The 72089-nt window shown below is 32.4% G+C and overlaps 5 protein-coding genes, 2 long non-coding RNA genes and 1 pseudogene across 7 annotated transcripts; 5 read left to right on the forward strand and 3 right to left on the reverse strand.

Moving 5' to 3' along the window:
• The first annotated feature begins 1178 nt into the window (after window positions 1-1178).
• On the forward strand, window positions 1179-2722 carry LOC149493532 (chalcone synthase-like). The gene is made up of 2 exons (XM_089725753.1): window positions 1179-1491; window positions 1658-2722. Exons 1-2 carry the CDS (start codon window positions 1323-1325, stop codon window positions 2650-2652), a joined length of 1164 nt encoding a protein of 387 aa, XP_089581879.1. The 5' UTR covers window positions 1179-1322; the 3' UTR covers window positions 2653-2722.
• A 6451-nt stretch (window positions 2723-9173) lies between these two features.
• LOC149493533 (uncharacterized) lies at window positions 9174-9986 on the forward strand. Its single transcript, XM_089725932.1, has one exon. The coding sequence runs from the start codon at window positions 9174-9176 to the stop codon at window positions 9984-9986; it is 813 nt and encodes a 270-aa protein (XP_089582058.1).
• A 14056-nt stretch (window positions 9987-24042) lies between these two features.
• Window positions 24043-31300, forward strand: LOC105639050 (chalcone synthase). The gene is given in 4 exon segments (XM_037641151.2): window positions 24043-24375; window positions 24528-25024; window positions 25026-25336; window positions 31044-31300. Coding segments are annotated over 4 exon segments (1170 nt in total). The 5' UTR covers window positions 24043-24206; the 3' UTR covers window positions 31237-31300.
• Window positions 31301-40247: 8947 nt separating this feature from the next.
• On the forward strand, window positions 40248-41489 carry LOC149493534 (bidirectional sugar transporter NEC1-like; annotated as a pseudogene).
• Window positions 41490-42498: 1009 nt separating this feature from the next.
• On the reverse strand, window positions 42499-45033 carry LOC149493535 (uncharacterized). The gene is made up of 2 exons (XR_016322617.1): window positions 44484-45033; window positions 42499-42700 (listed from the first exon to the last, which is right to left on the reverse strand). It is a non-coding gene; the product is annotated as an uncharacterized LOC149493535 (long non-coding RNA).
• A 1508-nt stretch (window positions 45034-46541) lies between these two features.
• Window positions 46542-48601, reverse strand: LOC105639046 (caffeic acid 3-O-methyltransferase). Its single transcript, XM_012222981.4, has 4 exons — window positions 47974-48601; window positions 47577-47887; window positions 47133-47197; window positions 46542-47039 (listed from the first exon to the last, which is right to left on the reverse strand). The coding sequence occupies exons 1-4, from the start codon at window positions 48399-48401 to the stop codon at window positions 46740-46742; spliced, it is 1104 nt and encodes a 367-aa protein (XP_012078371.3). The 5' UTR covers window positions 48402-48601; the 3' UTR covers window positions 46542-46739.
• Window positions 48602-55931: 7330 nt separating this feature from the next.
• Window positions 55932-57566, forward strand: LOC105639048 (bidirectional sugar transporter SWEET9). The gene is made up of 6 exons (XM_089726160.1): window positions 55932-56055; window positions 56146-56182; window positions 56263-56473; window positions 56646-56807; window positions 56896-57015; window positions 57110-57566. Exons 1-6 carry the CDS (start codon window positions 56007-56009, stop codon window positions 57326-57328), a joined length of 798 nt encoding a protein of 265 aa, XP_089582286.1. The 5' UTR covers window positions 55932-56006; the 3' UTR covers window positions 57329-57566.
• A 4199-nt stretch (window positions 57567-61765) lies between these two features.
• Window positions 61766-62563, reverse strand: LOC105639049 (uncharacterized). Its single transcript, XR_016322664.1, has 2 exons — window positions 62325-62563; window positions 61766-62230 (listed from the first exon to the last, which is right to left on the reverse strand). It is a non-coding gene; the product is annotated as an uncharacterized LOC105639049 (long non-coding RNA).
• Between the last annotated feature and the right edge of the window lie 9526 nt (window positions 62564-72089).

Raw genomic sequence — 72089 nt, forward strand, 5'->3', positions numbered from 1 at the left:
AAGGTATCATTGGATACGTGATGCGCTAGAGATGAAGTTATTTCAGATTGAAAAGATTCACATTGACAATAATGGCGCTGATATGATGACTAAGGCTTTGCCTACTGAGAAGCTTGTCACTTGCAGAAAGATAGCCGGTATGGCTAACGTCCCCACTTGAGTGTGCAGGGGGAGATTTGTTGTGCGGTGCCCACTCAAATGGGACCCACATTTGAAACAAAAAGAAAAAAGAAAACGTGGTAGGACCCACACGTAGTTGAAAATGGAAATAAGGAAATAAGAATTTTCTTCTTGGTAGGTGATCCGTTTTTCGGTGGACGCGTAATTAACGCGTCCACCTCTCCTAATCCCGCGTCCATCCCTCCTATAAATAGGAGATGGCACAACGCTTCATAATACATACAGACCAAGAGAGCAAAGAGAGTTTGTTTTGAGAGAATTGGAGTTTTAGAATTGGGTTCTAAAACTCGGGTCGAGAGAATAGTAAAATAGTAACTGAAAGTTGATAGTGAACAGTACTATTGTTAAAAAATATTTATAAAATAGAGTTAAATTGATAAAAAATATTAAAAATATATATTAAATGAAAAATTTTGAAAATTTTAATCAAATTGATACCATTAAAAATCAAATTAAATAAATGATACCACTGAAAAAATTTCTATCTCCTTCGCTGCTCATACTCTTATTAATTTTAAAGTTTGGCATGATTTTTCAGCTCGTGTTAGACAATTGATTGTTATGGATTTAGCTTCTTAATAATATTTTTCTCCCCTTTCAAAAAAAAAAAAAAAAAATAGAACTCTGCAAGAAACATTCAAAGCCCCATTTTTACCATTAACGAGAACTTGCAAAAATACTTGTTGAAGAGAAAAGCTGCATATGAAAACGTATACATGATTTCTTTTCTTTTTTTTTAATACTATATTTATTTATATTTGGAAGATAATGACTATCAGGAAAATTTTTAATTATGCAGTAGGTATTTAAGCGCGGCAAACACGTGATCCTTATATTTTAGAAAAAACAAATTGTATTTTACCAAATTTTAAAAAATAATTTTTATAACTTTGATTAATTCTTTTAATTTTATTAATCAATACTTTTTTTTTCAATAACAATCGTAATATAAGTGATGGTTAAAACTGACAAAGGGAGTTGGCGAAGGAGATTTACATTTTTGGAAAAGTCATGGAACATATTCGGTGATACCAAAATGTTACCCTCTAGCTAATTGTGTATATATAATCCTGGAGATGAAACTAATTCTAAATCTAAGATTGCAAATTGAAGAGAAGTAAAGGCATTCAATTGATCAAAAAATGGAAAGCATCTTTGAATCCCGTGGAGCAACAGGTTTGGCCACAGTTCTAGCCATTGGCACTGCAAATCCACCAAACTGTATTTACCAAGCAGACTATCCACACTTCTACTTCAAAATCACTCGAAGCGAGCACATGAAAGAATTGAAAGAAAAGTTCATACGTATATGTAAGCATATATCAATCGCTGTATTAATTCATCAATTTTTCTAACTTAATATATAATCAATCAATCTTTCTCGTAGTACTAGGGTTTGAATCCTGATAACCTATTTGATTTCCTTGAGAATTTTAAATACAAGAAATGATTTATCTTTCCATATTTTTGGTAACAGGTCAAAAATCAGAGATAAAGAAACGTTATATGTACCTTACTGAAGACATTATCCAGAAGAACTCTAGCATAGCAACTTACAAGGCTCCATCTCTTGATGCACGTCAAAAAATTTTAGTTCATGAAGTTCCCAAGCTAGGTGAAGAAGCAGCTACGAAGGCTATACAAGAATGGGGCCAACCTATATCGAAGATTACACATCTTATATTTTGTACAGCTTCAGGTGTAAATATGCCTGGCGCAGATCTTGAGCTTGTCAAGCTTCTTGGACTTCAAAATTCTGTGAAAAGATTCATGATGTATCAACAAGGTTGCTTTGCAGGAGCTGCAGCTCTTCGTCTTGCTAAAGATATTGCTGAAAATAATTTTGATTCACGAATTCTTATCGTCTGCTCCGAGAACATGACTGTGAGTTTTCATGCCCCTTCAGATACCCATTTGGATATTCTTGTTGGCTCTGCAATTTTTGGCGATGGAGCTGCAGCAATAATAGTTGGTTCTACCCCTTCCACTTCGGAGCGCCCGTTGTTCCATGTTTTGTCTGCATCTCAGAAACTTATCCCGGACTCAGAAAATGGAATAGTAGGACACACTCGTGAAATGGGATTATCTTATTACTTGTCTCGAAGTGTGCCTCAACTTATTGAAGATAATATTGTGCAATGCTTGTCTGAAATTTTTGGAAGCAATAAAGATTGGAACTCAATATTTTATGTGGTTCACCCTGGTGGTCCAACCGTACTCAACGGGCTCGAACGGAAACTTGGTCTGACAAAACTGAGGCTTAGAGCAAGCCGTCACGTGTTGAATGAATATGGAAATATGTGGGGTCCAAGTGTCTTCTTCATTCTTGATGAGGTGAGAAAAAAATCTGCAGTGGAAGGAAAGGCTACTACTGGAGAAGGATTGGATTTGGGTGTTCTGTTAGGATTTGGCCCTGGTCTAACTCTGGAGACTGTTGTATTGCGTAGTGTTGCTATTTATGGAACTGATTAAGCCACTACTAATTTATCATCCAATATGATGTAGTTAATTAGTAAAAACTACCGATTTTTATGTGTCTCAATCTTTGATTATCAAGACACGAACATATTATTTAATCTGATTTAAAAAAATATTACAAGCAAGTTCGATATCTAATCTGATTTAAAAAATATTACAATCATTGGATGGTTTACCTTCGTCATTGACAATTTTTCATCATCCGGTTCCAACCAGAATTAAATGAATCAAACGGATTCATGTAAAAAATAAAAACCTATTTTATTTCCAAACCCAAAAAGATCTTGAGCAGGCAGTGCAAACTGCCTAGCTGAAGCACAGTAGGGGCCCAGGGAGCTTGGCTGCAAGACCCACCCGTTGAGTAGGGATGAAATTTTCAAAAAAATTTTTAATAGACCCGAGTGTACCCATTTTCTTTTTGAAACATCCGGTACCAAAGTCGCTGAATGAGTAAGTCGCGTGTTAGTTTACGTACTATGCGTGCTTCGTCATACACTTCCTCACTAAAATTCAGCTTTGATATATTTTGATCTATCTCAAAATTTTCACTCAATTGAGCGCGTCTAGCATATTTTTTATAATAGCAGGATCATTATAACTTACTCTGCTTAATTCCCAAAATGAATGTGTTTATCATAAAGAGATTTATTGTTCTTGACTCTGCTTCATATTAATTGATAAGTCAAAAGAACTTATTCGATCCGTAGATTCCAAAAACACATAATTTCTCCTCTAAAAAAACTACATAATTTCTCCTCTAAAATAACTTCTCCAGCCTTGCCTTCGGCATCCTCTCCTTGCAGTTAAGGTAACGAATTCGGACATGATTATTGACCATTGAAACACAACATCAATCTACTTATAATGTTAATATGTCCATGAGTGCTCTGTTAATCTACACGTTATAAAGCAATGTCACTCAATTTGCAGTTACATATTGTTTAATTTTTTCCAAAGAAAGCTTTAAGCCCTTAATTCATTGGGAAAAAAAAATTCATATTAGAGAGACAAGAATGGAATTTTATTTGTAAGAAAGTTTTAAGTAGAATGATTTACAAGAGGCAAAGTTTTTTGCACAAGAACTTAGGTACTAGAGAACGAAACTACTAGAGAAAATTACTTCTGTAAAAGATCAAATAAGTGGTATTAGAGTTTGTTATTAGATCTCCGTTGGCCCCCGGAAAAACTCCAAATAAGTGCTATTTGAGTTTGTTACTTCCCTATAATAGCTTGATTCATTTTATAATGGAAATTTCGTAACCATTGCAATATTAACAATATCAACAAACCTTAACTTTTTTAAGGGAATCAAAAAATAATATTTTAAAACTCATTATGTTAATAGAATTGGAATTTTTTATTTTAGATAACAATAGAATTGAACTTAATAACAATGATATAAATCACACACGAAAGCAATGCAATGACGTCCCACAGCAAATTCCATAACCCGGCTGTTGTAAACACAACACATGACTTCACAAGTTGAAAATTCTAATTTTTGATATAACCAGAGGGTTTAATTCTCTCGTGCTATAAAGCGTAAAGGTTTCTGGTCTTTTCAATAAAGTGCGTTTTTCGAAGATTGAATTTGTATTTTCATCCTTATAGAAAATTGATGTTGCTTACCACCTCAACCAACAACTCCTCAATTCCTTTTTGATTCTTTCTTTCCCACCAGGACTTAGAACTCACTATTAAAATATCACCGATTAATTTAGTTACCACCAAAATGGGCTGCTATAATAAGCCAAGACTTGGGAAACCTTAATGACAGCTTATTTTCGCAAGTGTACGAAATCGCTACAAGTAATATAGAGTGAGTAGAGTATCGTATCCACAGGGATTGTATACCAAGTACCAAAATTATGTTATCTTGTTATTATTTAAACGATAAATAAGGAAATTGTTTATAGAAATTAAATTCAACAAGTAAAAATAAGAAGTTAAGCAAGCAATTATTGATTAAAGAAATCAAGGAAGTAAAGCTACTAGGGGTTTTGATTTCACTTAACTCTATCCAATTTATTTCATTAGTTCATTGATCAATTTAATTATTCAAGTAGGGGAAACAACCCAAAAATCACTAACAATCTCTCCCGATGTATTGTTAGCTATTTTAACTCGGTCTAATTACCTATCTTCCAATAGCGCAATCAAACATGAATTAAATCATTAAGTTTTATGGTTTGTTTTGTGAATTCATAACCTAAGGTCATTAACTTATGAAAACCCCCCATGAGTCAAACCGTATAGCTTCCGCATCAAGTTATTATTCTCATGTGTTTTATTAACCTTTTCATATCAAAGATCCTTCTTCCGATAGTGATAATTGAAATAAATCAATCTAGAGGAAAATTCTGCCTAGAAACATTAAGTTCATTAATAAATCATAACTTGAATAAGGAAAAATAAATCTAATTGCATAAATTGGAAAAGAGATTAAGCTACATCAATCTCCTAGTATAAGAGTTTAGTTACACATAGTACTTAAATAAAACTCAACAATACTTGATAAATATTCCATGATCAATAAAGATAATGAAAGAAATAAATAAGATTAAGAGTTTAAAAATAAGAACTAGTGATAAATTGCTTGGATGGCTTCCTTGAAAACCTTGCACAACTCTTGAATACTTAACTTCTAAAAACAAACTATATACAAAGCTATAAAATGAGAGATGGGAGAAGAGATGTAGAGTATGCCAATCCCCTTTACAATGCATCCTTCCTCTTTTTATATAGACTTCTTGGGAGAGAACTTCTACATTATTTAGAGAATAAATTCCACCTTATTTATGGAATAAAGTTCTCAATCAAGCCTTGAATTTCTCTCAATGATGTCTTCCATGTGCATAAATTAAGGCTTGATTTGTTTGTGAAGAAAGTTGTCCAAGATTAGCTCCATAAATTGGAGGAAGTTGGTTGGCAACTTTTGACTAAGTTTAGGATTCCTTGCTTGGCACGGGCGTGCACTGTAGCACGGGCTGGGGCGTGCACTCCTCTGGAAGTCTGATGCAATAACAGCACGGGCGTGCTGATTAACACGGGCACTGTAGCAGTACGGGCACTGTAGCAGCACGGGCACTGTAGCATAGGTGTGCTTAATGAATTTTTACTTTATTTTTGTCCTTTTTCTTGCCAAACCCTACATTTTTCCTCAAAATCAAGTGAGTTGTGTTTCAAGGAAGCTTTTAAATAAAAACATATCAATATTACATAAAAACTAATTTAAATAAATTAAAAGTAATAGAAATTTTAATCAAAATCATAATAAAAATACTATAAAAATAACACTTATCAAAATTCCCCAAACTTAAACCATTGCTTGTCCTCAAGCAACAAACTAAAAACTAAGAAAGCTAGCTTACTATAGTAGGGAATACTTATTCACGAATTTAATAAATATCCAAATTATTAACATAAGAATAAATTGTATATATTTCCTATGTTAGTTATTTCTAGCCAAAATATAACATATTCTTTTTATTAAACATGAGTAAGGAATATTTTTGTCTCCTTCTTTAGAATATTAGTTACTTGGGACAAGTTTAGCCTACATGTAATATTTCTCATCTCAAGGCATTTTTAAGTAACCTACTTCTATTAAAGAAATTGGTTGCATTTTATGCTCCATACCACTTCTCATCTTTTTCTTCTTTTGTGGTTGCATTTTATGCTCCATACCACTTATATATTTATAGGAATATAAGTAATAAGTAGTTGCATTTTATGCTCCCTACTACTTTGTTTAAAATAAAACCTTCATCCTTTATTGATTTAAAACATACATGTAATATGGCTTTAGTGTCCCTTGTTTTATATTCAAGTTAGGATTCAAAATTTTCTAAACAATTGGTTAAATCAAAGAAGTATGTTAACAATATCAATTTGGTTAAAAACAATTAACTTTGGAAACATCATTAATTTATTCAAATGTTAATGATTTTAAGATAAATCATAAATTGCTTATAATTATTCCATCCATATTAAACTAATGAAATAAACAAACAAAAAAATAAAAAAATAAAAAAAATAAAATTTTAACTAAAATTTTCCTTTCCCCAACTTAATCTAGCACATTGTCCCCAATGTGTGCAAAAATAAGATCAATTCCCCAAATTTATCATAATTCATCAAAACAAGGTATAAGAATAAAATAGAGTTGAGAACACCTTACCACCATTGTATTGAAAAATACAATAATATTCAAGGAAGCCAAGTGCATAGTTCCAATGCCTACATTCTAATAGTGAGAAAGGATTAAATACTACACAAAAATAAAAAGATATAACAACATAACACAATAATAATAATAATAATATAACAACATTCCCCGGCAACGGCGCCAAAAACTTGACAGCTTATTTTCGCAAGTGTACGAAATCGCTACAAGTAATATAGAGTGAGTAGAGTATCATATCCACAGGGATTGTATACCAAGTATCAAAATTATGTTATCTTGTTATTATTTAAACGATAAATAAGGAAATTGTTTATAGAAATTAAATTCAACAAGTAAAAATAAGAAGTTAAGCAAGCAATTATTGATTAAAGAAATCAAGGAAGTAAAGCTACTAGGGGTTTTGATTTCACTTAACTCTATCCAATTTATTTCATTAGTTCATTGATCAATTTAATTATTCAAGTAGGGGAAACAACCCAAAAATCACTAACAAGCTCTCCCGATGTATTGTTAGCTATTTTAACCCGGTTTAATTACCTATCTTCCAATAGCGCAATCAAACATGAATTAAATCATTAAGTTTTATGGTTTGTTTTGTGAATTCATAACCTAAGGTCATTAACTTATGAAAACCCCCCATGAGTCAAACCGTATAGCTTCCGCATCAAGTTATTATTCTCATGTGTTTTATTAACCTTTTCATATCAAAGATCCTTCTTCCGATAGTGATAATTGAAATAAATCAATCTAGGGGAAAATTCTGCCTAGAAACATTAAGTTCATTAATAAATCATAACTTGAATAAGGAAAAATAAATCTAATTGCATAAATTGGAAAAGAGATTAAGCTACATCAATCCCCTAGTATAAGAGTTTAGTTGCACATAGTACTTAAATAAAACTCAACAATACTTGATAAATATTCCATGATCAATAAAGATAATGAAAGAAATAAACAAGATTAAGAGTTTAGAAATAAGAACTAGTGATAAATTGCTTGGATGGCTTCCTTGAAAACCTTGCACAACTCTTGAATACTTAACTTCTAAAAACAAACTATATACAAAGCTATAAAATGAGAGATGGGAGAAGAGATGTAGAGTATGCCAATCCCCTTTACAATGCATCCTTCCTCTCTTTATATAGACTTCTTGGGAGAGAACTTCTACATTGTTTCGAGAATAAATTCCACCTTGTTTATGGAATAAAGTTCTCAATCAAGCCTTGAATTTCTCTCAATGATGTCTTCCATGTGCATAAATTAAGGCTTGATTTGTTTGTGAAGAAAGTTGTCCAAGATTAGCTCCATAAATTGGTGGAAGTTGGTTGGCAACTTTTGACTAAGTTTAGGATTCCTTGCTTGGCACGGGCGTGCACTGTAGCACGGGCTGGGGCGTGCACTCCTCTGGAAGTCTGATGCAATAACAGCACGGGCGTGCTGATTAACACGGGCACTGTAGCAGCACGGGGTACTGTAGCAGCACAGGTACTGTAGCATAGGTGTGCTTAATGAATTTTTACTGTATTTTTGTCCTTTTTCTTGCCAAACCCTACATTTTTCCTCAAAATCAAGTGAGTTGTGTTTCAAGGAAGCTTTTAAATAAAAACATATTAATATTACATAAAAACTAATTTAAATAAATTAAAAGTAATAGAAATTTTAATCAAAATCATAATAAAAATACTATAAAAATAACACTTATCACTTAAGCCCAAAGTTGGAGGTCCAAGCCCACATTCTAGAATACTCCACATTACTCCACCCAAAAGATATTTTGTATAATGTCAACATAGTTCTAGAATTCTCCATGTAATCTAAGCCGTCCATTTTTGTAAACAAATCTTAGCCATACATTGAGGAGGTGGAAATGCCTATAAATACCACCCCTCACCTCATTTGTAAGAACCAAACAAACCAAGCACCAAGCAAAAACCAAGTAAGTAATCCTTTCTTAAGCTTTGTAAATGTATGCTTCCTATTAATACAACTATATTTGGTGTTTTGTGTTTATTATTTTGGTTGTCTTTCCCGTTATTATTCTTGGTGTTATAAATTATTAATCAATCTTGGAGTTTATCACTACACTTATATCCAACAAGTGGTATCAGAGCATTAATTCTAACAAGTGGTATCAGAGCCTGGTTGTGGTGGTCGTTGTTGTAGCCGTGGTATTTTGTGATGTTCATTTACAAGTGCAGGGTATTGTTACTCTGCTGGAATTAACAGTCGGGGACTGTTGTTGAAGCAACCAAATTCACAAGCAAGGATTGTGATCGTGATTGGTCAAGGACCATCGTGCATTGGTTAGTGTTAGGAACACCAGTACCTTATGGCAGATTTTTCTGGAGTTGCTAATAGCATCGAGAAGCTAAATAGCAACAATTACGGGAACTGGAGTACCCGTATGAGATATTATCTCATAGGTCAAGACTTATGGGATATCGTCGGAGGAGATAATACTACACCACCAGTTGGGGATGCGAAAGCTCTGAAAGAGTGGGAGACAAAATGCGGGAAGGCGATGTATGTGCTGACAGTTGCAGTAGAAGATGAGCAGATGCAACGGATCAAGTCGGCTAAAACACCAAAGGAAGCGTGGGATATCCTCAAGTCTGCTTTCGCCAAGAAGAATGAAGCAAAATTGCAACGACTCGAAAATGAGTTATTCTCAATCTCGCAACAAAACCTCACTGTAAGTCAATACTTTTCTAAAGTAAAATCTTTATGTGAGGAGATTTCGAAATTAGATCCAGATAACGAGATCAACGAGACAAGGATGAGGAGGATCATCATCCATGGTCTAAGACCTGAATTTAAGGGTCTTGTGACTGCTACTCGTGGTTGGGCTACACAACCAACCTTAGACGAGTTAGAGAATATCTTGTCCAATGAAGAGACTTTAGACGAAAAAATGTCTAAAGTAGCCTTGAAGGATGATGAGAAAGCTCTCTTTACTAAAAAGAGGGGATTTCGAAACGTTGCGAGAGTAGATGGTGGAAAAGAAAGGAGCAATCAACAAGGATGGAGAAAGCAAAAGTGGAGACCATCACAGCAAGGGAGAGCAAGGCCAGAACAAAGGAAAGACGATTGGCGAGAAAGTGATCGTTGCTATAAGTGCAACAAAAGAGGACATTTCGCCTGAGAATGTCGAAGCAGACGAGTAGAAGGAAACACAGCATCAACCCAGAACGAGCAACAAAGTGAAGAGGAATGGGATATTCACAGTTTCTTTGTTCAGGAGGAAGAATATTCTCTACAAAAGCCAGTAGAGATGAGGAAGAAAGGATCCGAGCAGGAGTCATCATTAATATCTGTAAGTGATAGAATCAACTATGATGATGATTGGATAGTTGATTCTGGAAGTTCTAATCACATGACAGGAAACATGGAGAAATTATCGGATGTATCAAATTATGATGGAGGTCATGTTGTAGTCACAACAAATAACACGAGATTGCCAATAGCTCACATTGGAAAGACAACCATTGTTTCTCCCTACAGTAAGGAGAAAATGGAGTTACAGATGGTTTACCATGTGCCAAGGATGAAGAAAAACTTGCTCTCTGTATCACAAATAGCAAGTGCAGGTAATTATGTGGTGTTCGGTCCTGATAATGTGAAGGTTTATCGTAACCTTAAATTAATCGGAGATCCAGTCATGGAAGGACGGCGAGTAGAATCAATCTATGTCATGTCAGCACAAGAAGCCTATGTTGACAAAACAAGGAAAAGTGAGACAGCTGACTTGTGGCACGCTCGTCTAGGACATGTTAGTTATCACAAGCTTAAGGTGATGATGAAGAAGTCCATGCTTAAAGGTCTTCCTCAGTTGGAATGCCGAGAAGACACTATATGTGCTGGATGCCAGTATGGAAAAGCTCACCAACTTCCCTTTGAAGAGTCAAAACATAGAGCCAAGGTGCCATTGGAGTTAATACATTCAGATGTTCTTGGACGGATCAAGCAACCTTCAAATAGTAATATGAGGTACATGATTACTTTCATCGCTGACTACTCAAGATATGTTTGGGTAGATTTCATGGTAGAGAAGTCAGAAGCTTTTGAAAAATTCAAAGCTTTCAAGAACAAAGTTGAGAAAGAAGTCGGAAACAAAATTAGATGCCTTCGCACTGACAATGGTGGAGAGTACACGTCTGACGAATTCACTAAATATTGCCAAGAGCAAGGCATTCGAAGGCAATTCACATGTCCAAGAACACCGCAGCAAAATGGAGTTGCTGAGAGAAAGAATCGACACCTAGTGGAGATTTGCAGGAGTTTGCTCCATGCGAAGAATGTGCCAGCTAGATTTTGGGCAGAGTGCATGAAGACAGTTGTGTACGTCACCAACAGACTACCTCAAGCAAGACTGGAGTTTACATCTCCATACCAGAAACTGTGGAACATTAAACCAACTGTAAGTCATTTTCGCGTTTTTGGATGCGTGTGTTATGTCTTTGTTCCGGATGAACTTCGAAGCAAGTTTGACAAAAAGGCACTTCGCTGCATATTCGTTGGTTATGATGAGCAAAGAAAAGGCTGGAGATGTTGTGATCCTACAACTAACAAGTGCCATATTTCACGAAACGTGGTCTTTGATGAGACATCATCTTGGTGGTCATCTGAAGCAACTCTGCTCCCAGACTCAAAAGAACTTCAAGAAAAAGTTGAAAAGAAGATAGGAGAGGGAGAGTTCATCCCAGAGAAAGGTCAAGGAGAGCCATCCAGAGTTCAAGAGAAATCGAAGAGCCCATGGAAGATAGGTGCATACGAACAACGGCAGCCAAGTCAAGAAGAACAAGATCCAGATTATCCTCCACTTCGGCGATCAAGTCGAGAAAGAAGGCCTAATTCAAAATATGCAAATGCTGCTATAGCAGAGATAAAGGAGCCAACAACTTATGAAGAAGCATCAAAGAAGATGGAGTGGACTACTGCGATGGAAGAAGAAATTGATGCTTTGGAGGAAAATCAAACATGGGAATTAGTGCCAAAACCAAAAGATGTGAAACCTATCTCTTGCAAATGGGTCTACAAAATCAAAACTTGCCCGGATGGATCAATTGAGCGATACAAAGCAAGACTGGTTGCTCGTGGATTTTCTCAGCAGTATGGCTTGGACTATGATGAGACATTTAGTCCAGTTGCCAAGATCACGACTGTGCGAGTATTACTAGCTTTAGCAACTAGTAAGTCATGGCCTTTGTGGCAGATGGATGTGAAGAATGCATTCTTACATGGTGAAGTTGATCGTGAAATCTACATGGAGCAACCACTAGGGTTCAGAAGTCGTGAAAATCCTAACTATGTGTGCAAGCTAAAGAAAGCTCTCTATGGTCTAAAACAAGCACCAAGGGCTTGGTATGGTAAGATTGTAGAATTCCTCATCAAGAATGGATATGTTATGGCACTAGCAGACTCCAGTTTGTTTGTGAAAGATCGAGAAGGAAGACTAGCTATAGTGCTAGTATACGTTGATGATTTAATAGTAATTGGCGATAACATCGAAGAGATTCAACTCATCCGAGAGAATTTGGCTACTCGTTTCAAAATGAAAGAACTAGGAAAGCTCAAGCATTTTCTTGGATTGGAGATAGAAGAAGCCGAGGAAGGTTTATTCCTCGGACAACAGAAGGATGCAAGAGATCTACTGAAGAGGTTTGGAATGATGGAATGCAAGTCGATATCTACTCCAATGGATGCTAATGTCAAGCTGTGTGCTCATGAAGGGAATGATCTCGAAGATGCTACTATGTATAGACAACTAGTGGGAAGCCTAATCTATCTCACTATGACACGGCCGGACATTTCCTTTGCAGTTGGAGTAGTTAGCCGATTTATGCAGAAGCCTAACAAACCTCACTTGGAAGCAGTTCGAAGAATATTGAGATATGTCAAAAGTACAATAGATTATGGGATCTTTTACAAGAGAGGTGAAATTATCAAGTTGGAAGGATATTGCGATGCTGATTATGCAGGAGATCACGACACTCGGCGCTCGACAACAGGCTATGCATTTAGTCTTGGTTCAGGAGTAATCTCTTGGTGCAGCAAGAGACAAACTACAGTGTCACTTTCCACAACAGAAGCTGAGTATCGGGCAGCGGCAACAGCAGCTCAGGAAAGTGTTTGGTTGTCACAGCTTATGACTGATCTGCATCAACCTATCGACTATCCAATTCCGCTAAATTGTGATAATCGTTCGGCTATACAAATGGCAGAGAATCCGGTGTTTCATGCGAGAACAAAACATGTGGAGGTTCACTATCACTTTATCAGAGAGAAGGTTCTACAAGGAGAGATTAAAATGAAATATATCAAGACGGAGGATCAACCAGCCGATATCTTTACAAAGAGTTTAAACGCAAACAAATATGAAGATTTTCGTCAACAGTTGGGAATGGTGAAGAAAGAGAAATTAATCGTTGAGGGAGAGTATTAAAATATCACCGATTAATTTAGTTACCACCAAAATGGGCTGCTATAATAAGTCAAGACTTGGGAAACCTTAAGCCCAAAGTTGGAGGTCCAAGCCCACATTCTAGAATACTCCACATTACTCCACCCAAAAGATATTTTGTATAATGTCAACATAGTTCTAGAATTCTCCATGTAATCTAAGCCATCCATTTTTGTAAACAAATCTTAGCCATACATTGAGGAGGTGGAAATGCCTATAAATACCACCCCTCACCTCATTTGTAAGAACCAAGCAAACCAAGCACCAAGCAAAAACCAAGTAAGTAATCCTTTCTTAAGCTTTGTAAATGTTTGCTTCCTATTAATACAATTATATTTGGTGTTTTGTGTTAGTATTATTTTGGTTGCCTTTCCCGTTATTATTCTTGGTGTTATAAATTATTAATCAATCTTGGAGTTTATCACTACACTTATATCCAACAAGTGGTATCAGAGCATTAATTCCAACACTCACATAAATATATATTCCTTAAGCATAATTTGTGAAAAAATATTATTATTGTTCTCCTTTGCCGCCGGAACAATTGATTCCACCATGTTAAAGAATCCTGTTGACTAAATATTAAATTCACAAAGAGCATGTGAAGGTGATAACTAAGGTGATAATCAATACAATTTCAAACTCCTGGTGGTAAAGAGAGGACCCAAAAAGACTACGAGACCTTGCCAATTAAGTCTGGTTTTTCCAGTTGCAAAGTTGTATGTTGTTCTTACAACAGCTGGGTTATGGAATTCCATAAAGCATAATTACCCACTCAGGATGCACTTTCGCCGCAAGTAGTAGGCTGCTATTAAAATAATATGTGCCTTTTTTTTTTTTTTCCTAAACAATGGATGGAGGCCTTTGTGTTTCACAAAATAAGTATAACTAGTGATGTAACCGCGGAATCCACGGTTTATGCAAAATTGTATTTTTCTTTATTGTTTGATATGAAAATTTTCTTTTAGCAAATTCTTGTTAAGTGTTTACTTAGGCACCTCTTATAAACGACAAAGCCAAAAATATATAAAATACAAATTATGAATCTGTTAGAATAATAAAATATCTAAAATATTAAGATTCTTAATCAATTTCATATTAAAATGAGATGAATTTTGATTTTAAGGTTTAATTATGATCTTATATTTGCCATAATTTGTTTTATTCCGAACTAATCTCTTTGTGATTACTTATTTTCAAGTAATCTAGACTTATTCTATTAAAACAAGATAAACTTTAAACTTAGGGTGAAACAAGATAAAATAACAATGTACATATTTATTTATTTATGTATGTTGACCAATGGTTGTACTTCTTGCACCACATATCTATATCTTATATAAATTGGTGTGCATAGTATCTCATAATTTAATATTTTAATATTTTAACAATTAGGTTTCGTTTGTTAGTTTTTCCATATCTTGTGAAAGATGTGGAGAGTAAAAAATTCTGAGTTCGAGTCCTCTCCGCCCCATAAATTATCATCAATTCAGTGAATTTTATCTAAAAAAGAGAGGTCAAATACTTAAAAATGCCCTTGAACTTTTCAAACAAATCCCTATAGCACCCTGAAGTTTACAAGTAACCTATTATACCCTATAGTTATAAAAATCAATAACTTTACACACCTTACATGATAATCATAGAACAATTAAAAAAGCTTGTATACACGCTCATCAAACGATATCGTCTTTTCTTTGTTCTTCATCTCCTTCTCTCATCTCCCTATTTTATCAACAACTTCGCGAGGGACCAATTTTGCACTTCAAGTCGATTTTTTTACATAAGTCTTGCACCTTTCTATGATGGCAGAGGAGAGTGTAGATACAATCTCCCATCAGAGCTTTAATTGAATTTATGAAAGCCAATGTGGAAAATTTTGTCCAGCTTGACTCCCTGTGGATACTCTTCCAACAACACTTTACAAATTATCAGTACCTTTTTTATCTCCTATTGGACAACCATACCTGCAGAACCTCCTCCAACCACATTTTGACCGAACTTCCTACTTCCCTCTATCCAATAACCACCACAGTTCTTAATTCAAGTTCCATTGTCTGTACTTCTGCCCCAAAAGTGCAATTGCCTAAAGTGGCAATAGGACTCCAAATACCATGTGTATTGTTAGGCCTAGGCTTGGCCACGGTTCCGGAACCGCCGCCGGTTCCGGAACCGCCGGTTCCGGTTCCAGATTTTTTGGAACCGGAACCGAACCGAAAAGGTCCAGTTCCGGTTCCGGTTTTGGTTCCGATCCGATTATAAAACCGACGGTTCCGATCGGTTTTCCGGCGAATCGCATAATTTTAACATTTTAAAATTTGAAAACCGGTTTAAAAAAAATTTTTTTTGAACATAAAAAATTAAAAAATACACCTAAAAAATTTTAAATCTTGGAGACCGGTGTAAAAAAAATTATTTGAACATAAAAAATTAAAAAATAGACTAAAAAAATTTTAAATTTTGAAGACGGGTTAAAAAAAATTTTTGGAACATAAAAAATTAAAAAATACACCTAAAAAATTTAAAATTACTTCAATTCCATTTATTTTTTTAAAGACTTGAATTGTTGAACATAATTTTTTTTTTTATTTCAACTGAATTTTTTTTTAATGTTTGAACATAATTTAAAAAAAAAAATGGGCTTGAACTTAATTTTTTTTTTTTGTTTTAAAAAAAATTAAGTTGCCTACGTATCCTCTTGGGAGTGTAGTATATTGTAGAGAGTGTAGTATATTGTAGAGAGAGAGTAAGTAGAGAGAGTTGAGATTTTTTTGTAATTAATTTATAAATAAAATGAGGTATTTATAATAAATCCAAAAATTCTTTTTTTCCAAAATACCCTTAAAACTAGCTGTTATATAGCCGTTTATGGCTGTTGGGAGGAGTAATTAAGAGATTTCACAACAAATTTTCAAAAAAAAAAAAATTTCAAAATCTGACAGTTACAACGGCTAGTATACATATAAAACACGAGAGAAAACTAGTATACATATAAATATAAATATTTTTATTTCTAACTAATTTTAATTTTATTCCAAAAAAAAAAAAAAAAAAAAAGCAAAAGTTTGCTTTATAAATTGACGGCTAATAAGGGAACATTTCCCTCAAAAGATGGAGAATCTCATTATTTCTATCCCACACAATCACTCATTTCTCATTTAATTTCAAAAAAAAAAAAAAAATCAAAATCTCACAGTTACAACGTCTAGAACCGCCGGTTCGAACTGGTTCGAACCGGCGGTTCCAATCCGGTTCCGACTGGTTCTCTGGAACCGCCGGTTCTGGTTCCTCATTTTCAAGAACTGAAACCGAACCGAAATATTCCGGTTCTGGTTCCGGTTCGTCCCGGTTCCGGTTCTCACCGGTTCCGGTTCCGGTTCCGGGCCGGTTCGAACCGGCGGTTCCGGTTCCCGGAACCGTAATTTGGCCAAGCCTAGTTAGGCCCATCAAACTCTCAGGTAGAAAATTCTATTCCGATATGTTCAAATACGTTGCCATATGGATATTGGAAAAATTCAATCAATGAGAGAAATTTAAGGTTGGATTTTATTGATTGTTATGCATGGATAAACTACGTCAGCAACAACCGACAATCTAACGTAATAGCTTGAAATAGGAACAAAAACAATCAAGTCTTCCAAACAAGTTGAAATAGGAAAAAATAAAATAATTATTCTCATTTAATAATTAATTCAACTTTAAATGTAATATGTATTAAATATATTATTATTATTATTATTATTATTATTATTCATACAATTGCGCAAGGCGGACGCACAGGCCATGGCCATGGGGCTGTGGCCCCCAAATAAAATTAAAACAAAAAAAAAATCAATTTTCAATGTAAAAAATTTTTGAAAAAAAATTTATTTTAGTTTTGTTCCCATAATTATGTAAAATTATTTTTTAACCCCTAACTAGTAACTACTTGGGCTGGACAGATACTGATTAATAGGATATATAAAATCCTAATGAATGAGTTTTGAGTAGGATTATATTAGTGTTCTAATAGTCACTATAACACTTATACTCTCGGTGTATGGATAATATATTGTCACAATTGCACCCTAAATTCAAATTAGAGGTCACATTCAATTACAATTTCATCATAAATTCAAATTCTTTCTCATTTTAATAAGTAAACGGTGGCTTACTAGAGAAAAAGTAATCAAGAGGAGATAAATTCGGAATAATGCAAAACACTTTGCAAGGGCTTCATAGAAGGGGTTCATGAAACTCACCATCTCAATAACCAACCCTTTGGATTAAATTAACCTAATGTGTAGATATAGATCTCACAATTTCTATTCTTTATTCAACAAATTTTAAATAATTTGAATTTGGGATGCCGAGATTTAAGATTGTTTTTGGCATGCACCATGTTTCTCGAATAATCTAGAGTTGCATATTAAAATGAGATGAAATTTTGATTTTGAGTTTTAATTATGACCTTATATTTGCCATAATTTGCTTTATTCTGAACTCATCTCTTTGTGATTACTTATTTTCTAGTAATCTAGACTTATTCTATTAAAACAAGATAAACTTTAAATTTAGGGTGAAACAAGATAAAATACCAATGTACTTCTTACACCACATATCTATATCTCATATAAATTGGTGTGCCTAATATCTCATACGATGTTATTCCCGTCTATTAATTAGACTTCCCGGATGTAAAAAAAAAATCTTTTGTTGAAAGAAACAAAAATCATTTAATACTACTGTTAAATGAAAATGCCTTTCATGAATGAATCAATTGATGAGAAATACATTGCATGGCCTCATTTGATGAAAGAATGCGCATGTGGTGCAAGAGGCTACAAAATATCAGAGCAAACTCTTTTAACGTAATGTAGGAGAAACCGATCTTGATGACCCTAATCTTGAGACTATTCTCTAAATGGAAATGGTTTGATCAATCTTGATGGCAATAAAATTAAACGGACTATATTTTTGGTTTGAATTTGATTCTTTTACAAATGACATAATTAATATCTTTGTTTGCTGTTTAACATTTTTTTTATTATTTTTTTCAAATTCATAATTAATAAGACAAATTCAAACGCTTACGAAGAGATTTTTTTATAATTTAAAATTAATTAATTAATTAATTTGTTTATTTAATTAAATAATACAAAAATAAGTTCTAAAAATTATAGAAGTAATTGTTTTATCGTTTAAAATTAATTATTTACTTAGTTGTTTATTTAATTAAATAATAAAAAATAATTTCTAATAATTATATTTAATATAATTGTTTAATAATTCATAATAAATAAGAAATAAATCGAAAAAATCACAAATTAATTGTTTTATAATTTAAAATTATGTATTCACTTATTTGTATATTTCATCAAATAATATAAAAATAAATTTTAAAAATCATATTTTAATATAATTGTTTATATAAATATCTAAAACGGTTCCCACCCTCCTTCAACCTTCTCTCCATCTCTGTCTCTCTTTAAGCGGTTAGGGAGAAACGAAAGGAATTACATGGTGGCGAATGGCTAGAATTTCATTTTTAGATATAATTATATAAGGCCAAATATATAGACTTGCACTTGAACTTTAAAAAAAAAAATCCTAGGACACTCTCAACTTCGCTAGGGACTAATTATGCACTTCAAATCGATTTTTTTTGCATAAATCTTGAACTTTTTCATAATGGCAAAGGAGAGCGTGGATACAATCTTCCATCGGAGCGTTAATTGAATTTATGAAAGCCAATGCGGAAAATTTTGTCCAGCTTGGCTCCTAATGGATACTCTTCCAACGACACTTTACAAATTATCAGTACCTTTTTTCATCTCCTATTGGACAACCATACCCGGAGAACCTCCTTCAACCACATTTTGACCGAACACTTCTCTCTATCCAATAACCACCACAGCTGTTCATTCATGTCCCATTGTATGCGCTTCTGCCCCCAAAGTGCAACTGCCTTAAGTGGCAATAGGACTCCAAATACCATGTGTATTGTTAGGCCCATCAAAATCTTAGGTAGAAAATTCTATATGTTCAAATACGTTGTCATATAGATATTGGAAAAATTCAATCAATGACAAATTTAAGGTTGGATTTTTTTGATTGTTATGCATAGATAAACTACGTCAGCAACAACCGACAATCTAACTTAATAGCTTGAAATAGGAACAAAAACAATCAAGTCTTCTAAACAAGTTGAAATAGGGAAAAATAAAATAATTATTCTCATTTAATAATTAATTCAACTTTAAATGTAATAGGTATTAAATATATTATTATTATTATTATTATTATTATCCAAACCGGAACCGGAACCGGAACTTTTCGGTTTGATTCCGGTTCCAGTTTTTTTGAAACCGGAATCGCCGGTTCCGGAACCGTGGCCACCCCTAGGGGTGTGGCCGCCAAATAAAATTAAAACAAAAAAAAAATCAATTTTCAATGTAAAAAATTTTTGAAAAAAATTCTTTTAGTTTTGTCCCTATAATTATGTAAAAATTATTTTTTAACCCCTAACTACTTGGGCTGGACAGATACTGATTAATAGGATATTTAAAATCCTAATAAATGAGTTTTGAGTAGGATTATATTAGTATTCTAATAGTCACTATAAATTATAGATATATAACACCAATACGCTCTGCGTATGGATTCACTCACATACCACGCAAATGTAAATAAGATACATAGGACAACTAGTATGAATTAAAATACTACTTTTATTATTATTATTCATTATTATTCAAAATTTCTGACTATTTTTATTTTATTAAAATACTACTCCTCCAGTCTATTTAGATAGATAGGAAAACTTTTCATTTTGGGTATTCTATTTAGAAAGGAAAAATTACCTGATTTAGTAACTTTGGAAACAATGCCAATTTCAAAAGCCTGCTTTACCCTTATTTAGTTAATATAAAAAACCTTTAATAATGGGAGAATAACAAGGTAGTGGCCGACAATGATTTGTAAGTGCATTTAATGGGTTTATTTTACCAAAAGTCATTCCTTAATGAATAAACGTGTACATTTTTGTAAAATGTGCACTAAAATGAATGAGATAATACTTTTGAATAGAAAATAATCAATGTTCCTTTTTATACAAAATCTTGAACGCTGAATTCACAGAAATTGAGAAAATGTTTGCAACGTGTTGAATACTGTGTGCATTTTGCACACCCTTTTTCAGGTCAGCAAATAAAATCTTAAGAACTTGATTTTTAACTCCTTGACTCATGTTTTTACATTTGTTTCCTTTTCTTATTGATTCTATAACATTGTTTGAAGTAACTTTTAAATGTTATTGTAGCGTTATATAAAAAATTACCCCCTATAACATTTAGTTATTAACATTTTATGAAAAGATACTCAAACAACTACCAGCTACTCAAATAATAATGCTACTAAAATAGCTAACAGTTATCAAAATAATTAATTTTATCGAATAGACATGAATAGACTCCTTGACTCAATTTTCAAGTCTCAAGTAACTAACTTATTTGGCAAGAGAAGAAAGAGAGGAGAAAGAAAATTTGGAGGAGTGGGCCTATAGACAATTCCCATTCCATCAATAAATGTTTTGCAATTCTATATTGCTTCTTATGGGTTGGGCTACCCTTATTTGGTTTTAGTTTTTATCTGAAAATTATAATTGTGTTAAGTCTATTTAAATTGATTTTTTTTTTCAAAATGGTGTTATGCAAAAATTTTTTTCAAAAAACGATATTCTGTGAAAAATATTTAACAGAATGGTGTTTTGTTGACATGTTAAGGACTTCTGTTTCAGCAAATGCATTATTATATGATGACTGCAACAAAAGCAATAAATTTTAATTCGTTTTAACGATGTTTAGCAGCTTTACACTAATATTCTCTCTCCTCTCTCACTGAGTTGAGTGTTACACTATAAGCGAAACAATGTCACAATTTCAAAAGGAATATATTCTTTGACGAGATTCCCACACAAATGTTCAATTTTTACACTGTAAAGCAATTTCATATGTGCTACAGTTAACAATCAAAGACTTATTGCTATGTTACATAAGTGTAACAACCTACAACTATAAAACATATATTGTGTCATTGTTAGTGTAACAATATTTTTTGTTTACACAATTGACATGAACGATTTGATGCCATGAAAGAGATGTTTATGGGAAAAGAAAATATTCTTATGTAGGCATAAGAGGTGTCCCATTCTCGAAACTAGCAATTGAAAATTTTTCTATACTTGTTCTATTTACAATATGTTTTTGTAAATGATGAGAGGCGTGGGAATCTCATCTATAAATTGTTACAGTTACAGTATAACAATTGAACATTTGTGTGGGAATTTCACTAACGAATGTATTCCTTCTGACATTGTGATATTGTTTCACTTATAGTGTAACATTCAATAAGGAAATAGGAGAGAGAATATTGGTCTGTAAAATTGCCGGACTTAAAATAAATTAAAATTTATTTCTTTTGTTGTAGCCACAGTAACAATGCATTTGTTACACCATGACTGGAACAAAAGCCTTTGAAATGTTAACAAAACACCATTCTGATAAATATTTTTACAAAACATCATTTTCATAAATAGTCTTTTACATAACAACACTTTGGAAAAAGCCGATTTAAATTGCAGTATTTTTTGCCTAATGCAAATGGTAATATCTTTCCTTATAAATAGTAATTAATGGCAAAAAAAAAAATGAAATAGAGAAATTGAATTTGGTAAATGGATGACCCAGCCATTGGGCAATATGATGCTTTTTGAGAAATTTGATGTGTCTTTATTCCTTTATTTAGGCAGGTAGGCATGTCACCGGTTCATTTTGAATCAGAACCGAAACGTACTGTAGGTGAACCGAAAACAAACTGTATTGTAGGTGAATCGAAACCAAACCAAAACCGTCGGTTTAACGTTTTGAACCAAAATTGGCGGTTTAAGGATCCGTTAAGATTCATGTGAATGTTAAAATCTGAACCTGAACCGGCTATAAACTGTCGATCAACCGGCATTTCGATCCGGTTCGAACTGAAAATTTTCTATTTTTATTTTCAAAATGATAATCACTTGGCCTATTTTATAAATTTCTATAAGTCTCAATAATATTTTACTACCTAATATACTTTACTTAAGATTTAAAAAAAAAAAAAAAACACTTTACTTTAAAAGTTAAAAATATAAAAAGTAAAATGGTTACAAAGGAGAGAAATATTTAGTCTAAACTTATATTGTTTTTAACTTTTTTTTACCCTTTTAAATTCTTTACTAAGTTTAAAATCACATTCTTTTGAAGTATTTTTCAAAATTTTCTTATAATTTATTTAATTAATAACATTTAAACAAAATAAAGTGATAATTTATTTGATTATTTTGTAAAATTAATTAATTTTATTCTTATATGAGTATGAGCATTCTAAAATTTATTTAAATAAAATTTACCAATATTTATTAAACTCATATTAATATTTTTAAAAGAAAGATGTAACAGTAGAATCAATTTAAAAAAAAAAACATATATCGCCGGAAACCGTGATCGGAACCGCACCGGAACGGGACCAAAATCGGCGGTTTAAAGGCCGGTTCAAGTTCAACTTTTTAAAAATTTTGAACCGTCGGTTTTGCGAACCGGAACCGGCTGTTCAATAAACCGGTCATACTTAATTTTAGGCTTTAGGACCACTAATAGTTAATTGTGCTTTTTCCCCTCTTTGGACAAATGACAATCATTTTCCACTAGATTTATACAAACTGTTCACAGCAATTTTCTAGCACATGATCAAGCAATAAATTGCATGTTCTGTTGAAGATATTTATAATAAATTAATTATCACTTAGCATAATAAAAATAATGGTAGAGACTACGGTTGGATTTCTTCATAATTTTTAATATCCTAAAATTTGGAAATTAAATATAGAATATAGTTAGCTATAGCAATCAGCAGGAAAGACGGACCAAAAAAACAAACGCATTCAAAGAAACACCAGAATGTAGGTTCTATTCCTAAAGTGTCATGGGTGGGGAGGTAAGCTAAGAGGGTAGTTCATACTCAGGGGCCGCGCCATATTATACACAGTGGGTTGAATTGATCCCACTCAATTTTTAAAAAATATTTATAAAATAGAGTTAAATTGATAAAAAATATTAAAAATATATATTAAATGAAAAATTTTGAAAATTTTAATCAAATTGATACCATTAAAAATCAAATTAAATAAATGATACCACTGAAAAAATTTCTATCTCCTTCGCTGATCATACTCTTATTAATTTTAAAGTTTGGCATGATTTTTCAGCTCGTGTTAGACAATTGATTGTTATGGATTTACTTCTTAATAATATTTTTCTTCCCTTTCAAAAAAAAAAACGAGCACTAATAATAGAGCGAGTAATAGAACTCTGCGAGAAACATTCAAAGCCCCATTTTTACCATTAACGAGAACTTGCAAAAATACTTGTTGAAGAGAAAAGCTGCATATGAAAACGTATACATGATTTCTTTTTTTTTTTTTTAATACTATATTTATTTATATTTGGAAGATAATGACTATCAGGAAAATTTTTAATTATGCAGTAGGTATTTAAGCGCGGCAAACACGTGATCCTTATATTTTAGAAAAAACAAATTGTATTTTACCAAATTTTAAAAAATAATTTTTATAACTTTGATTAATTCTTTTAATTTTATTAATCAATACTTTTTTTTTTTCAATAACAATCGTAATATAAGTGATGGTTAAAACTGACAAAGGGAGTTGGCGAAGGAGATTTACATTTTTGGAAAAGTCATGGAACATATTCGGTGATACCAAAATGTTACCCTCTAGCTAATTGTGTATATATAATCCTGGAGATGAAACTAATTCTAAATCTAAGATTGCAAATTGAAGAGAAGTAAAGGCATTCAATTGATCAAAAAATGGAAAGCATCTTTGAATCCCGTGGAGCAACAGGTTTGGCCACAGTTCTAGCCATTGGCACTGCAAATCCACCAAACTGTATTTACCAAGCAGACTATCCACACTTCTACTTCAAAATCACTCGAAGCGAGCACATGAAAGAATTGAAAGAAAAGTTCATACGTATCTGTAAGCATATATCAATCGCTGTATTAATTCATCAATTTTTCTAACTTAATATATAATCAATCAATCTTTCTCGTAGTCCTGATAACCTATTTGATTTCCTTGAGAATTTTAAATACAAGAAATGATTTATCTTTCCATATTTTTGGTAACAGGTCAAAAATCAGAGATAAAGAAACGTTATATGTACCTGACTGAAGACATTATCCAGAAGAACTCTAGCATAGCAACTTACAAGGCTCCATCTCTTGATGCACGTCAAGAAATTTTAGTTCATGAAGTTCCCAAGCTAGGTGAAGAAGCAGCTACGAAGGCTATACAAGAATGGGGCCAACCTATATCGAAGATTACACATCTTATATTTTGCACAGCTTCAGGTGTAAATATGCCTGGCGCAGATCTTGAGCTTGTCAAGCTTCTTGGACTTCAAAATTCTGTGAAAAGATTCATGATGTATCAACAAGGTTGCTTTGCAGGAGCTGCAGCTCTTCGTCTTGCTAAAGATATTGCTGAAAATAATGTTGATTCACGAATTCTTATCGTCTGCTCCGAGAACATGACTGTGAGTTTTCATGCCCCTTCAGATACCCATTTGGATATTCTTGTTGGCTCTGCAATTTTTGGCGATGGAGCTGCAGCAATAATAGTTGGTATTTGGTTCTACCCCTTCCACTTCGGAGCGCCCGTTGTTCCATGTTTTGTCTGCATCTCATAAACTTATTCCGGACTCAGAAAATGGAATAGTAGGACACACTCGTGAAATGGGATTATCTTATTACTTGTCTCGAAGTGTGCCTCAACTTATTGAAGATAATATTGTGCAATGCTTATCTGAAATTTTTGGAAGCAATAAAGATTGGAACTCAATATTTTATGTGGTTCACCCTGGTGGTCCAACCGTACTCAACGGGCTCGAACGGAAACTTAGTCTGACAAAACTGAGGCTTAGAGCAAGCCGTCACGTGTTGAATGTTAGGAATCAAGGCTCTGATACCACTTGTTAGGATACCGGCAATAAAAATACGAGAATAATTAAGCAGCGAAAAAATAAAAATGGGACACACAGAAATTTACGTGGTTCACCCTCAACTGTTTAGGGCTACGTCCACGGGACCAACTCCGAATATTTTTCTTCCATTATTATAAAATAGTAGGCTTACAAATAGAGTAATACAAAATAGTGGCACTCACAAGTGTTTCCCAAAATACCCTAAGAATCTTCACTATTTTCTAAACCCGGAGTTTTAAGAACCCTCTTCTTAAAACTCAAACACTCTCTATTGATCTCTCGCTTATTGTTGGTGTCTATGCTGAATGCTCCTGCCTCTATTTATAGGCAAAGATTTGAGAGAGCCGTGCATTGCTCATGCACGGCTCTTCATTATTTTCAACTGGCATGCCAACCATTCAATGGTTGGTTGCCAACCTTTGATTTTTTTTTTTTTTTTTATCACGTGGTTTAGCACCGCCACTCCACTAGAAAAAAATATATATATGTGGGTCCCACTTGAGTGGGCACACCACCACTAACAAATCTCCCCCTGCACGCTCAAGTGGGGACGTCAGCCATATTCTCCATCATCCCTGCAGCTAATCGACAATATTCAAATTTGTCTTTTGGAAGAGTCTTCGTTAACATATCTGACCCATTTTCATCTGTATGGATCTTCTCAAGCTGTAACTGCTTCATCTCCAGTACATCCCTGATCCAATGATATCTAACATCAATGTGCTTTGATCTTGAATGAAAGGAGGAATTCTTCCCAAGATGAATTGCACTCTGGCTATCGCAGAATATCAAATATCGTTCTTGATGAATTCCGAGTTCATTCAAGAACTTCTTCATCCACAGCAACTCTTTGCATGCTTCTGTTAGTGCTATGAATTCTGCCTCAGTTGTTGATAGAGCAACACATTTCTGCAATCTTGATTGCCATGACACAGCTCCCCCTGCAAATGTGATTAGATACCCTGATGTGGACTTTCTCGAGTCAACATCCCCAGCCATATCTGCATCAGTATAACCGACTAATATTGGCTTCTCATCTCCAAAGCATAAACATACTTTGGTCGTACCTCGAAGATACCTGAAAATCCATTTCACTGCAGCCCAATGTTCCTTTCCAGGATTTGAAAGAAACCGACTCACCACTCCAACTGAGTGAGCAATATCTGGCCGTGTACAAACCATGGCATACATTAAGCTTCCAACTGCTGAAGCATATGGGATCTTTTCCATCTCTTCCTTCTCTCCATCGGTAGAAGGGCACTGTTTTGAGCTTAATTTAAAGTGATTAGCAAGAGGACAACTAACCGCTTTAGAATTCTCCATTTTGAACCTTTGAAGTACTTTCTCAATGTACTTCTCCTGTGACAACCATAATTTCTTGGCTTTTCGATTTCTCGTAATCTTCATACCAAGAATTTGCTTTGCTGGTCCCAAGTCTTTCATAGCAAAAGACTTACTTAGCTGTTTTTTCAAGCTATTAATTCTGACAGAATTCTGACCAACAATCAACATATCATCTACATAGAGCAAGAGAATAATGTAGTCATCATCAGAGAATTTCTTTACAAAGACACAGTGATCTGAAGTAGTCTTTTTGTAACCTTGCTCCCCCATAACAGACTCAAACTTCTTGTACCACTGTCTTGGTGCCTGCTTCAAACCGTAAAGGCTCTTCTTCAGTTTACAGACATAATCTTCTTTCCCCTTTTTTATGAAACCCTCTGGCTGCTCCATGTATATTTCTTCTTCCAAATCTCCATGTAGGAAGGCAGTCTTTACATCCATTTGCTCGATTTCCAGATCAAAACTGGCGGCCATTCCGAGCACTGTTCGAATGGATGTCATTTTCACAACTGGTGAAAAGATCTCATCAAAATCAATACCCTTTCTTTGATTGAATCCTTTCACAACCAGTCTAGCTTTGAATCGTGGTTGGGAGCTGTGTTCTTCCTGCTTGATTCTGAACACCCACTTGTTCTTCAAAGCTTTCTTGCCTTTGGGCAACTTTACCAGCTCAAATGTTTTATTCTCATGCAAGGATTTCATTTCATCTTGCATGGCTTCAATCCAGTTCCTTTTGTGTTCACTTTCCATTGCTTCTTCAAAACATTCAGGTTCTCCCCCGTCAGTCATCAATACATATTCATTTGCTGAATATCTAGTAGATAGTTGTCTGACTCTACTAGACCTTCTTAATGTTTGAGAACCTTCCGGTGCTGGTGGCTGAACATGAACACCATCAAAATTGTCTTCTGGTTCAGGAACTTCTGGATTTTCTAACTCTGGCTCTTGTTCTTGTGGAACATTTTCTTCATCTCCAACTTGTCTTTGTTCTGTTGCTGGAGGAACTATTTGCACATCTGTTGAATCTTCTTCAGCTCTATCGGCAGCTTGCTTTTGAGTCTTTTCAACATCTTCAATAGTCTGATTTTCAACAAATACAGCATCTCTACTTCTTATCATCTTTTTCTGGATTGGATCAAAAAATCTATAGCCAAATTGATCTTGACCATAGCCAATGAATACACATTGTCGAGTCTTGACATCAAGCTTAGACCTCTCATCCTTAGGAATATGCACAAATGCTTTGCAACCAAACACCCGCAAGTGATCATAGGAAACATCCTTTCCTGACCATACTCGTTCTGGAGTATCATACTGAAGAGGAACACAAGGTGAACGATTTATAAGATGAACTGCTGTAAGAAGAGCTTCACCCCAAAATCTTTTAAACTTTGCATGTGAGAGTAAACATCTGACTCTCTCCATCAAAGTTCTGTTCATCCTCTCAGCCAAACCATTCAATTGCGGCGTCTTGGGAGGTGTTGTTTGATGTCGAATACCATGCTCTTTGCAGAAAGCATCAAATGGCCCAGTGTATTCTCCACCATTATCTGTTCTGATGCACTTCAGCTTCTTGCCTGTCTGTCGCTCAACCAAGTTTAGAAATTGTTTAAAAGCATCTAAAACTTAATTTTTGGACTTCAAAGTGTATACCCAGGTCTTCCTAGAATGGTCATCGATAAATGTAACGAAGTATCGATTTCCACCATATGACATCGTCAATGGTCCACACAGATCTGAATGTACAAGATCTAACACATTCTTCATTCTGGAAGGCTGAGAAATCTTGAAGGCTACTCTATTCTGCTTTCCTGCCATACAATCAGAACATTTCTCTAAATGGACTTTATCCAATCCAGATAGCATGTTGTTTTTGACCAGAGTTGTCATTCCTTTCTCACTCATGTGGCCTAGTCGTTTATGCCACAATTCAACTGCACTGTCATCCTCTGCTATATTAAAAGCATCTCGGGAGAGCTTCGCATGCATCACGTACAGCTTTGGATCTTTCTTTCCATTGGCTATCACCATGGAACCTTTTGTGAGTTTCCATTGCCCATTCCTGAAGGTGCTACAGAAATTTTCATCATCAAGTCTGCCAACCGAGATTAAATTAGAATGCATGTCTGGTACATGCACGACATCTTTTAAAATTAATCTCGAACCATTCTCTGTCTCCAGGCAAATGTCTCCCTTACCGACGACTTTCAACAGTTTGCCGTCTGCTATCTTGACCACACCCAAATTTTCTGATGTGTAAGATGAAAAATTCTCTCTCCGGGATGTTGCATGAAGTGTAGCCCCACTATCAATTACCCAACTGGTCTCCTGGGTTGCAAGATTGATAGTGTCTTCAATGAACAGTTGGAACTCAGCAATGACATTGGCTTCATCATCACTGCTTTCTTCTTTCTTTGCTTTGCCTTTGATCTTCTCCTGATCACTTTTAAATTTCTGGCAATACCTTTTAATGTGCCCCTTCTTTCCACAATGATGGCACACAATATTGGCAAATTTGTTTGATTTACCCCTGCTCTTATCTCTTGTATTTGAACCTCTAGATTGGCTCCTCCCTCTAGGCTGGTTATTTCTTTTAGCATCTGCTAAAAGCATGTCTGACTGAGATGAAGAAGAATTCTATGCTTTGCGTCTCATTTCTTCATTCAGAACAGCATTTTTAACAAACTCCCAGCTGACTCCACTATGTGGTGTAGAGTTTGTAATTGATATCTTCAAAGTCTCCCAAGACTCTGGTAAGGAGGCAAGCACCATAAGGCCGAGGATTTTATCATCTGCTAAAAGCATGTCTGACTGAGATGAAGAAGAATTCTGTGCTTTGCGTCTCATTTCTTCATTCAGAACAGCATTTTTAACAAACTCCCAGCTGACTCCACTATGTGGTGTAGAGTTTGTAATTGATATCTTCAAAGTCTCCCAAGACTCTGGTAAGGAGGCAAGCACCATAAGGCCGAGGATTTTATCATCAAATTTTATGCCCATATTTGACAGCTGGTGAATAGTCGCCTGCATTTCACTCAAGTGATCTGCTACAGAAGTACCTTCTTGGTATTTGAAATTCATCAGCTTCGTCAAATAAAATAATTGGTTGTTGCCGGATTTTGAGGCATATAATTCTTCAAGCTTGTCCCATAATGTTCTGGCGTGAGTCTCGTTACAGATGTGGTTGTACACATTATCATCGACAAATTGTCGAATATAACCACAGACTTGTTCATGCTCGAAAGCCCATTCTTCATCAGTCTTGTCTTCCGGTTTGCTTGAACCAAACACAGGCAGATGCATTTTTGTTACCATAAGGAGATTTCTCATTTTATTTTTCCATATATGGTAATTTGCGCCATTTAGACTGATCATTTTGCTTGTTCTAGCTTCCATGACTTTTGAGTGAATAGTAACCGTATATATGAATAGTAATAGTATACAAGAATAGTAACTGTATATGTAAATAGTACTATACGTGAATAGTACCTGTATGCGTGAATAGTACTATACGTGAATAGTGCTGGGCTTAACAGTGACGGGCTCAGAAACAGTAACGCCAATAGTAACTATTCACCATCAACCACGAGTTACTATTTTACTATTCACCACTAAGTCGATTCTGCAACGTCTTTCCGAGCGGACTGCACCAACGGACTCGTCGTAATTTTCTCGTCTTCGTGGTATATTTATTTTCAAAATATATCCACGGATCTGGTACCGCTATCTGACCGGCTGAACCAGGCTCTGATACCACTTGTTAGGAATCAAGGCTCTGATACCACTTGTTAGGATACCGGCAATAAAAATACGAGAATAATTAAGCAGCGAAAAAATAAAAATGGGACACAGAAATTTACGTGGTTCACCCTCAACTGTTTAGGGCTACGTCCACGGGACCAACTCCGAATATTTTTCTTCCACTATTATAAAATAGTAGGTTTACAAATAGAGTAATACAAAATAGTGGCACTCACAAGTGTTTCCCAAAACACCCTAAGAATCTTCACTATTTTCTAAACCCGGAGTTTTAAGAACCCTCTTCTTAAAACTCAAACACTCTCTATTGATCTCTCGCTTATTGTTGGTGTCTATGCTGAATGCTCCTGCCTCTATTTATAGGCAAAGATTTGAGAGAGCCGTGCATTGCTCATGCATGGCTCTTCATTATTTTCAACTGGCATGCCAACCATTCAATGGTTGGTTGCCAACCTTTGATTTTTTTTTTTTTTTTTTTATCACGTGGTTTGGCACCGCCACTCCACTAGAAAAAAAATATATATGTGGGTCCCACTTGAGTGGGCACACCACCACTAACATTGAATGAATATGGAAATATGTGGGGTCCAAGTGTCTTCTTCATTCTTGATGAGGTGAGAAAAAAATCTGCAGTGGAAGGAAAGGCTACTACTGGAGAAGGATTGGATTTGGGTGTTCTGTTAGGATTTGGCCCTGGTCTAACTCTGGAGACTGTTGTATTGCGTAGTGTTGCTATTTATGGAACTGATTAAGCCACTACTAATTTATCATCCAATATGATGTAGTTAATTAGTAAAAACTACCGATTTTTATGTGTGTCAATTTTTGATTATCAAGACAAGAACATATTATTTAATCTGATTTAAAAAAATATTACAAGCAAGTTCGATATCTAATCTGATGTAAAAAATATTATAATCATTGGATGGTTTACCTTCGTCATTGACAATTTTTCATCATCCGTTTCCAACCAGAATTAAATGAATCAAACCGATTCATGTAAAAAATAAAAATCTATTTTATTTCCAAACCCAAAAAGATCTTGAAGAGGCAGTGCAAACTGCCTAGCTGAAGCACGGGAGGGGCCTAGGGAGCTTGGGTGCAAGACCCACCCGTTGTGTAGGGACGAATTCCATAACCCAGCTGTTGTAAGCACAACACATGACTTCACAAGTTGAAAATTCTAATTTTTGATATAACCAGAGGGTTTAATTCTCTCGCGCTATAAAGCGTAAAGATTTCTGGTCTTTTCAATAAAGTGCATTTTTCGAAAATTAAATTTGTATTTTCATCCTTATTGAAAATTGATGTTGCTTACCACCTCAACCAATACCTCCTCAATTCCTTTTTGATTCTTTCTTTTCCACCAGGACTTCGAACTCACATAAATATATATTCCTTAAGCATAATTTGTGAAAAAATATTATTATTGTTCTCCTTTGCCGTCGGAACAATTGATTCTACCATGTTAAAGAATCATGTTGACTAAATATTAAATTCACAAAGAGCATACGAAGGTGATAACTAAGGAGTGTTTAGTTCCATTTTTTCATGCTGTGGATGTCTGATTAGGCCCAACAACAAGTGGATTAAAAATGTTTGGTAAGGATTTTGGCCCAACAACGTATTAGAACTATTTGGTAAGATTCTAATTGGCGGCTATAGCTACTAGAACTCTCAATCCACCGTTGATTCCATTAGTTAGATTAGGGGTGGCCACGGTTCCGGAACCGGCGGTTCCGGTTCCAGAACCGGCGGTTCCGGTTCCAAAAAAATTGGAACCGGAATCAAACCGAAAAAGTCCGGTTCCGGTTCCGGTTTGGAACCGGACGGTTCCGGTTCCGGTTCCGGTTCCGGTCCGGTGATAAAACCGACGGTTCCGATCGATTTTCCGGCGAATCACATAATTTTAAATTTTAAATTTTGAAGACCGGTTTTCAAAATTTAATAAATTTGTGAAAGTTATTTGTAAAAAAAATACACCTAAAAAATTAAAAAATTCTACAATTAAATTTATTTTTTTAAAGACTTGAATATAATTATTTTTTACAAAAAAATTCTTCAACTGAAATTATTTTTTGTTTAAAAAAGTTTGAATATAATTTAAAAAAATATTGTAGAGAGAGTAAGTAGAGAGAGTAGAGATTTTTTTGTAATGAATTTGTAAATGAAATGAGGTATTTATAATAAATCCAAAAAATTAATTTTTCAAAAATACCCTTGAAACTAGCCGTTATATAGCCGTTTATAGCTATTGGGAGGAATAATTAATAGATTTCACAATAAAATTAAAAAAAAAAACACAACGTTCAGACCAATAATTATAAGAAGAATATGTATTTATTTTTTTATTTCATTTTTCTGTTGTCCCTTTGTAGGGTGTAGGCGTAGGGTTTATAATTTTATTGTGTCTAAGGTTGGGTGGACAGAGTGGTGGGGTACTGGGGTTTCTTTGCTCTAAAAGGAGCTTTTTTTTTTTTTTTTTTTTTTTGGTGTGACAGTTTATAAGAACCTCCGGTTCGAACCGGCGGTTCTAACCGGCCGGAGAACCGGCGGTTCCAACCGGTTCCGACCGGTTTTCTGGAACCGCCGGTTCTGGTTCCAGAAAATCTGGAACCGGAACCAAACCGGAATATTCCGGTTCCGGTTCCGGTTCTGGTTCCGGACCGGTTCGAACCGGCGGTTCCGGTTCCAGGAACCGTGATTTGGCCAAGCCTAAGTTAGATGTATGAGCTTTTTGCGAACTGCTATTAGTATTTTATATAAATAGATTAAAATATATATTTTTTCTTTTAAGATTAATATATTTTCTTTGCCCATCGATAATACAAGAAGATTAAAAGAAGACCATAGCGTAACCTATCATCAGGTAATTTTTTCTACTCTTTTTGTTATTTTATTGATTGACATATATTAACCGTGTTATATTGTGTTTTTATTAGATAAATATATGTTTATTAATATTAAGATACATAATATGCTCATACATTTTATTAATTAAGATACTAAGTTTAATTAATTTTTCATTTTTATTTTTTTTAATTTTTAATTCATTAGAAATGAATTAGAAATATTTTATATTTAAACTTTAAATTATCGAAAAGATACTCTTATCGATCATTTTACATATTAATAGTAATAACTGATTACAACTTTACCAAACATCCATAGTTTATGTGCTATCAGCTATCAGCAATAGCTATTCGTTATTAACTATCAGCAATCGCTATCAGTTGTCTGAAACTGCTGAATCAAATAGGCCCTAAATATCATATTCATAAGATATATAAAAATGGCAAATTAGCTAGCTAATTGATTAATATTAACATTTTATCCGCAATTCAGGAGTTTTAAGCAATGCTCATCGCTGGCCCACTGCAAGATTCATTAGTTTAACAAATTGTAAATACCATATAATTAATTAATTAATTCGAACTTAAATAAAATAATCACCTTCATGAAAATTGCATCTCGCTTTGGAACAATCCTGAACATATCTCCTCCAACATGCTTCACTTCTACCATAAAAAGCATAAATAAATAGCATTTCTATATGTTCAAATACGTTGCCATATAGGTATTGGAAAAATTCAATCACTAAAAATTCAATCAATAGATAAACTACGTCAGCAACAACCCACAATCTAACGTGATAGCTTGAAATAGGAACAAATAAAATAATTATTCTCATTTAATAATTAATTCAAATTTAAATGTAATATGTATTAAATATATTTTTATTATTATTATCGTTATTATTATTCATACAATTGCGCTAGAGGAATTTATTGTTAATTATCTATTATACGTAATAGACAAGACAGGCCATGGCCATGGGACTGTGGTCCCCAAATAAAATTTAAAAAATAATAATAAATTTTCAATGTAAAAAATTTTTGGAAAAAATTTATTTTAGTTTTGTCCCCATAATTATGTAAAATTATGGTTTTACCCCTAACTATTTGGGCCGGACCGGTACGGATTAATAGGATATATAAAATCCTAATGAATGAGTTTTGAGTAGGATTATATTAGTATTCTAATAGTCACTATAAATTATAGATATATAACACTTATACTCTCAGCGTATGGATTCACTCATATACTACTTAAATGTAAATAAAATACATAGAACAACTAGTATGAATTGTTATTATTCAAAATTTTTGGCTATTTTTATTTTATTAAAAATACTACTCCTCCGTTCTATTTAGATAGATAGGAAAACTTTTCATTTTGGGTGTTCTATTTAGAAAGGAAAAATTAACTCAATTTATAAATTTGGAAACAATGCCAATTTGAAAAGACTACTTTACCCTTATTTAGTTAATGAAAAAAACCTTTAATAATGGGAAAATAATAAGGTAGTGATAGACAAAGACTTGTAAGCGCAATTAATGAGGTTGTTTTATCAAAAATCATTTCTTGATGAATAAATGTGCACATTTTTGTATATTTTAATTACTCCACTCAATTTAAATGGTTAAAAATTCACTTTGTATATTTTAATTACAGCTTATCCATTGTGTAAAACTAGACCAACTATTCTAGTTTGATTTTTAAATGTGTATGGCCAGTTAAGTCCTTCATGTCACTAAAAATAATAGTAAAATGGCTTCAAATGAATAAATAAAATTTTAAGGACTCAAATAGTTAAAAGTTACAAACTCCAGCGCTTGTAAATATATTTTGCCTAAATTTAATGGATAACACTTGCATCTAATGCGCAAATGGACTAATTTAATGAGATTAAACTATTAAAAATACCTAAAACTTTGCTTCTTTTGCACTCTAAATCTAACTTAACCCCTTAAATATTCCAATTGCAACTTTTTATCATAATTATACCCTAATTTGAAATTAGCCAAAATTAGTGAATAAAATATATTAAACAAGGATTCCATAGCTCATACTTGAGTTAACTAACCAAATGAATGAGTTGATTATACTATATAAAATACCCTAAAGTTTGGCGGTTATAATAATTGCACTCCAAAAAGAATTTAATTCCTTAGATACTCCAATTTTTAATTTTTTATTACAACTGCATCTCAAATTCAAATTATAAAAATGACCTACCATACCCCTAAAGTTATAAAAATCAATAACTTTGCACAGCTCACATGACAATCCTAGAACAACTAAAAGAGCTTGTATACACGCTCATCAAACGCAATCGTCTTTTCTTTATTCTTCATCTCCTTCTTTCTGTCTCTCTCCTCTTTTTCTCTTTAGCTATCCCTAATGAATCCACATGGTCAAGGATTCATGCAACACCAGATCAAGATGGAGAAGGACTCATATAAGGGCATTTTTATACAAGTCACAATTGATTGATAAAATAAGATGATTTAAAGTCCAGCAACAATTTATTATTTTCTATCAATCCGTGTTTGTTTTATTTCTATTTTCTTAATTTTTTTCTGATTTTTCCATCTACTTCCCATCTCTTGAATCATTTTATGACTATATTTTTGAATCAAGGATAGTTTTTCTTCGATCTGGGGAAAATTTTTTTATTTAATTTTGTTATTTGTAAAATATTAATATATGAATTTTTTTTTTAATGATTTTGGAAGAAAGGTGGACAAAAAAAAATCCTACATTATTGTTTTAACTTTTTTAGTGCAACTGTAGTTATAAGAAGCTTCATCTTCTTCCTACGATTTTCTGCAATTGAAGCATAGTGCTATGGCTTTTGATTAAATAATTTATTTTTTCAATGAAAACTTGTCAATTTAGAGAAATTTTTCAGCTGTAATGTCAATTTTCATATTATGATTGAATGAATAGTAAATCAATTAGCGTTTTGTATTTGGATGCACTTATTTAATTTGAAATTGAAGACTTCATACTCTTGATTTATTTGGAAGTTTTAGTAAAAGGGAATGAAGTTGCAGAGAACACTGAAAGATATGCTGTTGGGGGGTGGGTTGGAAAAGGAAAGGATGTTAAAGTACAAAAAAAAAAAAAAAAAGACCTATTAGTTTTATTTTTTATTAGTTAAATATCGTCTAAGTCTTTTTTTTTTTTTTTTTTTTTTTTTTTTTTTTTTTTATGCTTCACGCTCTTTAGGAAAGTGATTTTTATGTTGGGCTTTAAAGTGTTTAAATAGGACAAATTTGATAATTACTCGAACATAGTAGTCCCCAGGAAAGTTAATGGCACCGTAAGATTTTTCATTGAAAATTTAGGAGATAATCTACGTATTTAGCCAAAAAAAAAAGACTACGTATATTATGTAGCCTACGATGTTATTCCGGCCCATTACACCTCTCAAATGTAAAAGAAAAATCTTTCGTTGAAAGAAACAAAAATAATTTAATACTGCTATTAAATGAAAATGCCTTTCATGATTGAATCAATTGATGAGAAATACATTGCATAGCATCATTTGATGAAAGAATGCGCATGTGGTGCAAGACGTTACAAAATGTCAGAGCAAACTTTTTTAACGTAATATAGGAGAAACCGATCTTGATGACCCTAATCTTGAGACTATTCTCTAAATGGAAATGGTTGGTTATTGATCAATCTTGATGGCAATAAAATCGAACGGACCATATTTGTCTAGATCGGGTTTGAATTTGATTCTTGACAAATGACATAATTAATATCTTTGTTTGTAGTTTAACAATTTTTTTATTATTTTTTTTAAATTCATAATTAATAAGACAAATTCAAACACTTACGAAGAAATTTTTTTATAATTTAAAATAAGTAAATTAATTAATTGTTTATCTAATTAAATAATACAAAAATAAGTTCTAAAACTCATAGAAGTAATTGCTTTCTAGTTTAAAATTAATTATTTACTTAGTTGTTTATTTAATTAAATAATAAAAAATAATTTCTGATAATTATATTTAATATAATTGTATAATAATTCATAATAAATAAGACATAAATCCAAAAAAAAAAACAAATTAATTGTTTTATAATTTAAAATTATGTATTCACTTATTTGTTTATTTCATCGAATAACATAGAAATAAATTTTAAAAATTACATTTTAATATAATTGTTTATATAAATATCGAAACACAATTCCCACCCTCCTTCAACCTTCTCTCCATCTCTTTCTCTCTTTAAGTGGTTAGGGAGAAAAGAAAGGAATTAGATGGTGGCCAATGCCTAGAATTTCGTTTTTAGATATAATTATAAAAGGCCAAATACATAAACTTGCAACTCAACTTTCAAAAACACAATCCTACGATACTCTCAACTTCGTTGGGGACCAATTATGCACTTTAAGTTGATTTTTTTGCATAAATCTTGCATCTTTCCATGATGGCAGAGGAGAGTGTAGATACAATCGCCCATTGGAGCGTTAATTAAACTTATGAAAGCTAACGTGGAAATTATCGTTACCTTTTTTATCTTCTGTTGGACAACCATACCTGCAGAACCTCCTCCAACCACATTTTGACCGAACTTCCTACTTCCCTCTATCCAATAACCACCACAGTTCTTAATTCAAGTTCCATTGTCTGTACTTCTGCCCCAAAAGTGCAACTGCCTAAAGTGGCAATAGGACTCCAAATACCATGTGTATTGTTAGGCCCATCAAACTCTCAGGTAGAAAATTCTATTTCGATATGTTCAAATACGTTGCCATATGGATATTGGAAAAATTCAATCAATGAGAGAAATTTAAGGTTGGATTTTATTGATTGTTATGCATGGATAAACTACGTCAGCAACAACCGACAATCTAACGTAATAGCTTGAAATAGGAACAAAAACAATCAAGTCTTCCAAACAAGTTGAAATAGGAAAAAATAAAATAATTATTCTCATTTAATAATTAATTCAAATTTAAATGTAATATGTATTAAATATATTATTATTATTATTATTATCATTATTATTATTCATACAATTGCTCTAGAGGAATTATTCTTTGTCAATAGGGTATAAATTTCTAAATGGGAAATTCAAATTTAGCAAAAATTTTGCTTGCTTAACGCGTGAAACATTCCAAAACAAATTCAAATTTTCATTTTGAGTTATGAATGGATAAAGTGACACCAAATCACTTCTTGAATGATGCAATCTGAAATTAATGCATTTAGTTTCTCTCTCAATTATGTGTGGCTTTACAGAGAGTTAATGTTATGTCGGGGGTAATATTTAACAGCCAAAAATTATACTTTAACTGTCACATTAATCTTTGTGCAAATTCAACTTTTTCCATCTAAAGAGAACGGAGGGAATATAATTTAATACTTATTTTTATTATTTGCTACACTATCAGTATAGTAAAGTTTCATTATTGTAATTTTTATTTTAATAAATTTTACTAACCTCAGTTTATTTTAATTCTCAATTGTGATTTTTAAATATATGTTTAATTAAATTGAATCGGATTCCTATCCAATCCCCAGCTGTGTTCGACTATAACTTTTTAAGTAGTTTTTAGCAGTTTGGCTAAATGCTATTTTTTTTTTATAATACTCGATAACCTAGTGTTTGAACAAGCTTTTATATGTTAATGTAGCGTTTTACAAAAGGTTACTCCTGTAACATTTAGCTCTTAGCATTTTATAAAAAGATATTCAAACAACTACTAGTTACTCAAACAATTATGCTACTAAAATAGTTAATAGTTATCAAAACAACTAATTTTACTGAATAGACCTGAATAAACCCCTCGACTCAATTTTTAAGTCTCAGCTAACTTATTTGGCAAGAAAAGAAACGGAGGAGAAAGCAAATTTGGAGGATTGGGCCTATAGACAATTCCCCTTTCCATCAATAAATGCTTTAGAATTGTATATTGCCACTTATGGGTTGGGCTACCCTTATTGGGCTTTAGTTTGTATTTGAAAATTGTAATTGTATTAAGTCTATTTAAATTGGATTTTTTTTTTCAAAATGATGTTATGCAAAAAACTATTTCTAAAAACGGTATTCTACGAAAAATATTTATCAAAATGATGTTCTGTTGACATTTTAAGGACTTTTGTTTCAGTTATAGTGTAATAAATGCCTTGTTATTTACAAAATTTACAAAACTATTTCTCTCTCTCTCTTTCTCTTTATCTTTTTTTTTTTTTTTTCTCTCTCCTCTCTTTTATGACAGAAAACATATTCACAAATCAATTGATGTTAGGCTCTCCTCCATGGAGTTGATTTCACTCGTGATATCAAAACATCCTTAATTGTGCATCTATTTCAATTTGTAAAAAAAAAAAAATCAATTATTATTGAAAATTATTTATCTAGACCGTATTTATAGCCACGTTTTATAAACTAAATCAATAACAGTAAAAATTTTTAAAAAAATGTCCCGAATTTATCCTTTTTTTTCTAATGTATAATTAGAAATACTCTCATTTTAATAAAAAAAAAAAAAACTCTATTTTTATTGATTTAGTTCATGAATGAGCCATAGACCTGTCTACATAAAGAGAACTCGTGACATAACTATTCTCATTATTATTTGTGTAACAGTACAAAACTTTTATCGTTTTTAATTGATTTCTTATCAGCGGAATGGCACATGAAATAACTCGTGGATCTTTTTATTTAAGTTAAATTAAAACAATAAAAAAATGTATTTTCTCTCTTGTTTTTTTCATTTGCTCTATAGTTGCATTTCCACCTAACACTTCTAATCTTCCGTATATAGGTTAAAGGTTCTTGAGAGAGAGTTTCATCATCATCTTCACAGTGTTATTCTTTTAAGTAATATTAATTAGTTCCTAATTTTTATAGGCTTTAAGAGCAACTACACCTAGAAGGCTTTAAGATCAAAGATATGGCGTTGTTGACACATGAGGAAAACTCTGTTATATTTGGTGTCTTGGGTAAAACTATAATTATGCATTTGAATTGTTTTGCAGCTCAATTATCAAGTTATTATCTAATGATTCCTAATTTCTGTTTCTGTCCATAGGTAACGTTATATCATTCATGGTGTTCTTGGCGCCAGTGTAAGAGCTTCGAATAAACAAAATTAACATATCATCAATTTAATTAATTACTTTTCTGACATATTAAGTTAAATTTTCAGGCCAACCTTTCACAAAATTTATATTATGCTCCTCTGAACAAACATGCATTTCTCATAGTCGGTATCAATGCTTTTGGATGTGTCTTGGAAGTTGCTTACATTATATTCTACCTTATTTATGCACCCAAGAAGGAGAAGGTGATTAATAAATTAATTTCAACACTCTTCATAATAATTACTATATATTTTAAACTTGGAGAATTAAAAAATTGAGTGATGCTAAATAGATCAAATTAAAATTAACTCTATTCAGGAAACAACGACTGTCTCTTTCATGTTATACGGAAATTTAATAACAAATTACTTGTAGATGTTTACATTGAAGTTAATCCTTGTCTTCAACATTGGAGCTTTTGGGTTGATGATATTACTGACGATGTTACTGGTAAAGGGCTCCCAAAGAGTAAAGACTGTTGGGTGGACATGTGCAGCTTTTAGTGTTGCTGTATTTGCAGCTCCATTAAGCATAATGGTACTAAATTAATTACTCTAATTAAAAGAAAAATAATAATTAATTTTTGTAATACTCGAACTCATTAAAAAATTATTTTGCATTTTACAGATGCGAGTGATACGAACAAGAAAGCGTTGAATTTATGCCATTCCCATTATCTTTGTTCCTCACTCTCTCTGCTACAACTTGGTTCTTATATGGACTTTTTGTAAAGGATTTCTTTATTGCAGTCAGTGCTATAACAGTAAATTGAAAAAGAAAAATTCAATTTTTTAAAAATAATTTTCTCAATTTTAATCTTTTATGATTTTCCCATGTGTCAGCTACCAAATGTGCTGGGATTTCTATTTGGCATTGCTCAAATGGCATTGTATATGATATACAAAAATGCGAAAAAAGAGGATAAAGGAGCTACAGAGATCAAAATGAGTACAACTGAGAATTTTTGCCATGAAAATGAGCAGTGCAAGGAGATGAAGTCTGCTATGGTCATGAAATGTGAACACATTGAATCAAATGAGAGTAACGTGTGAATCACTTTTGTGAGCATGAAATGCACACATCTTTAGGTACCTTTGTAGTTTATATCTTTTATATTTTATGCATTTTAAGTGAATAAACTTGGATCTTGGTGCCGGTATAAGAAATTTTAGCCTTAAATGATTGGCTTGTCCAAACTAGGATGGGTATAAGTGGAGAACTTTATTATTTGGGTATAATTTTTTGAATAAGCTAAGTTTTTTTTTGGATTTAAAATAATAAAATAAATTTAATTTTGCTAATAAAAAAAAAAGGGCTAGTCCTGCTTAAAGCCTTCTACGTCTTTTTTTACAATTTTTAGTTTCATATTGAGCATTTGATTGTCAAGTAATTAACAGTAAATCAATTTGTGAAATTAGAGGTTGTTTAAAGTATGAAATAATCGTTACTCTAATTCCTAAACTTGCAAATCCAATTGAGGTCCAAGATGTCAGGCCAATCTCTTTGGTGAACAGCCTATACAAATACAAGTTGCTTACAGAAGTTGTACAATTTCAGTGCGTAGATAGTTAAAAAAAGTTGATTTTTAGGAAAATTATTTATTGCTCTCAAGTTCGGGGTGCAAATTGAGTTTTATTCTTTAAATTTAAATTCTATTGATTAAAAATAAAATAAAAAATTACTTTTATTGTGCATTGCATCGTATTATTTCGGTCCATTAGACACTTCAATAAATAAAATAAATAAATAACTAACTAAAAAATAAGAAATCTTTAACAGCATACAACATAATTATAAATTTAATAAAGTGACAAATTTAATACAATCCATAATTGAGAAGTTTTATATTTATTAACATTTTAAAATTATAATATTTAAATTATATATATATATATATATATATATATATATATATATATATATATATATATATATATATTTGATTTTGTATTGTTGCGACCCATTTCTATGGACTGGACCGGCACTAGGACCTGGGTGGGCTTAAAACCCCTGAAGCCCGTAGTAAGTCTAATTTATTTAAATCTCACATTCTATTCATAATTATGGATTTAGGCCCATTAACTTATTATACATATGCATCCAAAATACAGTTCATATATTTAACATGGACTTTTATTATTTATTTACAACCCAACTGGAATACAGTTGCGGAACCCTACCTTTACATTTACATCGATATTTCTATCATTAACAGTCTTCTCTACTAAGTATTTCAGCTCCATCTTTCCTTTCTTTCTATTACCTGAAAAAAAATAGGTAGGCAGGAGTGAGCACCAAACTCAATGAGTAGGGTTAGATAACCCTCTCACCCCACACAATCACATAGATGCTAAAAATATTTTTATCTGGTCACCGATTAATTTTATGATCATGCAGTTTATCACACAAATGACAATACAACAGCAATCACAATTATTATCACCTTCATATAATCATATCACGTGGAAATTAGTCAGTGGAGTCACCTAAACCCGATGAGCCGTCCTCCCACATGGCCCATCCACTCACATGTGCACCAGGGAGCCAATCTCCCATTCTGGCTGACCGGTATAATCCTCACACGACCGGTCCTCTCATTATTTTTCCATTCTTTTTTCTTTCTCTCTCTTTTTTTTTTATACCGACAGGCGGCATCCCGGTCGTCTCCCTCAAATCTAGATCATCAGGCGCACACAACAGGAGGCCACCCTGCAGGCAACGATTAAATCTAGATCATCAGGTGCGCCCAAAGAGGCTACTCTGCGGTTTCCATATAATCAGAATTATCAGGTGCACATGGGGGCGCCGATCTCCTATTTACCGGCTAACAGAAATCAGAATCAGGATCCATATATCAGAATCAAAATCAGGATCCATATAACAGAATCAGTCTCACAAACCCGTGGTGACCCACTTCATCCCAATTCCACACAAACAAGGCACAGCAATATCACAACACAGGTAATCAAGCAATATTTAACATCAACAAATAGTGCAGCACAACATGACAATTCAACATATTAATGCATGGTAGCATTTAGCCGTGAATGCATGAATGCAGGCGGATGATACTAGTTATCTAACACTACTCATAGTTCTTTATTGTCTTTTAAAAGGACTGCCTTTTTAGCCACATACTTCCAACTTTTGTCCTCGCATTTTGGTATTTTATAAACCTTTAAAATAAACAAGAAAATTCTAAATAAGAATTTTAATTCAAAAACTTATATTTCACATTCTTTTATTAGTTTTGGTTACCAGTCATTTAATTCACTTATTATATGTGCATATATATTGGGTTTTCCTCATTTATATATTTATTTCAAATTTATTACTTTTATATAAAACGTTTGGTTATTCGTTAAGAAACGTTCTTATAAATACTGGTATTCATAATAATAATAATAATAATAATAATAATAATAATAATAATAATAATAATAATACGAGTGATAATATAATATTAATAACGATAATAATTTTAATCGTACTATCTTTTAAGAGTTTCCTTACTTAAGTGTTTTACCGAAATTTCGACGCATTTCCCTTATAATCTATACTAATCAATTTTATATTTTTCACATATCACCACACAGCCCATCCATCCGGCAATTCACATTAACCGATCTCGCCCATCATAACCATCACTTAATTAGTCATCCATCATACATAGGCACTTGATAATCCTATCACCAATTAATTTTTAATTTCCCTAATATCATTAATTATTTATCTATAACATACATTATAATTTCTCCTATTTATACTTCTTAAATTCCGAAAATTAACATATATAATTGTTAGCAAAAATTCTTATTTCAATGTCAATATTATAACTAATATTCATGAACTACATTTCATACTATTCAATTTAATTCACTTAAACACTCGATTAATTCGTTAATTAATTAATTCGAGATTTATTCAAAATTGGCAATTTAATTTCATAAATCTCCAATTTTAATAATTCAATTAAGCTTATATCCAATTAATTAATTAATTCAAGTTGTAAATTTTATACCGAAAAATGGACAATTAAGCCTTACAATGTACCGATGGAAAATCGGATTTGATTTTCGTGACCCGCGCGAAGAGGAGATCATTCTGCCTCTCAAAGTCCTCGCCGGAGTCTCGCCGGACCGCCGCCGTGCACGCTGCCGGAAAAGTTAAACCGCCCAGAAAATTGCAAGGTCACCACCACCCGACTCCAATTTTTGTGAGGAATCCAAATCTGCTATCAATTTGTTGAGCCAGTGGCTCGTTTGGCCGGATCGACTTCCACAGTCGCCTTCAAGCCGCCGCCCATGGTGGTTCATCAAAACTCACCCAAAGTCACAAATTAACGGAGGGGAAACGTTCATATGAGGGAGAGGAGTCGATTGAGACCTTCGGTTCACCTTGAGCCCGTCGGACATGGCGAAAGTCGCCGGAGATCGAGATGCAGGGGCTGTCACTTTGCACAAGTCCGATTCGCGTTGATGGAGGCCCTTTTTGCGTGAGAGGTGGTCGGAAACATGACCTCCAGCGTCAGGCGAGTTGATCGTCACCTAGTCCTCGCTGAACAGTGGTCGGAGATGGGAAGGGAGGAGGAGGAGGGGTTGTCGCACGATGGAGAAGGAAGAAGAAGAAAAGAAGAAGAAAAGAAAAGAGAAGCCCAAAGCTTCTAGACCATTCCGGTTCGATTCGAACCGGTTTGGTCTAATTCCATGATTCGGCTTGGTTCTTACTCGGTTTGCAGTTTTTCCACTTGGTTTTTGGGTTATTCGTGTAGTTTTCGAAAAATCAATTTAATTCCCGAGTCCGGTTCGATTTATTTTAATTTTAATTTTTTAATTTTTTTTTTGATTCCGTAACATTTCCTCCATTTACTCAATAATAATAAAAATATTAATAGTAATGATTTTAATTTTAGAATAATTAATTTATATATATTTACAATAGATTAATCGCTGGAGTTTCATATTAGTTCACAAAAATTTTAACTATTCTCGAATCGAAAATTCCGAAATTATATTTGGGCTTGGGCCCAACTCGCAAAACTATGGACTCAAATTAGAATTACTCGGTCTTTACAGCCCATACTATCAACAATTCGGATTTTTGATTTAATAAAAATTTCAAAAGTTTTGAAAATAAAAATTCGGGGTATTTCTTGTATGTATGTTTTATTTACTTTCAGGACCAAGATTATACATATATTTATACTTTCATTATCAAGGGTTTCGCTATCAAAAATTTCATTACTTTACTTTCGTTATTAAGGATTTCCAATTAAAAATATGCCGAACACTCGTTCATCACTCGAGGTATTATTATGGCAAGTTGGTGATGTATTAAGTTTAATTTTATTAATTTTAATTCTATATCAATATTATTCTATATCTATATCTTATCAATGATATTCATTATCAATCATAATTGAATTTTCAAATTTCATTTATACATAAAATAGTACAATCTTAAGTCTAGTCGTCTTCATGTATTTATACATAAAATATTATCAATTGTTTTATAATTTTTTATACTTTTTTAATTATTGTATTCAATTGTTTTTTTTACTAAGAATTAAATAAGTATAAACATCAATCTTTGTAAATGATAAAGAATTATAAATTAAATAACGAATACCTATAATAAGTGATGGAGCTAGATATTAAACTTAAGGCGCTAAAAAATTTTAAGAGTTGAGGAGGGAATTAAAAATATTTACTATTTTTAAAAGTGTGAAATAAAAAATTTTGGTTAGGGGGCGAGGACCACACCTGCCCATCCCTCCGTCGTTGCCTACAATGAGAAGTAATACGTACCAACTTTGTTAAATACCAGTAATTATAATAAGGTGAAATATGGCATTACATGTAGCGTCATGAGTTTGCATTCGTTGAATTATGTGAGGTTTTGTAAATTTTGAATTAGGTGAGATTGGATGCTAAAAGTTATGATGTTATTTTATTTTCTGATATGATTTTTTCAATATTTGAATCTATGTTTATATGATTTTATCTGCTTACAAATTTATGTTTCCAGTACATATTGCTCTTATTAAATTTGTTTTTATTAAAAAAGACGAACTTTTTCATTTAGATTCCAAATGGATGATGTCGTATAAAGTATTTCTCAACAGTCGATTCAATATTAAAGGATTGAAAAGAAAATAACCAGTGCAAAGGCACGAGCTTTCACTTAGTTACACTATATATTTGTGAGACACCAGTAGACTCATCCATTATTTAGAAAAAAAGCCACGTAATATTTTAATAGCAGCCAACGACTTGTAGTGAAAGTGCATTCAAAGTGGGTCATTATGCTTTATGAAATTCCATAACCCAGCTGTTGTAAGCACAACATACAACTTCACAACTGGAAAAACCAGACTTCATTGCTAAGGTCTCATAGTCCTTTTGGGTCCTCTCTTTACCACCAGGAGTTTGAGCAAACATGAACAGGTCTTGCTCAAAAACAATGTGAGAAGAAACAGCATTTTCCGGTGCCAAAGGAAGTATTGATTCCACAACTATCACTTTGCCCTTACTTGGAAGTGCTTCGTAGCAGTTCTTGAGAAGTTTTAAGCAATACTCATCGCTCCAACCGTGTAGTATCCACTGCAATATATTTTTTGTTTTTAAAAATGAACAGACATATATTTTTTTAATTTTAAATACAATGAAAGACAAACTTATTAATTGATTAATTACCTTCATGAAAATAGCATCTCCCTTTGGGACGCTCACAAACATGTCTCCCGCCACATGCTCCACCCCTGTGATTAAAATAGAAAAAGCTAGGTATATGTGCTAGTTTCAAGATTTTAGATGAGATAAAGAGCTGGTATTCTGGATTAAATGATAATCTGGGATTATATTTGCTGGTTAATAATTTGGTATTTGATAGTGCTTATGAAAATTAGAAATTTTTCTGTGTAGAGTTTCTCTTAGAAGGGTCATTCCTCCCCTTTTCTTCTTGTTTCTTGTTTTATTTATAAGCCAAACTTTCTACCCGTCATAACATGTTGCTGGAGGATATATATGGCGTTAATATTTCTAACCTCCAGATAAATCAGAACCAAAAGCAGATTCACATTTTCAGGAACTAGAACTTTTATCTAGGATGCAAAAAGTAAAAATGAAAATTTTAATTACCCGGGAAAGAAGGTGCATCAGCCAATACATTGGGCAAATCAAAATTTATGCCTTTGATGTGAGGATATTTGGAGGTGATGATACGGAGAGCATCTCCAATACCACCACCCACATCAACCAACACTTTGACACCATCAAATCCATCGTAAACTTCAATTATCTTCTTTACAAATAAGGTAGTGTGGTTTGACATTGCTTCATTGAATACCTGATTGAATCTCTGATCAGTTGCCTGGTATTCGAAGACTGTCATCCCATAGGTTTTGATGAATGGAATCCCACCTTCTAGTATAGCTTCATTGAAGTGGTACCTAATAATAATGCTGACCATTATATCATACTAAAAAAATAAAGCAATAACCTTGCCAAAAAAAAAATAAAAGGAAAAAGAAAGAACCAGCTCTTCATGAAAACTTCATCGTGGTGCAACAAAAAGAGAGGAGATACAGAGCTTCCTTCATTTGAATCATTTCGAGTGAGGAACTTGCATATGGGTCTGGCAGAGTACAGTCTTTCACCTTGTCCATTCTCTTTGGTGCAGTTGAGTATGTCATAGCTTGCCAGGAGACGCAACATACGGTCGAGCAGAGCTGGTGCATCTGGGTTCTTTGTGGGTATTTGAGCAGCAATCTCAACCGGAGAGATCCCCAAGCCATTGCTTGCGGCGGTGGAGATGATGTCTATGATGTTAAGCTCAATAGCTGATTTTAATACCATCGGAAGAACTGCGGCATTCGCTAACCGGATGGCCAGCTTCCCTGTTTCCTGATCCTCTTCTTGATCTGGGTTATAATTAACAGGAAATTTAGAAGTAGGGTTAGTCATGTTTGCAGAAGATGGAGCTATATCCCGCCTCCACCAACTGTTTTATATTGTTTTATTGATTTATGACAAGCTCAGATGGAGGAGAGCCCAACATCAATCGATTTGTGAATTTGTGTTTGGGAAGGAGAGGAAAGAAAAGAATGGACTCATGGAGGAATGAAAACAACGAAAATATTAAAGGATTGTACTATTTATTTTCCGTCCTTATTTTCACTGTACGTTTGAATTGAAAGGAAAATAAGAGAGAGAAAAGGAAATGATATTGTTGCTAATTTATAATTTTATTCTTATTAATTATCAAATAATATATTAAGAATATCTTTTTGTCTTTTTTTTTTAAAAACATTTTCCACTCTTGTGTTTGGATAGAAGATAAGGTTGAGAAAAGAAGATGTATTATATTTTTTTTAAAAAAATTAAATTATTGAAGAAAAAAATTATTATAGATTTACCATTTTACCTTAATAAAAGAAATAATATTAAATTAATAGTGCAAATAAAAGAATGAAAAATTATACCATGAGTGTCATAAATATATGCAATGCTGCCAATGCATATAACTTATTTATATTTATTTATAAACATTATCAAATCTTAAACAGTTAGCATCAAAAGAGCATTAAAATAATGATAAGCCGTGAAGAAAATGAAGTTTAGTTGGGGTAGTTTTGTGATTCAGTTCAGAACAGTGACATTTTCACTCATGTGCACTTTCTTTTCGATTTGGAGAGATTGTGTTGAGGTTGGGCCGGAGAGAATTTGGTGGTTATTTTCTTTCCACCGTAATTTTCCTTCTTGCTCCCGAACACAGTAAAATAGCTTTTCTTGGTTATTTTCCTCCAATATTTTCTTTCCATCCAAATTTTCCTCTCTTCCGAACAAAACATTTGGGTTTCTGTCATAGAAAGAAAAAAAAAAGAGAGAGAGAACGACAGATTGAAAGGGAGGAACTACCATAAATAATTTAGTATATTTTAATTGTGTTATGGTCCCTCCGGCATGCGAGACCCACACACTTTTGGAAAAAAAAAAAAGGAAAACATGTGCTTTAAAAAGAAAAAAAAGGAAAACAAAATAGAGAGCTGTGAATGAGTTATACACGGGTCATTCACTAATCTCTCCTATAAATAGAGGTAGCGAAGCCTCAAGCAAAGCACACAGCATAAAGAAAAAAAAAATATAGAGAGAGAGTTATCTAGTTTTAGGAAGGGTTTTCTAAAATTAGGGGAGGAAAAAATAGTGAGAAAATTATTATGGGGTGTTTTTGAGAAACACTTTGAGTGCCACTGTTTTTGTATTACTCTCTTTGTGTACCTACTATTTTTTTAATAGTGGAAGAATTATTCGGAGTTTGTCCCGTAGACGTATCCCTAAATAGTTGAGGGTGAACCACGTAAATTTCTGTGTCTTATTTTTATTTTTTCGCTGCGTTAATTTTCTCTTAATTAATTAAAAGGACCAAATAAATGGTATCAGAGCTTATGCCCGACAAATTGATTGATTAAACAAAAGTTGCAAAGAAAGATATGTTCAGTGGAACGAATCTTCCAAAATACGATGGTAAAATATTGTTAAAAAGTACAGAGAAGAGCCCACTTAAAATTCACGTAAAAAGGTGTATAATTGGTATACTGTTGGGATGTATTAAAAATCACGAAGTATATGAAAGTAATTGCAGTAAGCTGGTGAGTTGCAAAATTGATATGGCTTCAACAAAGCTGCAATGAAAGTTGCCCCAACACATTCTATACATAGATTAAGCTTTGCCTACACGGTATAGGTAAGTCTTTCCCACGTGCTGAGGTATATGATATCACCGACTCATCTAAGCAAACAACTTAGGAAGAGCAAATTACAATCACATATAAAAAGAAAGTAAAAGTAGCAATTAAGTCCTTTACAAATATCAATTAAGCATCCAAAAACATTCTAATAACAATTGCGTCCTAACGGCTACCCCTCTTTGAAGTTGAACTTGTCCTAAACTTGGAAATCTAGAAATTGTTTTTGATGAAAGAACGACAGAAAAGAAGTGTGACTAGATCTAGTTATCCTAATTTGGACCATGAATTTACGTTTAATTTTTTGAAAATTAGTAGTAATATTTTTTCTTCAACATAAATATTAAGTTAAGGATAAATGCATAAATTCGTTCATGTAGTCTATGTAAAAATCTTGTGGTACTGGAGCTATTTCTTTCAGACTTCTTTTGAGTTAGAATAATACTACACCGGTTCCTGAATGCTTGTCACATTCGAGAAAATACTACGTTTTAAAATACTTGTCACATTTGTGATTTCAAAGAATAATAAATCATTTTTTCATGTTTACCCTTTGTATATGATCGATAATCATTGCTTTAATTCTTTAAAAATTTGATGTTTGGATATATTAAATTAAGGGTAATTTAGTCAATTTACTCAATAATTTATTATAATTGAAACAAATTTAATGGTTTTCTTAAGCTACGTGAAATTCCGAATGTAACAAGTATTTAGGAAAGAAGGTAGTATAAAGTCTTACAAAAATATAAAATTGAGATAATAGAAGAAGAAGAGAGAAAAATTGAATAACTGAAATACATTGAAAATTAGTAAGACATGGAAAACACCATAGATTTTTCTACTATCGAGAGAAAAAATTAATGAGGGTAAAGTTGTCAAAATAGCTAATTGTATTATTATTTTATAATTAAATGTTAAAAGTGGAAAGTACAATTATATCTCTATTTGTGCCAAATCAATTGGAGCTATTTAGCATGATCCTTAAATTGATATACTCAAATTAAAATCAGATTAAGTTACAATTAATTAAGTCTAAGATTTAATATGGATTTTATTAATTTTATTTGATTTTGTACATAAAATTAAATTAAATTAATATACTAAATATTAAGTTAAAATTGATTAAGTTCACTTTTTAATATGAACTTTATGCTATGTGATTTTATGTCACATCTCCTTTCACTTAGTTAATGGCCGAATGTATAATCTCACCCCTTAACTATTTTACTTTAACCATTTGCCATCCTGAGATTTGCGAAAACCTATTAAACACTTTAACTTATATTTTTTGTAACTATTATACTATTTGATACACCGTAAAAAAATTGTGTGAACTCAAATGCAGATGAAAGCATAAACCCTTAAATTTTGTCCAGTATGGTGAAAATATAGTCGTTTTTTTTAAAATCATTTTAACTTTATCTCTCATTCTCTCTCTCTCTCTCAACATATTTATGTCGAACTGTTCTCTTCTTATTATTATTATATGTTTCTCTATAACTAAAACCAAATCAATATTTTCTAATAATTTTATGGTTAATGAAATCGAAACTACTACTATAAGTTTGTATTATTTTTTTTTCAATTTTTATTTTTTTCTCATCTGATTTTGGATATTGATAGTCTCTAGATTGTGTTGTTGGTATTACATGAGATCTTTCGATGAGGTCCTATCTCAAATTTAACATTGATTTTATCAAAGACAAATTTTTTCAATTTGAAGTTTTAAATCTGATTGTGTTTTGGTGTTTTTGAATCTTATTTTACTTTTTTATGTTGTATGTTTCTTCTTTATTTTTTCTCTTCTTTTAAACTCCAGAGAAAATTAATGGAGTTAAAACGTAATTGTATTTTTGCGATTTTTCATTTTTATTCTTTGTATATATATATATATATATATATATGTTAAATTCTAGGAAAAAATGGTGGATAAAGAATAATTGTATTTATGCATTTATGTGTTGCTTCTTTATCTTATCTTTTTTCTTTTTTGAAAATTTCAAAGAAAAAAAATGGAGAGTATGACTATGTTTCTATGATTTTCTTTTGCATCGTAAGGAATATATATATATATATATATATATATATATATACAATGACATTGTATTAGTTTGTCGATATTTTATAATGACTTTTAATAATTTGTAAAAAGTGGCTGCTTTTAATAAATTGTTGGATATAAAATAATAGCTCCAGTTACCGATATTAATAATTTCTAATAATTTGTTAAAAAGTGATTTTTCTTTTGTGATTTACAAAATAATAGTTCAAGTTTTGGATATTTTGTAATATTTTTAAATATTTTGTAAAAGATGACTATTTTTTATAGAAGCTATCAGATTATAAACTATTAACTTCGTTATCAATATTTTGTGATATTTTTAAATAAGCTATAAAACATTGTTTTTTTTTTAATAAAAGTTGTAGATTACAAAATAATAGCTCCGATATTTTGTAACACTTTCTAGTATTTTTGTAAAAGGTAATTTTTTTTTTTTTGTAAAAGTTAGCGGTCCACAAAATAATTTCTCCAATTGCTAGTATGTTGTAACATTTTTTAATTTTTTTTATAATACAGCTTTTTTTTTATTTATAATAAGTGCTGTTTACAAAATAATATTGCATATTATTAATACTTTGTAATATTTTCACATATTTTGTAAAAATTATAGTTTCTTAAATGGAAGTTTATAAAATAATAAGTTTGGTCGCTAAAGTTTTATAAAGATTTCTAATTTGTACTCCATACGTTCTACTTTAATAACTCCAAAGAACATTTTATTTTCTTCCATTTGTGCTTATTTAGGACTTTGAAAGTATATTATTATTTTTTAATTTTACCCACATATATATTATTTTTTTTAATATTGGGGGAGGAAAATTTGAACCTGGATCTATTATAAGGTTGTATATGCACTTATCACTAGGCTATGCCTTGGTCTAATTACCATATATTTAGTAGATGCAATTTGTTTTTATATTTATATTTATTTTTCTTTTTTTATCATTATTTTTAATTGTAGTTAAATTAAAATTTTGACCACACACATAACTAAAAGTTATTCATTATATCAGGCATGAAAAAAATGAAATGGAAGTACTACTCTAATGTTGATTCTTTAATATAAGATAAAATTAATATATAAAATTAAATGGGGAGTTTTTAATTTAAAGAAGGGAAATTTAGATATTTTACTACATATTTTTAGAAAACTAACGTGTTCCAATCATCTTCTTAATTCTTGTAAAAAAACGAAATGTTGCTATCAAAGTAGAAAGATGGAGTAATACATTATAAAAAGTAGCTTTTTTTTTTTTTTTTTTTTTAAACTCAAGTAAAAATCAGTAAATTTTACTTGAATTTACTTACAAGTCATGATGTATAAACACTCAACAAACTTAATAGATAATACTTACACCTAATATAAGAGTGGAACGGTCTGAGGAAGACACACGGGACAAACAAGAGTATTCTGACCATTTATTAAGGAAAAGTAAGGACAAAAAAATACAAATAAATTACAGACTGTGACTCAGTTGGCAATGTAGGCTGTGCATGTGGAAAGAGTTTTCAGGTTCAATTCTCGTTAAATACACCTGCAGAAAGGGGCGAAGAGCCTAACTGTGACTAAACCTGAGCTGAATTTAATTATTTTCTGGTAATAAGATCCGGATACCAGTGGTTTATAAAAAAAAAAAAAAAATCCAAATAGGAAAATTTTTTAAAATAACAGTTATTCCATGGCTTGGAATATGGTTCATGGGATATATCGGCGGTAGGCTAATAATTTTTAATTTAAAAATGTAATTGGAAATAAGACACCATAAATTTTTAGAACAAATTTCTTGACTAAAATAAATAAATAAAACTATAATAAAACAGGACAAATTTTTAAAAGTAACAATCAAAAGAAAAGATATATACTATACAAAATTTTCCGTGTTGGAAATACATAATTGGTACTTGATTTGATAATTGTTCTTTCTATTTGCTTTGCTTGGAAACGATGTTGGAAAATGTTGGGCTTCGGTGGCCGTAATGTTCGGCATTCTCACAAAGTATTGTCCCAATAAATTTCTCTTCTTAAATTTTAGTCCCTTTATATGTTAGATAAAAGAATATAAATAATAAAAAATATAATGTAATAACATGTAATATCAATAATTTTAATATACATAACCAACGGTCAATCAGAAGGATTTAGTTAACTTTTTCACACAGCGTTATTTTAATTCCTCCGATCTCTAATGAATAAAAAAATATAATCAACTTAGGTTGATTGGAGAAAATATATGTTGGAAAGCTTTTCCCGACTTGATGCCATACATGCAGAATTGTACACAAAAGAAAAAAAGAAAAGGAAAAAAGAAAAAGAACAAGAAAAAAAAAAAAGGATAATTCATGAATACATGTATTCACCCAATCTGTCAATCCATCAATTTTGTTTGGTTGTCCAATTTAGATGCATGCTGATGATATGGTTCCAAGTATTCACAAATTATAAATAACTGAATACCAAACACACGAATTTATTCATTTATGCATGTTAATTAATGGTTGTACTTCTTACACCTCATATCTATATTTTATATAAATTGGTGTGAATAATGTTTTATAATTTAATATTTTATCACATTAGTCGGGTTGGCCTTCTAACATTGTGTAGAAGATATGAAGAGTGAGAGATATGAAATTTGAATCCTCTGCACCGTAGAAGTTATCACTAATTTAGTGAATATTATTTAAAGTAAGAATGACTACATATCAGATATCTATTTAAAATGCAACATCTTAACCTAACTAGATTGTAAATTAGATAACCGAATCCATTTCAAACCCGTTTCGAAATTCAACTTTAATACCGAACCTGTTCCAAACCCGATTATAATTATATACTTAAATACTTGCACCGTTTAATACCTGTTTAGCATTAAAAATAACTTTTTTTATTTTTCAAAAGTAAAATGTAAGTAAAAATTATAAAATTATTACTTTGACTTAATAAAAAATATATATTATAAATATTAAATATAATTATAGCATTAATTATAATGTGTATATATAATTTTTTTTTTTAGAACAATAATTATTTTAAATTTTTTGGAATATTAATTAAAAGGATAACGGGTAGCGGTACTCGAGTCCTTGAATCCGAATCTAATCTGGATAGTAAAAATACTAGCCAAACATTTACCAAAACTGGTTTATTCACTACCCGAACCCGCCAAAATTGGATCGAATCAGGTCTGCCGGATCGGGTAAAATTGTCACTCTTAATTCAAAGAGAAGGGATATCCTTACTATGTTGTCCACGATGTTATTACCGTCGTTGGAGCTCCAAGTATTTTTTTTTTTTTTAGAAAAAAAACAAAAATCATTTAATACTTCTATTAAATGAAAATACCTTTCATGATTAAATCAATTGATCGGAAATACACTGCATAGACTCATTTGACGAAAGAATGAGCATGTGGTGCAAGAGGTTACAACATATCTAGCAAACTTTCTTAACTTAAAATAGCAGAAACCGATCTTCAAGACCCTAATCTTGAGACTATTCTCTAGAGGGAAATGTTTGATTATTGATCAATGTTGATGGCAATGAAATTAAATAAGACAATTTCATTGATTAATCATTTTTATTTCCGAAATTGTGGTCTCAGTGGCCTAACACTTCTAATCTTCCGTATATAAGTTAAACGTTCTTGAGAGAGAGTTTCATCATCGTCTTCTTAGTGTTATTCTTTTAAGTAATATTAACTAGTTCCTAATTTTTATAGGCTTTAAGAGCAACTACACCTAGAAGTCTTGATCAAAGATATGGCGTTCTTGACCCATGAGGAACTCTCTGTTATATTTGGTGTCTTGGGTAAAACTATAATTATGCATTTGAATCTGTTTTGCAGTTCAATTATCAAGTTATTATCTAATGATTCCTAATTTCTGTTTCTGTCCATAGGTAACGTTATATCATTCATGGTGATCTTGGCGCCAGTGTAAGAGCTTCGAATAAACAAAATTAACATATCATCAATTTAATTAATTACTTTTCTGACATATTAAGTTAAATTTTCAGGCCAACCTTTCACAAAATTTATAAGAAGAAATCATCAGAAGGGTTTCAATCCATACCATATGTGGTTGCACTTACGAGTGCAATGTTGCTGTTATATTATGCTCTTCTGAAGAAACATGCATTTCTGATAGTCGGTATCAATGCTTTTGGATGTGTCTTGGAAGTTGCTTACATTATATTGTACCTTATTTATGCACCAAAGAAGGAGAAGGTGATTAATAAATTAATTTCAACACTCTTCATAATAATTACTATATATTTTAAACTTGGAGAATTAAAAAATTGAGTGATGCTAAATAGATCAAATTAAAAGTAACTCTATTCAAGAAATAGCGACGGTCTCTTTCATGTTATACAGAAATTTAATAACAAATTACTTGCAGATGTTTACATTGAAGTTAATCCTTGTCTTCAACATTGGAGCTTTTGGGTTGATGATATTACTGACAATGTTACTGATAAAGGGCTCCCAAAGAGTAAATACTGTTGGGTGGATATGTGCAGCTTTTATTGTTGCTGTATTTGCAGCGCCATTAAGCATAATGGTACTAAATTAATTACTCTAATTAAAATAAAAAAAAATTAATTTTTGTAATACTCGAACTGATTAAAAAATTATTTTGCATTTTACAGATGCGAGTGGTACGAACAAGAAGCGTTGAATTTATGCCATTCCCATTATCATTGTTCCTCACTCTCTCTGCTACAACTTGGTTCTTATATGGACTTTTTGTAAAGGATTTCTTTATTGCAGTCAGTACTATAACAGTAAATTGAAAAAGAAAAATTCAATTTTTTAAAAATAATTTTCTCAATTTTAATCTTTTATGATTTTCCCATGTGTCAGCTACCAAATGTGCTGGGATTTCTATTTGGCATTGCTCAAATGGCATTGTATATGATATACAAAAATGCGAAAAAAGAGGATAAAGGAGCTACAGAGATCAAAATGAATAAAACTGAGAATTTTTGCCATGAAAATGAGCAGTGCAAGGAGATGAAGTCTGCTATGGCTCATGACTATGAAGTGTACGAACACAATGACTCAAATGAGAATAATGTATGAATCACTTTTGTACCTTTGCGAGCATGAAATTCAATTTTGTTTAAAGTATGAAATTATCGTTGCTCTAATTCCTAAACTTGCAAATCCAATTGAGATCCAAGATGTCAGGCCACTCTCTTTGGTGAATAGCCTATACAAATACAAGTTGCTTACAGAAGTTACAATTTCAGTGGGTAGATTGTAAAAAAAAAGTTGATTTTTAGGAAAATTGTTTATCACTTTCAAGGTCAGAGTGTAAATTGAGTCTTATTTTTTAAATTTAAATTCTATTGGTTAAAAATAAAATAAAAAATTACTCTTATTTTGTAGTGCATCGTATTGTTTCGATCCATTGGATACTTCAGTAAATAAAATAAATAAATAAATTACTAAAAAATAAGAAATCTTTAATAGTGTACAACATAATTATAAATTTAATAAAGTGACAAATTTAATACAATCCATAATTGAGAAGTTTTGTATTTATTAACATTTTTAAATTATAATATTATATATATATATATATATATATATATATATATATATATATATATATATATATATATATATATATATACTCAATTATGTATTTATGTTTTATTTACTTTCAGGATCAAGATTATACATATATTTATACTTTCATTATCAAGGATTTTGCTATCAAAAATTTCTTTATTTTCGTTATTAAGGATTTCGAAATTAAAAAAATGTCGGACACTCATTCATCACTTAGAGGTATTATTATGGCGAGTTGTGTTGGGAAAATCGCTATTTTTCCCGCCCTTCGGATCGGCTTCAAGCAGGAACAAATGAGAATAAAATAATGACTGAGAAATTAAAGAGAACACGATAATTTAACGTGGAAAACTCCCCAAGTGGAGAAAAACCACGGCCGTTGCCAAACGACAATCAAGAAAAATATTCACTATGCAGCAAATTGTTACAACCACAATTACAAAATATTTTTCTACTCGACACCCTCAAAACACCCCAAATATTTTATACTCCAAGAGACTTGCTCTAAATCCTTAATATAAAACGCACTCAAGTGTTTTTGGTGTATTTTGGTGTGTATGGAAACCTAAACATTGCTTCCATTTTATAGCCAAATCACTACCTTCACTTTGCTTATCTCCCCGATGTGGGATTAAGCAAAAACTAATTTTTTTATATATTTTTTTTTCTTTTGTTTTCAACAACGGCGGCTAACAATCTCCACCTTGAAAATAAAATAAAAAAAACACAACATTGTCTGCTACCGACAATCATAATTCTTATCGTCAAGAATTATCATACTCCACCATAAAAGAGTATCGCCACTTGGAACCACTTTACCGACTCCAAGAATTTTTCATCGGCCATGTTGGATCCCGCTAATAGTTTATGATGCAACCCTCCTGTTGACTTTTCCGAGAGTTCATTAGCCATCGACATATTTTTTTTCCACCACACACTTTGCATCAACTGTCAACCAATGCAGTGCGCATTTCCGTGGACCAGCTACCAATAATCCATCCTCTTCCATGGCATCTTAACGGGTAGCAATTATGCCATGAGGACACACATCTCTCAATTACAGAGAGAACACATCATCTCCTTCGCCACAGGAGATCACATTGGCAGCAACAACGTTAGAGCTTCTAGCCGAATCAGCTCCACCGTTCGGGCAATCCTTCCTCATGTGTCCAGTTTGACCACAAACCCAGCAAACAACCTTCCTCTTTCCGGAGCTTTTATTCTTTTTCTTGGTACCGACAAATAAAGCTGAATCCTCATATGATTTATTTTTCATTTCATTCAGTCTTCTCTCCTCAGTAAGGAGCTTACTAACCACATCTGCATACACCACTTCCTTACTACCATATTTCAGAACAGGTTTCATGTGCTCATATGTCGAAGGAAGTGACAGGATGAGTCGGAGAGCTTTATCTTCATCTTCGGTTTGCACTCCAAGAGTTTCTAATTCAGAGACGATGCCATTAAGAACACTCAGATGATCTGACAGCTTTGTACCTTCCGCCATTTTCAACGTATGAAATTGCTCCTTCAAATATAACCTGTTGGATATATTTTTGCCCTGGTACAATTCTTCCAGTTTCTCCCACAACTCCTTTGTCGTGGACAATCCAAGCACATTAGCAAGAACATTTTTTGCTAGACACATGCGAATTTGACTTGCCGCTTTGATATCCAGCTCCTCCCATTCTTCATCGCTAATCTTGGATTTTTCTGAGTCTCCACTGCTACTGTCTTTTCTTGAATTCTTTCCGCTGACTGGTTTACCCTTCAAAACCTTATGCAGTCCAGACTGAATCAACACGTCTTTGACTTGCACTTGCCACAGTGCAAAATTCATTCTCCCGTCAAATTTCTCAATCTCACATCTCATAGCCGACATGCTTACTTGTGCTTATAACAGTGAACCCAATAATTAGTGAAGTAAACCGATTCGGCAATACCCAGGAAAGATCACAATGATCTCCTAGACAATATTACCATTCCACGTAAAATCTCAGTTGGACGGAGGGGTCACAAGTGGTCCCACTTAAAATCCGGCCTTCTAGACAGAAGTTACGTGCACGGTATATTATCATAATAGAATAACTTCAATAATTATCGTCAGGACATTCACCACCGATACTCAAGCACACCAAAGCAAAGCTCCACCCGCTTCAAGACTTCCAAAACTCCACCTGCTTTTAAAATAAAATAATTTCTAACAACAGTATTTCTGATGTGGAAGATCAGACTAAGCCGCAACCACAGAGCATACTTATAATTACAAGAAATTATTTTAACACTAAAAGCTCCGCCTAACAACTTGGCTCTGATACCACTTGTTGGGAAAATCGCTATTTTTCCCGCCCTTCGGATCGGCTTCAACCAGGAACAAATGAGAATAAAATAATGACTGAGAAATTAAAGAGAACACGATAATTTAACGTAGAAAACTCTCCAAGTGGAGAAAAACCACGGCCGTTGCCAAACGACAATCAAGAAAAATATTCACTATGCGGCAAATTGTTACAACCACAATTACAAAATATTTTTCTACTCGACACCCTCAAAACACTCCAAATATTTTATACTCCAAGAGACTTGCTCTAAATCCTTAATATAAAACGCACTCAAGTGTTTTTGGTGTATTTTGGTGTGTATGGAAACCTAAATATTGCTTCCATTTTATAGTCAAATCACTACCTTCACTTTGCTTATCTCCCCGATGTGGGATTAAGCAAAAACTAATTTTTTTATATATTTTTTTTTCTTTTGTTTTCAACAACGGCGGCTAACAAGTTGATGATGTATTAAGTTTAATTTTATTAATTTTAATTCTATATCAATATTATTCTATATCTATATCTTATCAATGATATTCATTATCAATCATAATTGAATTTTCAATTTTCATAAATTTTATTTTGTTTATACATAAAATAGTACAATCTTAAGTCTAGCCGTCTTCATGTATTTTTAACTTGAAGGTTTAACTTTATTTTTAATGTAATTGTTATTATTTATTTTTAATAGTAGAAAATCATTATTTTTTATAAGAAAATCATCCTTATCTTTTTATTATTAAATGAATATTTTCTTATTATATAATAAAATTAAAATTTATAAATTGTTATAAATCTTTTTTCTTATTTCTAACTTTTTGAATATTTTTATTCAGATTTTATAGAAAGGAATATGAATATTTAAGAAAATCAAATTGTAGTAAACATTCAATCAAACGGTAGTAAATATTCTATCTAATTATCTATTGTTTTATTATTTTTTATACCTTTTTAATTACTGTATTCAATTGTTTTTTACTAAGAATTAAATAAGTATAAACATCAACATTTGTAAATAATAAAAAATTATAAATTAAATGACGAATACCTACCATAAATGATGGAGCTAGGAATTAAAGTTAGGGGGTTAAAAAATTTTAAGAGTTAAGGAGGGAATTAAAAATATTTACTATTTTTAAAAGTGTGAAATAAAAAATTTTTAAAAATTTATGGGGTAAATTTTTTAAAAAATTTTGGTTAGGGGGCGAGGACCACACCTGCCCATCCCTCCGTCACCTGCCCCTGCCTCTGTCGTTGCCTACAATGAGAAGCAATACGTACCAACTTTCTTAAATACCAGTAATTATAATAAAGTGAAATATGGCATTAGATGTAGCGTCATGAGTTTGCATTCGTTGAATTATGTGAGGTTTTGTAAATTTTGAATTAGGTGAGATTGGATGCTAAAAGTTATGATGTTATTTTATTTTCTGATATGATTTTTTCAATATTTGAATCTATGTTTATATGATTTTATCTGCTTACAAATTTATGTTTCCAGTACATATTGCTCTTATTAAATTTGTTTTTATTAAGAAAGACGAAGAAACCTTTCTTTTTCATTTAGAGTCCAAATGGATGATGTCGTATAAAGTATTTCTCAACAGTCGATTCAATATTAAATGATTGAAAAGAAAATAACTAATGCAAAGGTACGAGCTTTCACTCAGTTACACAATATTTGTGAGACACTAGTAGACTCATCCATTATTTAGAAAAAAAGCCACATAATATTTTAATAGCAGCCAACGACTTGTGGTGAAAGTGCATTCAAAGTGGGTCATTATGCTTTATGAAATTCCATAACCCAGCTGTTGTAAGCACAACATACAACTTCACAACTGGAAAAACCAGACTTAATTGCTAAGGTCTCATAGTCCTTTTGGGTCCTCTCTTTACCACCAGGAGTTTGAGCAAACATGAACAGGTCTTGCTCAAAAACAATGTGAGAAGAAACAGCATTTTCCGGTGCCAAAGGAAGTATTGATTCCGCAACTATCACTTTGCCCTTACTTGGAAGTGCTTCGTAGCAGTTCTTGAGAAGTTTTAAGCAATACTCATCGCTCCAACCGTGTAGTATCCACTGCAATATATTTTTTGTTTTTAAAAATGAACAGACATATATATTTTTTAATTTTAAATACAATGAAAGACAAACTTATTAATTGATTAATTACCTTCATGAAAATAGCATCTCCCTTTGGGACGCTCACAAACATGTCTCCCGCCACATGCTCCACCCCTGTGATTAAAATAGAAAAAGCTATAGGTATATGTGCTAGTTTCAAGAATTTAGACGAGATAAAGAGCTGGTATTCTGGATTAAATGATAATCTGGGATTATATTTGCTGGTTAATAATTTGGTATTTGATAGTGCTTATGAAAATTAGAAATTTTTCTGTGTAGAGTTTCTCTTAGAAGGTCATTCCTTCCCTTTTCTTCTTGTTTCTTGTTTTATTTATAAGCCAAACTTTCTACCCGTCATAACATGTTGGAGACTCTGGAGGATATTGTAATAAACTAATCTCAAATAATTCCACAATAATCTAGATCGTGCAAACCACTAGATTCTCTTAGGTTTGCAGCCTTCTAGAGAATTGAAGAATCGATTTAGCGGAAGCAGTACGAAAGGAACGTAAAACTGAATCGTATTCAACTCCTCTGGGGACCACGACCTTTATATACCTGTAGCGTTAGTACAATTCCTATTTCAGTCCTTTAACGAAATAGAAATTATATAATGGTCTCTACACTTAATATCTATAATTAGTTGATACCTCAATAGTCAATTATTCACAATCAAGACCACATTTGAAATTGACTTTACAATTAGACTACTGTACGTATTTATTTTACATATTAAGCCCACAATAGAAAATTAAATCCAACAATCTCCCACTTGGACGAACATATGTTAAATAAAATACATACACCAAAATGAGCTCAACAAACGCAGTCATACAAGGTATCCAAAAACAATCTCGTCCATTAGTTATATTGATAAAGAGCTGAAGAAACATTCGCCATAGATCTCATGACTAAGTTCATCATCAACTACATTACCAATACCCCTAAATGACATAGATTCATTATAGAAGTGTAGCATGAAAACTACATGTAATGTGATCATCATGTCTGTTTCCAACTGGTCACCAACAAAAGTGAGATCAAGCAAAACAAGAATAATAATACAGAGTGTAACCATCAACCAAAATGAGTACTCAACAAAATTTCATAATAAAACATATCCAAAACAAAATAGAGCATTCAAAAAACATAATGTATACATAAAGAGCAAACTCCCACTAAAACTAGACAGTCTCAAACAAAACGATACCCATATCAGCGGTGTGCTCATGGAAAACTTTCGGTATCACTGCCTTTGTAAGCGGATTCGCAATCATAGAGTTTGTTCCAATATGCTCTAAGGATATCTGTCCACTCTGTACCCTCTCCTTCACAGCCAAGAACTTAATCTCAATGTGTTTTGATTGAGAAGAGCTCCTGTTGTTGTTGGAGAATAAAACGGCTGACCTGCTGTCACAATACAACTTCAGTGGTCTTTCTATTCCACCTACTACACGCAGCCCAGTGACAAGGTTTCTCAGCCAAATAGCTTGATTGGATGCCTCATAAGATGCTACAAATTCAGCTTCCATGGTGGAGGTTGCCACTAGAGTTTGTTTCACACTCTTCCAAGAAATAGCACCACCAGCCAATAGAAAAACGTAGCCAGATGTAGATTTTCTACTGTCTTGGCATCCAGCGAAATCAGAATCAGTATACCCAATGATCTCAAGCTAATCTGATCTCCTATATGTGAGCATATGTCCCTTAGTCCTTTGAAGATATCTCATGACTCTTTTGGCTGCTTTCCAATGATCCATTCCTGGATTGCTGAGATATCTGCCTAACATGCCAACTATAAAAGAAATGTCTAGACGAGTACAAACTTGAACATACATAAGACTTCCTATAGCTGACGCATACGGAACCTTTTGCATTTCCTGAATTTCAAGTTCACTCTTTGGACATTGTTGATTACTAAATTTATCACCTTTTGCAATAGGGGTATCCAATGGTCTAGAATTCTGCATACTAAATCTCTTGAGCACTTTATCAATATAGCTCTTTTGTGATAATCCAAGAATACCTCGAGAACGGTCTCGATGTATCTGAATCCCTAAAACAAAAGAAGCTTCACCTAAATCTTTCATCTCAAAATGTTTTGAAAGAAAAACTTTGGTTTCATGCAGCAAGACTTTACAATTAGTAGCAAGAAGTATGTCATCCACATACAAGACCAAAAAAATAAACCTACTCCCACTGAACTTATGGTACACACAATTTTCAACAGCATTTGCCTCAAAACCAAACGAGACAATTACTTGGTTGAACTTAAAGTACCATTGACGAGAAGCTTGCTTGAGTCCATAAATGGATTTCTTTAATTTGCATACCAGATGTTTTGGATCTCCAATTACAAAATTTTCTGGTTGCACCATATATATTGTTTCATCAATGTCGCCATTGAGAAACGCAGTCTTAACATCCATTTGATGAAGCTCAAGATCAAGATTTGCAACTAAGGCCATGATTGTCCTAAAAGAATCCTTCGAGGAAACTGGAGAGAAGGTTTCTTTATAGTCAATCCCTTCCTTTTGAGTAAAGCCTTTTGCTACAAGACGTGCTTTATATCTTTCCACATTACCTTGAGAATCCCTTTTGGTTTTAAATATCCATTTGCAACCAATGGGTTTCTTTCCTTCAGGTAATTGAACAAGATCCCAAACTTGATTGTCTTGCATGGACTTATACTCTTCGTTCATTGCCTCAATCCACTTATGAGAGTCAGAACTCTGCATGGCATGATAGAAACTAACTGGATCATCATCTATCATGTCTACAGTATCCTCATGTTCCTGAAGAAACACTATATAATCATCTAGAATAGCACTTCTTCTCTCCCTAGTAGATCTCCTCAAAGGCATTTGAACAGGCTCTAATTCTTGAGGTTGTTGAATTTGTTCTTGAGGAAGAATAGCATTGTCTTGAATTGGATCTTGAATAGCGACAGGAGCAACTGGAGTCTGTACGCTATCAGAAACAACAAAAGGAATGACAGCCGAATCATCCTTACTTGATTCCTCTTCAAAGACAATGTTTCTTTCTTTATTTCTCCCTCCAAAATCAACATCCTCAAAAAATGTTGCAATTCTCGTTTCAAAAAAAATTCTGGAAGTAGGATTATAAAACTTGTAACCCCTAGACCGCTCAGAATAGCCAACAAAGTAGCTGCTGATAGTTTTAGAGTCCAGTTTTGTTTCATTCGGCTTGTAAGGCCTTGCTTCAGCTGGACATCTCCAAACATGAAGATGCTTTAGACTAGGCTTACGTCCAGTCCAAAGTTCATAAGGTGTTTTAGCAACTGCTTTAGATGGAATCCTATTGAGAAGATAAGCTGCTGTCTTTAACGCTTCACCCCACAGAGACTCTGGTAAAGTAGAATGACTAATCATACTCCTTACCATATCCATAAGAGTCCTATTACGTCTCTCAGATACACCATTCATGCTGGGAGTACCAGGCATTGTATATTGAGGGACAATTCCACATTCCTGTAGGAAAAGCGCAAAAGGTCCTAGACGTTGTTCGCTTGAACCGTCATATTTACCATAATATTCACCACCACGGTCAGATCGAACAGATTTAATCTTCTTTCCTAGTTGATTTTCAACTTCGGCTTTATAAGATTTAAACAGGTCCAAAGACTCAGATTTTTCATGAATGAGATATAAGTAACCATAACGAGAATAGTCATCAATGAATGATATAAAATATCTTTGGCCATTTCTAGCTGCAATATGGAATGGACCACAAATATTTGTATGAATCAGTTCTAAAACATTGGATGACCGAATGGCACCTAGTCTCTTTTGTTTAGTCTGTTTTCCTTTAATACACTCAATACAAGAATCCAAACCTGTGTAATCAAGTGTATCTAAGATACCATCAGAAACAAGATGCTCAATTCTTGATTTGGATACATGACCCAAACGTCTATGCCAAAGTACAGCTGAGTTATCAATATTCAACTTTCTTTTGGTACCTCTTGTAGTAACATGCAAGGATTCATGATAACTAGTATCAATGTCTAACATATATAGATTATCACATTCATTCAAGCAACCAGTACCCAAAACTTTTGAATTCATAGATAAAGTGAATACACTGTCTCCAAAAGAACAATGAAAACCAGATTTGTCCAAAAAGGAAACAGAAATCAAATTCCTTCTAAAAGAGGGAATAATAAAAGTATCTATAAGATCCAAAAAATAGCCAGTACTTAAACATAATCTAAAATGTCCAATTGCCTCTACTTCAACCGGATCGCCATTTCCCACATAGACGTATCTTTCACCGTCAGTTGGCTTTCTGTAGTTGAGGCAGCCCTGCAATGAAACACTTATATGAGCGGTAGCACCAGAATCCATCCAATAAGTGTTTTTAGGAGCTGAAGTTAAATTAACTTCACAACAGACTAAAACAAGGTACTTACCCCTCTTTGCAAGCCAAATAGCAAATTTAGGACAATCCTTTCTCAAGTGATCCGTCTTTCCACAAAAGAAGCATTTTGGCACATAAGGCTTCTTTTGTACTGGATCTACAGCAGTAGCAGCAGCAGGTTTCTCAATAGGCTTTTCAACAGTCTTTGCAGAAGGCCTCTTTCTTTTCTTGTTCTTGCCCTTCCCAGCTGAAGAAACAAAATGAGCACTCTCTCTTTTGTTAGAATTCATCTTTTCCTCCTCATCAACACAATGAGAAATGAGCTCATTAAGAGTCCATTTATTCGGCTGACAATTATAGGAAGTCCTAATTTGTCCATACTGAGAAGGAAGAGAATTCATAACCAAATGGACTAAAAGGTCATCTGGTAAAGCCATACCCAGTGCCTTCAGTCTCTTTGCAATCTGAGACATGCTAAGAATATGCTCCCGAACACCACCATTGCCAGCAAACTTCATGGAGGTTAATTTTCCTAAAAGTGTTCCTACTTCGGCTTTGTCATTCTTGACATAAGCCCTCTCCAACTCGGCAAGATAGTTTTGAGCATTGTCCTTTTCAGCTGAGACAGAGTCTCGAACATGTTCTGGGACTCCTTTCTGCATGATCATCAGACCTAAGCGATTAGAACGCTCCCACTTCTCATACTGAACCCTTTGAACATCAGTGCTCGTATCAGTAAGAGGAGTAGGTTCGTCCATCCTGAATGCAAGATCCAAATCCATACAGCCCAGAAAAAACATAATGTCTGATTTCCAAGACTCAAAATTTGATCCCTCAAGTTTAGGGACACAATCAGGATTAAAAGACATGTTAGCTGACATTAGAGAAAATAAACAAATAGATAAGTATAAGCTCACAATCCACAAATGAAACAATTCACATAAGTAGAGATCAAAAATGGAAATAAGATACAGACACAACATTAATATTCTCATCTTTGGATGTAAAACATTAACTTGTAATTAGTATCTCAACGCAGCAATCAAATATTGATAACATAGTCCTAACAAATAATAAATCTTCCTTTGGGCCGATATATCTTTGTCATGGAAAATAATCAAACAATTATCACATACTTATTGCCAAACATGTATTCAAAACTCAGCCAGATAGCAACCTTCATTTGGGCCGATTAACTATCCGCAACGAATTCTAATACACCTGTCTAATATTCTAAAATAAATCAATTCAAGCAATAGAGGTCACTTTGGTGACTTATTGATCAAATCAATTTATTTTAACAAATATCAAACACAATAGGGACTTAATCACTCCAAAATTTAATCTCAAGTAGACAAATTAATTCATTTAATTGTAATTAAAACAAAACAATTGTAATTAAATGAATTGATTGTCTAAATATTTAATAATCTAAAATTATTTAGCCCAAATATATATATATATATATATATATATTAAGTCACTAAATTAGAGACTAAGTTATAAAATTGGACTAAATAAATTTGAATAAATAAAGTTCGGGGGTCTAATTTAATTAAATATATTTCTATGGGTCTATATGAAAAAAAACAGAGAATTAGGGGGCCTAATACGAAAAACAGAAAATTAGGGGCCTAATACGAAAAAACAAAAAATTAAGGGCCTAATACAAAAAAATAGAAAATTAAGGGCCTAATCTGAAATTTTCCAAGGATCTAACCGTAATTTTCCATCCCTAACCTTAAAAACAAAAAACGATCAGAGACAAGCTCCTTTCCGCCGACTCTCTCCAAAGAAACCAGAAAATTTGGCCGCCGACTCTCTCCACCTGCCGTTCCAGCCCCTTTCCGCCGCCAACACCACCAGTTCTAACCAAAGACAAGCTCCGATCGCCATTGGACGGTGAACGACAGCCAAGGGAGTCAAAACCAGTGTTGAAATCACAAATCCCTAAACCGACAATTTAGTATATTTTAACTGCGTTGTGGATCCCTTCAACATGTAGGATCCACACACTTTTGAAAAAAAAAAAAAGAAAACATGTTCTTTAAAAAAAAGCAAGAAAAGAAAAAGGAAAATCAATAATTACATATAATTGTTGAGAGAGTGAATGAGTTATACATGGCTTATTTATTAACCTCTTCTGTCAATAAAGATAGCGAAGCCTCAAGCAAAGCATACAGCAGAAAGAAAAAAAAAAAAAAAGTAAAGATAGAGTTATCTAGTTTTAGGTAAGTATTTCCCACGTGCTGAGGTATATGATATCACCGACTCATCTAAGGAAACAACATAGGAAGAGCAAATTACAATCACATATAAAAAGAAATTAAAAGTAGCAAGTAAGTCCTTTACAAATATCAATTAAGCATCCAAAAACATTCTAATAACAATTGTGTCCTAACGACTACCCCTCTCTGAAGTTGAACTTGTCCTAAACTTGGAAATCTAGAAATTGTTTTTGATGAAAGAACGACAGAAAAGAAGTGTGACTAGATCTAGTTATCCTAATTTGGACCATGAATGTACGTTTAATTTTTTGAAAGTTAGTAGTAATACTTTTTCTTCAACATAAATATTAAGTTAAGATTAAATGCATAAATTCGCTCGTGTAGTCTATGTAAAAATCTTGTGGTACTAGAGCTATTTCTTTCAGACTTCTTTTGAGTTAGAATAATACTACACCGGTTCCTGAATACTTGTCACATTTGAGAAAATACTACGTTTTAAAATATTTATCACATTTGTAGTTTCAAAAAATAATAATTTTTTTTTATGTTTACCTTTGTATATGATCGATAATCATTGCTTCAATTCCTCAAAAATTTGATGTTTGGATATATTCAATTAAGGGTAATTTAGTCAATTTACTGAATAATTTATTATAACTTAGACAATTTAATGATTTTCTTAAACCACGTGAAATTCCAAATGTAATAAATATTTAAGAAAGAAGGTAGTATAAAGTCGTACAAAAATATAAAATTGAGATGATAGAAGCAAGGGAGAGAAAAATTGACTAACTGAAATATATTGAAAATTAGTAAGACATGGAAAACACCATAGATTTTTCTTCTATCGAGAGAAAAAATTAATGAGGGTAAAGTTGTCAAAACAGCTAATTGTATTATTATTTTATAATTAAATGTTAAAAGTGAAAAGTACAATTATATCTCTATTTGTGCCAGCTCAATTTGAGCTATTTAGCATGATCCTTAAATTGATATACTCAAATTAAAATCAGATTAAGTTACAATTAATTAAGTCTAAGATTTAATATGGACTTTATTAATTTTATTTGATTTTGTACATAAAATTAAATTAAGTTAATAAACTAAAATTGAAATAAAATCAAATTAAATTAATATACTAAAATTGAAATAAAATTAAGTTAAAATTGATTAAGTTCACTCTTTAACATGGACTTTATGTTATGTGATTTTATCTCACATCTCCTTTCACTTAGTTAATGGCCAAATGCATAATCTCACTCCTTAACTATTTTACTTTAACTATTTGCCTCCCTGAAATTTGCGAAAGGCCTATTATACACTTTAATTTATGTTTTTTGTAACTATTATATTCTTTGATACGTAATAAAAAAATTGTGTGAACTTAAATGTAAATAAAAGCATAAACCCTTGAATTTTGTCCAATATGGTAAAAACATCGTGGTTTTCTTAAAATCATTTTAACTTTATCTCTCATTCTCTCTCTATGTTTCTCCTTCTCTCTCTCTCTCTCTCTCTCTCTCTCTCTCTCTCTCTCTCTCTCTCTCTCTCTCTCTCTCTCTCTCTCTCTCTCTCTCTCTCTCTCTCTCTCTCTACATATCTATGTCGAACTGTTCTCTTCTTCTTCTTCTTCTTGGAGAAATAGATTATTGTATTTTACACCTAATTAAATTAGATTATATGCCTAGTAAACGATAATAACTAGTTTCAACAAAGCCAAATTTTTCACTTATTTAAAAACTATGATATGTGCCTAAACAGTATAATTTTACTTAAACATGGAGCAAACTAAGATAATTTATACTAAAAATTTTAATTTATTTTTTCTTTTTCTTTTTCTTTTTTACTTGCCCTGCCCCCTTATGTGTGATGTGACATTAGAATTCAAGTGAGCAAAAGATAGACACAATCACGTTAATAGATGACAAGTGACAAGACAGGAAACCAATTCAAAATAAATATACTACTACCTACTATATTAGTGACAAGACAGGAAACCAATTCAAAATAAATATACTACTACCTACTATATTTTTACACAAATTAAAAAATATAATTAAAAAATAATTTAATTCATATAATTTTTTTATTATATCCATTTTAAATAATATATGAGTATTAAAATAATAAATATTAGTTAATGAGGGCTATTGAGAATAAGTTAATTTAATAAGGATACAATAGACAATTCAAGAATTAATTATAATGCAAAAAAGAAAAGTGAACTATATTTTAAGGCAAATGAAAAAGAAAATATGAACTATTTTTTTGAGATAGAGAGGATATATATGATTATTTTTAAAATTATGTTTCTTTTTTTTAGAATATATTTACAATTATTTAAGTACATAACTGTTGGAACCACATTTATATTTTAGTAAGCCATTAATTATTTTACATAAACTAATGCTTCAATTAATTTATTCAAATAGACCCATGCTTTAATTGATTATTTTGAGTTTTAAATTCATTTTAATTTATTAACTGATATTGGCCTTGTAAATAATTTTAAGATAAATGCAAGGATGAGCACTCTCTAGCACGTTATTCATGTACAAAAAGTGGATGATCAAGATAGTCTATGATGAAAAATAGTGTTGTGAAAATATTAATATGAGCATATGAGCAACGTGGAAGGAATATGAGCATATAAAAGAAGCGGGAGCAAGTGGAAGGACCCAATCAATAAATTCAATCAATCAACTTCAATTTTTATTTAAATTTCAGTTATTGTCTTCATTTTCATAAACCAATTTTTTTTTTCAAAATCACAAAACAATTACTTGTCAATACATTTTAAAGTCTTATTACATTTCACAAGCAATTTAAATTTAAAGCAGGTTTACTTAACAAACTCTGCTATTTAAACTTTAATCCAACTTAGCCAGCTAAGTTGATTTGACCAAGTGGAAGGATCCAACCAATAAATTTAATCAATCGACTTCAATTTTTATTTCAATTTCAGTTATTGTCTTCATTTTCACAAACCATTTTTTTTTTTCGAAAATCACAAAACAATTACTTGTCAATACATTTTAAAGCCTTATTAATTACATTTCACAAGCAATTTAATTTAAAGCACGTTTACTTAACAAACTCTGTTATTTAAACTTTAGTTCAACTTAGCCAGCAAAGTTGATTTGAGCAAGCGGAAGGATCCAACCAATAAATTCAATCAATCGACTTCAATTTTTATTTCAATTTTA

Source organism: Jatropha curcas, chromosome 9 (genome assembly GCF_041381405.1).
Source record: "Jatropha curcas cultivar XTBG-Jc1 chromosome 9, XTBG_Jcur_1.0, whole genome shotgun sequence".
NCBI classification, from domain to species: domain Eukaryota; kingdom Viridiplantae; phylum Streptophyta; class Magnoliopsida; order Malpighiales; family Euphorbiaceae; genus Jatropha; species Jatropha curcas.

Excerpts from the sequence above, each read along its gene's own strand:
- LOC105639048 (XM_089726160.1), top strand. The coding sequence starts at position 56,007 with ATGGCGTTCTTGACCCATGAGGAACTCTCTGTTATATTTGGTGTCTTG. Across the intron at positions 56,056-56,145 it reads TGTTATATTTGGTGTCTTGG|GTAACGTTATATCATTCATG; the intron begins GTAAAACTATAA and ends TTCTGTCCATAG. Across the intron at positions 56,808-56,895 it reads CAGCGCCATTAAGCATAATG|ATGCGAGTGGTACGAACAAG; the intron begins GTACTAAATTAA and ends TGCATTTTACAG.
- LOC149493532 (XM_089725753.1), top strand. The coding sequence starts at position 1,323 with ATGGAAAGCATCTTTGAATCCCGTGGAGCAACAGGTTTGGCCACAGTT. Across the intron at positions 1,492-1,657 it reads AGAAAAGTTCATACGTATAT|GTCAAAAATCAGAGATAAAG; the intron begins GTAAGCATATAT and ends TTTTGGTAACAG.
- LOC105639046 (XM_012222981.4), bottom strand. The coding sequence starts at position 48,401 with ATGACTAACCCTACTTCTAAATTTCCTGTTAATTATAACCCAGATCAA. Across the intron at positions 47,198-47,576 it reads TGATGCACCTTCTTTCCCGG|GGGTGGAGCATGTGGCGGGA; the intron begins GTAATTAAAATT and ends TTTTAATCACAG. Across the intron at positions 47,040-47,132 it reads GAGATGCTATTTTCATGAAG|TGGATACTACACGGTTGGAG; the intron begins GTAATTAATCAA and ends AATATATTGCAG.
- LOC149493533 (XM_089725932.1), top strand. The coding sequence starts at position 9,174 with ATGGCAGATTTTTCTGGAGTTGCTAATAGCATCGAGAAGCTAAATAGC.